We start from the raw sequence: 72,089 nt of genomic DNA on the forward strand, positions 1-72,089 counted from the left end.
ATTCCACTGCTTCTCATACAGGCTTCGTCAACCTCGGCCCTCCTGATGTTTTTGGCCTACAACTCCCATGATCCCTAGCTAGCAGGACCAGTGGTCAGGGATGATGGGAATTGTAGTCTCAAAAACATCAGGAGGGCCGAGGTTGAGGAAGCTGGTCTAACAAGTGTTACAATCAGCAAGGTCTTCCTAATGTTTTGTTGGAATCTCCTTTTCTGTAACTTGAAGTCATTAGTTTGAGTCCTACCCTCCGTAGTAGGAGATAACAAGCTTGTTCCATCTTCCAACTTAGATGTTTGAAGATACCTATCATATCTCATCTCAGGCTCTTCTTTTCCAGGCTAAACATACCCAGCTCCTTCAACCATTCCTCATAAGGCTTGGGTTTCATTCCCTTTATGATATTGATTGCCCTCCTCTGCACATGTTCCAGCTTGCCATTGTCCTTTTTAAATCATGGTGCCCAGAACTAGACACAGTACTACAGTTGTGGTATGAACAAGGCAGATAGAGTGGTCCTATTACTTCCCTTGATCTGGACACTATACTTCTGTTGATGCAGCCTAGTTTTTTTGCTTCTGTGTCACACTGTCTACTCATGGTAAGCCAGTGGTCTACTAAGACCCCTGGATTCTTTTCACATGTACTACTAGCAAGCCAGGTGTTGCCCGTCTTATATTTGTAAAGCTGGTTATTCCTTCCTGAGTGTAGAAGCTGACATTTGTCCCTACTGAAATTCCTTTTTGTTAGTTTAGGCTCAGTTCTCCAATCTGTTAAGGTCATCATGAATCCCAGTTCTGTCTTCTGTGGCATTAGCTACCCACCCCAGTTTGGTATCATCTGAAAATTTGATGGCCATCCCCTCAATGCCTTCATCCAAGTTGTTTATAAAGATGTTGAACAGCAATGGGCCTGGGACAGAACCCTGCAGCACCCTACTTGTCACTTTTTTCCAGGATGGTGAGGAACCATTAGTGAGCATTCTTTGGGTTCGATCAGTCAACCAGGTAAAAATTTACCTCACAGTAACCTGATCCAGCCTACATTTTACATCTGAAGGACTTAAGGTTCCCCATGGCTGCTTTGCACCTATTCAGGGAGAGACAAATCATTCCAAAACACTTCTACATGTGTTCACATATAAGTTCCTCCTGTTTCCATATTAATCTGCAGAACAAAACAAAAAAGGTGGAATAATGTATGAAATCCAGGACGTAACTACATTCCAATCTGTACATCAGTGCAGGAAATAAGAATAAAGTCAGTTTGTACCGGAATTCATAAAGATCAAATTTCTTAAGCATAGCTAGATCTTTGTCTCTATCTACTATTGCATCTTCATCCTCATTTCAGCTTGCTGCCTCTTAACACCTCTCCATTTCAGTCCCATTGAGTTATTTGTAGGAAGGAACAAAATGGACTTCCAAATCATTATCCTTTGGAGACAGCAGGTATGACTTGGATGCATAAATTGCACTGCAATCCTATGTCCATTTACTTGGGAATGAGCCCCATTGAAAATATGACTAATGCCTGAGAAAACATGCATGAAATTTTGCTGTTATTCACTGAAATAAATTTGGGGGAAATGCATAAACAGCAGGTTTTTGACTTCGTTTCAAAGCTGATGAAATACTGGTTTCCTGCATATCATGGCAAATCAGGAGCTGAGCTCAGGAAGGCATGTTCCGTCTCCCTTTAATGCCCCCTGTAATTCTAAAGAATTTGAGTGTGGCTTTTCAAATCATAGGTATTGAGGGAAGAATGGCTAGCATTAGCCATAGTTTGCATCAGTGCATCAGTTAAGCAGTACATGGTTAAATCCTAGCTAGAAAATGGAAGATGTCATCCTGTCAAAACAACATGTCAAAACAAGAGCCTTCAAAATTTCAGCTAGATAGTGCCATTTTTAAAAATTAGTTTTGGGAGTACATGCATGCATACTTAACTGATGTCAGCATTCCCTTTACCCTAAACTCACTGAGAAGCAAGGAGGAGGAGATGGAGGAGCATCGCAACTACTGTTGGAAAACCAAAGCTCCCTCCCCTTGAGCCCACCAGTCCAATTAATGGAAGGTTCAGGGGCCAGAACATGGGGCCATCATTGATACTGTGGATTCCATGCGATACTGAAGTTGGCCCAATGCAATTTGTTTCAGAAAGCGGAGGAGGGAAGAAAAGGCAATGTGTTCCCCTGAGGCTGGCTCCTAATTTGCAAACCAGGGTTTGGAGCTAATGTTAGATCTGGAATTACATTTCCTTTCTCCCCTCTCCCCATCCCCCCTTCCCTTTTGTTTCTCAATTCAATTTGTGACAAATTAATAGCTTTGCTATGACTGGTCAGGTAATAAAGTGTTTTGCAGACCTTTAAAGTGCCTTTTCACATTTCATTTTCAGACACGCTATCCAGACAGAAAGCTGGGAAGGGCATATTAAGTGCAGCATAAAAGGTGAATGGGGAGAGGGTCACTTGAACATGACAGTTTTAAAATGTAGCACTCCTATCCACAGTCAGACTGGTTATTTACTGCGTGCTCATAGCTGTGTGTGCTGACTGTTGTTTGGAAAGCATAAATTTCAGAAGCTCAGAAACATCAGAAGGGTAACGTAAAAGTCTACCTTCTTCTGGCCATGAAGATTTACACAGAGCAAAGGCAGTGCCAGAAATGTTTGTCTTTCGTCTTAGAACAAATTTTGTGGCTGATGTCAGGTCAACTTTTATTTCTCTCTTGTATGTATGTTTGCTTTATAGTCCCATTTTCAAAGGTGTGTATTAAAAGGGCAATCGGAGGTCATGGACTCGGATAAATGTTATGGGATGCAATGTCTTGCGGGGGGGGGGCAGGAATATTTTTATACAGGGTTAGCACAGCTCAATAGACAGGGCAAGTGAGTGCTTGGGAGGACAGAATTCAAGCTAAAGTCCTAGAGAGAGGAGTGTAGTTGTTTACTTCCCACAAACGCCAATGAATGAGGAGATATCAGGATCTAGAAGCCTGAGGGGCAGGAAGTGTGAGGCACTTTTCATGCTTCCTCTGACTTTATTTGTTCATTTATTCCTTAGTGCGAGTTTACTCTGCCCTTCAAAGTGTTCCCAGAATGGTGCATAAAGTAGAGAGGTGGAGGAACAAAAATGCAGCAAATCAATTAAATACGAAGCATATGGGAGAAAATAGGCACAGCAAAATCTAAAGATTGCACCAAAGCCTTCAGCAGAAGTAAAAGAAGCAGAGATCTAAAGGTCTGGAGAAATAAATAATAATAAAAAAAGATCTGTCCCTGGTACTGAAAGATCCAACAAGAACATTCAACCAAATGACCTATAAATTAGGTGAAATTTGCATTAAAATGCTGATGACTTTCCCTGAGAATTTTACAAAAAATATTTTTATAAAAAAATTGTTTTTTAAAAGAATTCCTGTAGAATATAGAGAACTGAATTTTAAGATTGGGAAAATGAGAAACTGAGAGAACTGAAACTGATAGAACCTTCCACCCCTTCCTGGAAATTAGCATGTGTGTGTTTATTTTGTTGTTGTTTGTTTCATTGGTTGGTTCTTATGTTCTGGTTATACCCTATTGAGTTAATTGAATACCAGTTTAGAAAAATAAGAGAAAATACAATAAAATAACAACCCCCCCCCCCATCAGAAGGTGCCAGGTGGATCTTTCTTAGGAGACCATTTCATAATTAGAAACTTCAGCTAGCACAGATGATAATAGAAGAAGGAGCTGTTTAATATTGTAGTATATAGGCAAGCACACGTCTGGATAGGATGGGGGTAAATTTATTTGGTTTGCAGTTTAATGCATTTCAAATTAGCACTTCCCAGACTAATACACAAACTGAAACACAGCTGTAGTTTGAAATTTGTATTTCTCTAAATGAGATGCAGTTCCCTAAATAAAACTGTATATAAAATGCATTATTAGGAGAAATAAATCACATATAGATTAGAGCACACATTAGTGAAAATAATCTACAAAAGGGGCAAAATATTATTATATTAGTGTAATTTGCCAGCAAAATGACATATAAGGTAAAATTGCATAGGAAAAATGTTTATATCAGGAGAAATGTGTGTGAAAATGTGTGAGAACCTTCGTATGAAAATATGACCAATGTGGAAATTAGGCACACTGAACTTAAAAGTGGACAAAATGAGGAATGTTGAGAAACCAGAATTGGCATATTCATCCATCCGTATGTAGGAATAGGCAGGCTGTCAAGGACACTGGTCCCACATTATGAAGAGTTTTATTTAAAGGGCAACACAGAGGTCATGGTCCCGTGCAAATGGTATTGAATGTGAAGCCTTTAAAAAGTTTTGGCAAATATTTTTATGTACTGTTGACTCATCTGAGTAAGCAGTGCAGGCAATTCTAAGTTAGTACTTTGGGATTTGGCCCTGTAATGAACCAAGACCCTGTACAATTGACAAAACAGTGTAGTAATGAGATGAAAATATGATGGAGCCAAAACAGCAGGTCCTTATCCTCATTCTAATCATTTAGGAGCAGGGGAAAGAGGCTGCAATGGAGAAAACTGCAATGGAGAACACTCTTAGATCTAGATCTAGTATAACTAAATCCTTTCTTGCTGTCTTCTTTATGTGTTTCATATAGTTGTCGATAATGCAGCCAACTCTGAAAGTGGTCTTTGATCTCATCATAATCTCTTAATTTCCACTTTCCATCATGTTCCTTTAATAAATCAACATATGTGAGCCATTTTCTTTCAAATTGGTTCAATGTTCTCAACTGCACACATGCACACTGGGTCTGTCATCGTCCACCCTCCTTCCCAAGGGGAGTTAATGTACTTTCAACAGCTTCTCAATGGGCACAGATTCTAGATCTGAAACTTTTCTTCAGCATAGGAATACAAAGAAAATGCTTACAACCATCTCCTGAATTTTGTACCACTGCTCTAGGACATAGGATCCCTGTCATACACAAAAAGATGGCAACACCGATACGCATTTACATGTAGAAGTTGTAATAAGTCTGGGGTTGTCCCATGAGAGCATCTCTAGCATATGAGCTAACAAGAAAGTAACATATTATATAAAAAAATAATTATCCCAAGGTCTGCTGCCAGCTGAAACGCATCAATCTTCCCTGGGCATAAATTGGAGCAGAATTACAGCTCTACAAAGATGTCTTTAAAGGTCGCTAATCAGGTAAATCTCTTGAATGGTGTTAGACTTCATTGGGAAAGTGCAAATTCCATAATTACCTGCCTTTTCTAAAACTGATCTAGTTTTAGGGGAGATCACGCACCAAATTCTGTTTCAGCAGTGCATGAGCTAATGGATTTGATACGGCTGTAGCAACCGTTAGAGATTATATGCAAGTGAGCATGTACACACACACATTCTTGTTTTTGAGAACATTTTACAATCATTTGAGTAGTCAGGAATGGTAGTCAAGAATGACTTTACAATTTCCTTGTCCATGGAAAGGGAACAGTGCCTTGAATTCTCACAATGAGAGGATCCTTTGTTGCTAGCTACCGCCCCCACTCCCGCATTGCATTTCATTAGAGACACTCAAAACTCATTATTCTATCAACTCAGTTGATCTTCCCACCTACACCATTAACATTTCCACCCTCTAGAATTGTATGCCTTTCAATTCTCTTCGTTTGTTTGTTCATTTATTTGAATGAGATGCTCTTGGTGGCTGGCTAGCCGCCTAGCACACTAGGATTTTCTAAAGTTCAAAGTTTTAACCTTCTTTCCTGGAGTTACTTTGGAGGAGGAGGAGGAGGATGAGGAGGAGGATGAGGAGGAGGAGGAGGAGGAGGAGGAGGAGGAGGAGGAGGAGAAGAAGAAGAAGAAGAAGAAGAAGAAGAAGAAGAAGAAGAAGACGACGCCATAGCAATAAAATAAAGTAAAATGCACTGAAGATAGAGGTAAAAACTTAACTATAGAAAATACATTTTGGGGTTTACATCAATAATCAAATAATAGATCTTATTTTAATCTCCCCCGCTAAAAACCTTGCAGTTTTTGCTGATCATCTTGATCTGCTAAAACAGCGGTTCTCAACCTGTGGGTCCCCAGATGTTGTTGGACTACAACTCCCATCATCCCTTAGCTCTGGCCTTGCTAGCTAGGGGTGATGGGAGTTGAAGTTCAACAACATCTAGGGACTCACAGGTTGAGAAAGGCTGTGCTAAAAGAAAGCACACAGTAGCAATGGTTGAGTGACAATAACAGAGGGGCAATAATCTCACTTCTCAAATCTTTATAAAGAGTGCAAGCCAGAAGCAAATGAGACAGTGCCAGATTTATGTATAAGCTAAACAAGCTATAGCTTAGGGCCCCACTCTTGGGGGCCCCAAAAAAATAAAGGAAAAAAACCCTGGATGTGCATTTCCAAAATATAAGATAAAAAACAAATACAGTAAAATAAAATCTACATACAGCAACAGTATTTTGTGTTGTGTATGGACCTATTAGGTCCATAAATTACCATCTAGCATATATTCAACACAAAAAACAGTGACAATTTGTTGTTGACAAAGGACAGCTGGGCATATAAAGGGCCCCATTACCTTCAGTAGCTTAGGGCCTCACATGAGCCCTCACATGAGCCACTGACTCAATACTGGCATGTCCACAATGGACTTATAAGAGTTTTCAACGAATATTATGCTATCCCTCAATCTAATGTTCCTCTGAAAACTGTGGAATAGATAGATACTGTACAGCTTTTTTACTGTACAGCTGCATCTGATTTTACTGTACAGCTGCATCTGATTATGTGAGGTAACACCCTTCTCACTTTTGAACCAGATGATACAGATTATCAAAATGAGTGCCAGTGTTGTGTAGTGGTTAAGAGCGGTGGACTCATAATCTGGTGAACCGGGTGTGCTTCCCCGCTCCTCCACATGCAGCTGCTGGGTGACCTTGGGCTAGACACACTTCTCTGAAGTCTCTTAGCCCCACTCACCTCACAGAGTGTTTGTTGTGGGGGAGGAAGGGAAAGGAGAATGTTAGCTGCTTTGAGACTCCTTCGGGTAGTGATAAAGTGGGATATCAAATCCAGTTCTTCTTCTTCTTCTTCTTCTTCTTCTTCTTCTTCTTCTTCTTCTTCTTCTTCTTCTTCTTCTTCTAGCTACTGGGGGGGGGAGGACTCATAAGAAATTGTAACTGATTCAGCTTCCTAAGGAAGCTGAGGCTCTTTCATTCTCCTCCAGTACCAGGTGAGAACAGAAGCCTTGTAATAACAGCACAGATTTATGGCAGCCGTCGGACGTCAGGCAAGAAATGAGGTACTTGCCTTGTTATTGGGCCTTACTACTCATGATGGAAGAGTCATCAGAGCAATGGAAGGTGTGAAGACATTTCTGTTGATCCAGAGGCAATTCTGTTTAGGATAGCTGCTCACTTTTGAGAATCCTGGAGCATCTATATCACCCATCTACTCATTCTTGTTCCTCACCTCACAATAGAATAAGACATGCTTCCTCCAAAATATAGAACCTTGTATACAACAGGTAACTTCTCCTTTGTTCCATACTTGTTGGTTTTTATATTCTTAGGCTTGTTCTTAGCTCACCCTTCATCCCTGCTGTCATCAGCATGCATTGTAAGGGCTTCCATGGGATTTATTCTTTTTGTTTCCATGGCAGCAGGAAGTATCAGATTCTTCAGATATGGAAATCTCCATTTATTTGGGCACATGGGAGGGAGAGACGGCTGCTGAAAGAAAGCGTCTTTAGATTTTGCAAATCAGAGCTTTTAACACAAACACACATATAACCTGAGCCAGTTGAATATTTCATTTGTTTGCATTTGATCTGGAGCTCCTTTTGTGTTTGTCTCTATGTGTAACAAATTTGTCTCGAGTTTTAAGGCAGCTATCACTCCTACCCTAATATATACATTGTCTTTGGGGAAACAACAGGTAGACAGCAGTGATGCCATCATATTTCAGATAAACTTGACATCAGATCACCAGTGGATAGCAAAAAATAATGGACACTGGGGATTTGGTCCCCAGCCCAGATAGCTGATTGCTTACTTGTTAAAATGACATATAGCCCAATATGAATTCATACCATCTTTTCTTCGGGGGGGGGGAGCAGTGGTAAGTTACTCTTGAGTTTCACTTTGACCACCATCAAATGGCTGCCCCCATGCCACATCTGATAACAAAGTCAATTTCTATACATGTGGCTAAAGCTAAAGCTGAGCCAAAATTTCTCAGAAGTCTTTTCTTTCATGAGCAAATGTCTGAGATTTTTGCTTTCTCTTTCTCACTCTCCAAGAAAAAGAAGACAATTTTGCATAGTTTCTACAAATCTTGCTCAGGTGTAGGTGGGTGGGTGGTGTTCTGCCTTCCCAATTTCCTCCACTCCCATTCCATAGGATGATTCTATATCGTTGGTGATGCAAAATGGCAGCCTGGCTGCCAATGAAAGTGCTACTGTTATCACTCACAGTGGCAACAATAAAGATTGGGAAACAAATTAAGAATCTGTGCTAACTCCCTGCTAATGGCCCCTCTCCCCACCCCCAACATCCAAGAAGATGCTGGAGAATGTTTCTGCCCCCAGAATAAATTCAATAAAATCTTCCACCCCACTTTCTCTGCTTATTAATAGAGTGGATAATTTTTGAAAGGCCATTTGCTAACAGCTCTAGCTAGGGCAGATTGCACAGCTATACACCATGCTAATGATGCTGACCCCACTAGGGGAATGTGTCCTTAGAATGACATGTAATCACACAATCTGCCTGAGCTTTCATCCTAAGGGGAAGCTGCATATGTTTCCAGGGACACCACAGGAACAGCCAAGGAACAGCCGGAATCGCAACATTCATCAGCTTCACAGGGGTGTGGCAGGCACCTACAGTGCTGGTGTGAAAATTTATTCAGGGATTTTTATGCTTTTCATGAAGCTCTGAATTTTTTTTGGATATTTTAATTTATTGTCACTGGCTTTTTATTGCATGCTCTCTCTCTCTCTCTCTCAACTGCTTTTCTCATGAAAAGCAGTACAGTGGTACCTGAGGTTACAGATGTTTCAGATTACAGACTCCGCTAACCCAGAAATAGTACCTCGGGTTAAGAACTTTGCTTCAGGATGAGACCAGAAATTGCACAGTGGCAGTGCGGCGGCAGCGGGAGGCCCCATTAGCTAAAGTGGTACCTCAGGTTAAGAACAGTTTCAGGTTAAGAACGAACCTCCAGAATGAATTAAGTTCTTAACCTGAGGTACCACTGTACATTAACGCCACAACTTAACTGGGGGTTATGTTCCGGGGATGGTGCCTAAAAGCAAAATTGTGTATAGTCAAAACACATTGGATGCAATGATGGGTGGGCTTGCCAAACCTCCCCCCCCCTTTTTATCTTTTTTTTAAAAAAAAGTTTGCCAAGCACATAAAGCTGAATGTGCACAAGTTAAATGTGTGTAAGTTGCAGGCTTGGGATGCCAGTGGCGCTGTGGTCTAAACCACTGAGCCTCTTGGGCTTGCTGACCAGAAGGTTGGCGGTTTGAATCCCTACAACGGGGTAGGCTCCCGTAACTCGATCCCAGCTCCTGCCAACCTAGCAGTTTGAAAGCACGCCAAAAAGTGCAAGTAGATGAATAGGTACCGCTCCGGCGGGAAGGTAACCAGCATTTCCTTGCACTGCTCTGGTTTTGCCAGAAGCAGCTTAGTCATGCTGGCCACATGACCCAGAAAAACTGTCTGCAGACAAACGTCGGCTCCCTCAGCCAGTAAAGTAAGATGAGCGCCGCAACCCCAGAGTCGTCTGCGACTGGACTTAACTGTCAGGGGTCCTTTATCTTTACCTTTTTAAAATTACAGGCTTACTGTATATAAGTCACTGTCCAGCATTCCTTGGAATTCTCCGAAGCAAAAAAAACTCACTGCAATTTTGAAACCACTAGTTAAAATCAGAGCAGTCTTGAAAGGTTCAGTCTGCCCCCTAGATTCAAAATGGAATCCAGTTGTATCTAAACAAAAACACTGTTCTTTGGTCTCAGAGACTCTGGGAGGAATATGCCGGTGAAGAAGATCCCTACACTCAACAGGGCTGCATCCTCGATAGGTGGCTTATTCAGTTGGGTTACACAGGTATGAGAAGAGGGTCTGCCTTTCTTGATCAGACCAAAGGCCTTTCCTCATAACCCTGTGCAATTTTTGTTTCCATTGTAAAATCATTGTTTTCCTTCCAATGTGCACAATTCACAAAATTCACTTAACTGCATATCAAAATCTTCACTCGAAACACAGACAACAATCCGTGTAACTCTGACTGAAGTTGGTAAGATTTATTTCCATGTAAGCATGCTTAGATTCATTGTAAACACACTGCATGCTCAATTGGCTTGTACATCCAGCTGCCATTTTCTTTTTCTGTGGACCAAGAAATAAAATGACATCTATTTGAGGTATGCCTAGTTTCTGGTTTGTTCTTCTTCTTGTTGTTGTTACTTCACATGGTGAGGTGGTGTTGAAATTCCACAGCACATAATCCTTTTAACAGGCAATATTTCTGGCATGTCTGATTTAGCAATAAGGTATCAAACCAGCAATATGGGAAACGCCCATACAGAAATACCTTAAGGTCTGAATCTGGACCATCTACATTGTAATCTTTCATATTTTCTGGACTCCCTGTATCAGTCCCCAAGCTCATTCACAAATTCTGGAATGAAGCTAATTAAGTACAGGGGGGAAAATAGTTTTGCTAAAATATTGGAAAATGCTATATTAAACAATCTCAAGATAGAAAATGCTGATATATTATAAAATAAATCTTACTAATGAAGCTCACCATGCATCAACTCATTCTTCTGCACTTTTATGTGCAGTAGTGGTTAAATAAACGCTCTGATTAGCATCTATGTTATATTGATTTGAGAGACTGGTTTGGTAGGTGCTATTAATCACTATCTTGGCTGTATCAAACTCTGAGCTCTGAGTACCAATCTACTGTGTTCCAAGTTCTAAATATGGAAGATGTGCTTCTTATCTCTTCATATTGAAAAAAACAAGTTCACGGTAACAACAGATACTGGGAATCCATCACTTTCCTGCATAAAACAGCTTTCTATCTTAAGGGAGAGAAATGTGAATTAATAATATTTTGCAGGAGTAGAATATACCTCTTTTACAAATTTACAGATAAGGACCTTGTGTGGACCAATAGTTCTCAAGCTATGTTCCAGGAAAGAATGGAATCCCTTGGAAGCTTATCAGTGATTTCTCAATGAGAAGCTGAGTTTATGGTAGACCCACTGCCCTGAAAGGCACTTTGCCCACAATTACTCACCATCCAATGAAACTTGAAGTCTAAGGGGCAAAATAGGAGTGTTCTGCAGTGCACTTTTAAAATAGGGTGGTAGACTATAGCATTAAAACTTTTGACTGTAGCACTGCAGACTGCAGGTGGAGGAAACATCTTTGTACAAGTGCTCTAAAGTCCTCCATGCATGTGGTGACTTGAACATTGGTTCAATCCCCACTGCCGGAGAGGCAAACCATAACAATAACATCCTTCTGGACCATCTAGAGGGGCTGGGAGCTGGGGGCACTGTTATACAGTGGTTCCGCTCCTTTCTCCTGGGCCGTGTCCAGAAAGTGGTATTGGGGGATGAGTGTTCAGACCCCTGGGTGCTCAGTTGTGGGGTGACTCAAGGTTCTGTCCTCTCCCCCATGCTTTTCAACATCTACATGAAGCCACTGGGAGAGATCATCAGGGGGTTTGGGCTGGGTGTTCATCAGTATGCGGATGATACTCAGCTCTACCTCTCTTTCAAATCAGAACCAGTGAAGGTGGTGAAGGTCCTGTGTGAGTGTCTGGAGGCGGTTGGAGGATGGATGGTGGCTAACAGATTGAGGTTGAATCCTGGCAAGACTGAAGTACTGTTTTTTGGGGACAGGAGGTGGGCAGGTGTGGAGGACTCCCTGGTCCTGAATGGGGTAACTGTGCCCCTGAAGGACCAAGTGCGTAGCCTGGGAGTCATTTTGGACTCGCAGCTGTCTATGGAGGTGCAGGTCAATTCTGTGTCCAGGGCAGTTGTTTACCAGTTCCACCCGGTACGCAGGCTAAGACCCTATCTGCCCGCGGACTGTCTCGCCAGAGTGGTGCATGCTCTAGTTATCTCTCACTTGGACTACTGCAATGTGCTCTGTGTGGGGAGACCTTTGAAGGTAACCCAGAAACTACAACTAATCCAGAATGTGGTGACTGGGAGCGGCCACCGAGACAACATAACACCAGTCTTGAAAGACCTACATTGGCTCCCAATACATTTCCGAGCACAATTCAAAGTTTTGGTGCTGACCTTTGAAGTCCTAAATGGCCTTGGTCCAGTATACCTGAAGGAGCATCTCCACCCCCATTGTTCTGCCGGGACACTGAGGTCCAGTGCCAAGGGCCTTCTGGTGGTTCTCTCACTGCGAGAAGCCAAGTTACAGGGAAACAGGCAGAGGGCCCTCTCAGTAGTGGCACCCACCCTGTGGAACCCCCTCCCACCAGATGTCAAAGAGAAAAACAACTACCAGACTTTTAGAAGACATCTGAAGGCAGCCCTGTTAAGGGAAGCTTTTAATGTTTGTTGGACTATTGTATTTTAATGTTTTGTTGGAAGCCACCCAGAGTGGCTGGGGAAACCTAGCCAGATGGGCGGGGTATAAATAATAAGTTGTTGTTGTTATCAGCTTCACAGTGGCTAGTCTCTTCAGCAGTACATAAAATCAGTGCCACAGATTCAGTGTTCTTGGACCACCTGTGCAAGGGCTTTTGTTCCAGCACAAAGATGCAAAAAGAGGTTGTGCAAAGTGAAATTCAGTGCGGAAGAGGCAAACTTCTTTTATTAAGCTTGTCTCATCAGCTTGTCTCTTCAGCAGTACATAAATTCAGTGTTCTTGGACGACCTGTGCAAAGGCTTTTGTTCTAGCACAAAGATGCAAAAAGAGGTTGGGCAAAGTGAAATTCAGTGCAACAGTTTTGCTAGTAGATTTCATTGTGCAACAGCTTGCACAACCAGAAGCATTGTTTATTGTGGGTCATCAAGGTGTTCCATGTGTTTGTGTATGCATGATGTTTCTTTCCTTCCCCAACTGATGTGCTATTTTTTAAAACAAAAAACCCCTTGTGTCTAGCTGCACAATTGGTTGCACAACAGATACTGTTAGGGTAACTAGCTCATCAATAAGCAACATTTAATTTATCATGATGTTGAATTCCATCCCCAAATTTTCAAAGCAAATGTGCAAATGTACCTCAAGAAAGTTGAGTTATCAAACAGGTAGGCAGTATTCATCGTGGCAGTAAAATTCTAGTTTTATAGCAGACTTTTTTTCACTCTGTTCCATTTCCATATAACAGCATACTTACTAGATGTTGCCTCACTCAATATAAGCACTCATCAAATAAAATGCTGGGCAAATGTCCATATTTGCAGGGCCTATGGGATGAGTTTATTAGAAACCATTTTAACACACAGGCAAAGATGCTTTTCAAATCCCCTAAATCTATATGACAGTGTTTCATCTGCCATGTTCATTCCTGACATTCCTAAATCTCTCATATACAAATATCTTGCACTTTTTTTTGGTACTAATGTTTCTCTCCCCTGTGCTCTCTTTATGATTGTCATTATTTAAATTAGCATTAGTTACGTTGGAGAAATCAAACAGAGACAGGAGTGGAAATTAGGGTGATGTGAGGTGGGGGGAGACAGAAAAGTAGGGGGTAGGGGATGTAACAGAATACAGTGGTACCTTGGGTTACATACGCTTCAGGTTACATATGCTTCAGGTTACAGACTCCGCTAATCCAGAAATAGTACCTCGGGTTAAGAACTTTGCTTCAGGATGAGAACAGAAATCGTGCTATGGCAACGCAGCAGCAGGAGGAGGCCCCATTAGCTAAAGTGGTGCTTCAGGTTAAGAACAGTTTCAAGTTAAGAATGGACCTCCAGAACAAATTAAGTACCTAACCCGAGGTACCACTGTACTGTAGATATGTATCATTCCATATTGCTATATGTGTCTTTATTTATGATCATAAATATAGTGTCAGGAGTAATTGCCCCCCCCCAAAAAAAAATATCCTCCCTACCAAAGTAAGACTTCAATATCTTTTTGGAGTAAACCTAGACAGCCATGAAAATGGTCAGGGATTATATGAGACACAGTCCAACAACACAGGGAAGATCACAAGTTCCTCATCCCTGTCATATATTCAATTTCCCTGATGCTTGAGCAGCAACTGATTTCATGGCATGTGAAGCTTCCAAAAGAATAAGTACTTTTATAGAACTGGTCCAGAGAAATTCCATATACAGGGAGAGGGAATATTCCTGGATATGTATACTGGGACGCATTTAGAAAGTGTTAGTATATGTCCCTATGGACTGTCACCTCTTTAACTTAGGTAGTAGGATAATGGATCCTTGTTTTCCCACTTCTGGAATGATGTTTCGCCTTAAAAAGAACATATGCTACACAGCCCAAGAAACAACATATTTTCCTTCTGCAACTGCTGCCAGCCAACTGCTTTATTTAAATCTAGTAGGATGGCAAGAAGATTATCTCCCTCCCCCCTTCCTTCCCCTTTGGGTATCCACCATCTGCTTTTTGTTGTTGTTTTTAAATTAAAACTCTTTCTGATTAAGAAAGGAAACATGCCAGCTTTATTCTGGCTTATTTTTAAAGTCTAGAATGCTTATTCAAAAAACATTAAGGAAACGACAACAGGCTAGCTTTGGATTTACCTATAGGCACTATATAGTTAAATTGTGTCCTCCCTAAAAGAGGGCACGTGTTGCGGTGAGACCTGGAGACTGACCACCTGTGTTGTGGGTGGGTAAGATTGGTCAGCCACAACACCCGATTGGAAGGTCCCTCAATGTTGGGTTCAACCTGGCCAATGGGGCACACTCTAAATGGATCGAGGGATCTATATATACACATGCACATGACCCAGAGCTTCTCTTTTGGCTCGTGCATTCAGAACACCCGCCTACATCTCCCTACTTTTAGGGCATTGTGCGCTTGACCTTGCTATGCCGTCGTGCGTCGTCTTTCATTGGGACAGGGGCACGGCAGGAATTTCCCCACTTGGCTGATTGGCAGTTGCCATTTGGGTTTCACCTGCCGCATAGCAAATTGTCACAACTTATAAGGTTGTGGATAAGCACTGGTTCAGTTGACAGGGATGGGAGAACGGTCTCGCCATCCCTATGTGAAGGGTATTCCGTTAAAGGAATCCAGAGACTCACCTGGTTTGGTCAACCCCCGAGAGGGGGTTGTGCCTGTGTCTGAGTCCAGGGGGTCATCTAGGAGGTGAACATAGTCTATTCCTGGCTTTTTGCCTACCCAGATGTTCACCCTTGGCTGACCTATGATAGAGCTCTGGGTCAGCACTGCCTTCAAGGGTGCAGGGAACTAGTCGAACCAGAGCCTATGCAACCACATACCTACTGTAATCAATAAAGTTGTAACCTAAATTCTGCCAAAAGCCAATACTAAAATTTGAGTCGTGTGACTTTATTTAGGGGGGAGATCTCTGGGTCTGAACACGCAAAAGCTATGCAGAAACTGAACAATACCCCTCCCCCCCAAACCCCTCTATCTGATCTTTTGCAATCTCTCCAGTCCCCCTCACTGCCCTACTTGGTCATAAATCTTATTAGTCTCAATGCCTAATGTGCAGAGCTGCATTCACATAGCCAGGTGTTCCAATTCCATAACATTTCCATAACTGTGAATTCCCACATTGTACCTGAGTTTTCACATGATGTAAAAGCCACTTCTGGAAACAGCAAAATGTAGTGTAAGTTTAGTGGTCATTTCGGCATTATTTGCTTCCGGGGGGGGGGGGGGAGTTTACAAATAACATGAAAATGAGTGCTAAACTTGTGTTATTCATGTTGGCTTTTGCATTGTTTGAAAGTGCAAATATGCCGGTAATGCTGAAATTAACAGTTAAGGGAATGCCAGAATAGTGGAATAAACTACTGTGCACATTGAAATGAGTTCAGTGTTTTATGAGACTTACAGACCCTCCAAGTGTCCCTATTTGCCAGGGATGCCCTGGATTTTGAGAAGCCGTCCCACTTTCTGATTTGAACCCAGAATGTCCCACTTTTCCTTAGGATGTCCCTATTTTCATTGGAGAAATGTTGGAGGGTATGAAGTTTTCCGACCCCTGAGCCTCCTGAAGGCAATTCTGTATGGAGAAGTTTTTTAATGTTTAATGTTTCATTATGCTTTTATATGTGTCGGAATCTGTGCAGAGTGGCTGGGGCAGCCCAGTAAGATGTTGGGGGGTATAAATAGTCAAATTATCATTATGGAATTGGACGTCCCTATTTTCATCAAATAAATGTTGGTGTGTATGGACTTGCATGTGGCTGTGCTTTGAAATACTCTTGAGATTTTATCAAAGGCTTTGACTATAAGTGTCGTGATTCACAATATAAGGTGAAGGAACTTTTGTAAATTATGCTACGTTTGATTTCGACAGAGCATTCATTCTCTTACGTTTTACTCTGCTGAGAAGAGAGTGATGAATTAAACAGAATATATGCATACTCTTTAACTCTCTTTTTAATGCATACCTGGTACAGTTCATCATCCCCAATCTGAAAGAGAGATGGAAGAAGTTGGTCGGCCTAAAAGCAAAAGTTATTTCTGAAGAGCGCCGAGACGAGAAAGTAGTTGTCTTTTTGTCTTTGAATAAATGTGCCATGGATAAACTAAATTAAAAATGGAATGTGTGAGAAATCTGACTGCACTATATATTTTGACTGACCTTTTTTGTCACCAGAGAGAGATGCTCAAAATTATATTATATCTTATAATTATAAATATAATTAGGGCATGACCAAGTATTGTTGTTGACTGATGAGTCAGTATATACCAACTGCAAAGTCACTGCGTTATCTAAAAAGCAACAAATGCATTGCATGCAAATGTAACTAAGGAAGCTCTGATGGATTTTTAAAAAGAAATAAAACGAGTTTAGAATGGAGAGGCAGTGAGGGAGGGGTGCTAAAACTGTTCCCTGCCTGATGGTTTTACATTCCAACTTGCCGTGCCAGTTTATTTTGCTTTTCCAGGTAGCAACGACTGTGTCATCCGAGGAACCACATACATGCAAGGGGGCGGGGGATAAGGCAAGCTATAAAGTAAATTGTTGGCTGTATTTTATCCTGCCTTGTGCTGAAGATCTCACAGAAGAGGCCTGCACACAATTAATGTATTTTATCCTCTCAACCACCATTGGGCTGAGAGACTGTAACTTCCCCAAAGCAAAAACATGCATGTGCATTTGATAGGAATACAATATATCTCATCATTGTAGGGAAAACTCTGACCGGATGACTTGTGTGCCTGTTTAATCTGATGTCCCTGGTTCTAACTGTTGATGGGCAGTGCCAGGACCTCTGCTCTCCTTCTTATAAGTCTTCTTTGTTTTTAAAACAGATTTGGATGGATAGTTCTTCAAACTGAGGACTCATTCAAATACAGTGGTACCTCAAGTTATGAACTTAATTCGTTCTGGAGGTCCGTTCTTAACTTGAAACTGTTCTTAGCTAGAGGTGTGTTTTCACTAATGGGGCCTCTTGTTGCCGCTGCGCCGCCAACTCACAATTTTCATTCTCATCCTGGGGCAAAGTTCTCAACTTGAGGTAACTCTTCCAGGTTAGCGGAGTTTGTGACCTGAAGCATTTGTAACCTGAGGTATTTGTAACTTGAGGTACCACTGTATAGGATTGTTCCCTGTAATGTAGGACACATGATCACCCTATACTTTAGAGAAGGGGTCAGCAACCTAAGGTCCATGGGCTACAACCGGCCCATGAGGGTTGTTTAACCGGCCCACGAGCCACCCCCGAACCTAGCTGCCTGCTCAGCGAGTCCCCCCAGGCTGCACTAAACCAGCGCAGTGCAGTGCGGGGACTGGCTTTTGCAGTGCTGGAAATCACATCTGCGCAGACAAGAGATGGAAATCACACATGCTAACGCATGCACGCAATCCGGCCCATGAAGGGATCTCTGCTGGAGTGAACTAGCCCAGGTGAGGTAAACCTTGCCAACTCCTGCTTTAGAGACACTTGCCATGCTTTTCCTCTGGAATTTCAAAGGCAGACCCATCTAAAGTGTGTTACAGCAGTCTAAGTTATAGATTCCTGGCACATTGAAAATGGGAAAAGGGCCTTTGAGGTGGAGCCTTGGCCCTTGTTTGGATTTATGGCAGGGTTTTGTGTTTGTGTGTTTGTTTGTCAATGATGGATCTTAAAACAACTCAAACTTTAATGGTCATTTGGGTGTTCAGATTATTGTATTGTGAGTCACCCTGTGGATTTCATTTGCCATGGGACAGGATATATATTTGTTACATAACAACAACGATGACAAAAACCAGCCCAAAGTCCTTTCTATTTAGAACGATCCACTCTGTTGAAGTTCTTCTATCATCCTGATGTTAAAGTGGGCTGCATAATTCAGAATATCCAAGGAGGAAATGTAATATAAATTTCATCTGGTTTCAGCATCCCAGAAGCCTAAACAGAGCAGGAAAAAGGTACGCCGGAGAGAACACCTACCAAGTATTCATTTCACATTCACGGCATCCCAGTAAATGAGAGAAAGGTATGATAAACTGATGCATGAATATAAATTGGATGATGCTTCCACTGCAGGACATCAACAAAGTGAATTGGAAAGCAAGACGGCAATCATAGATTACATTTGGTGATTTCGCCCAGAAGGCTTTAGTTGTTCCAACCAGCAATAGGCTTAGAGAATTCAAAAGACAGAATGAGGAATTCCAAGCTTATAAGAAACGAGTCAAAGAGCAGAATGTTACTCCTGGGTACCGTACTGTATTTTAAAATGCTTTTTCTCCATCATCCCCTTGTAAATATATTTAATGTATTTGGATAGACTTGACCAATTTGTGAAAAATCAAGCCTGGCGGGGGGCGGAGGTGGAGTTGATTTGCAGTGGGGAGAGGGAACCAAACCTGCAAACAGAAAAGCTAAATAAGACGGTGAAAGATTTATAATAAGGAATCTGATGCTGTTCTCTAGACTGGATGTTTTAAAGTGGAAAATGCTCGTCCTGTTTTAAGCCAGAATTGCTTGTGCAGCTAACAGAAAACCGCTTAGACCTATGTAGAAAACTGCTCAGACCCATGCTGTCCAGGCAAGAGACAAGTGGAATTGTGGACAAGCCCTCAGTAATCTTCATTGCTGAGTGCACATTTAAAGCTGCTTCTCTCCAGTCATAGAGTTGAAAGGGACCCTGAGGGTCATCAAGTCCAACCCTCTGCTGCATTGCAGGAATCTCAGCTAAGGTATCCAAGTCAGATGGCTACCCAACCTCTGCTTAAAAATCTCAAAGGAAGGAGAATCCATCACCCTCTGAGGGAGTCCGTCCCACTGTTGAACAGCTCTTACCTCTTGTTATTCTTGGTTTTTCCCCCAATTTTTTTTATTGATTTTCCAGAATTTTTTTAAAAAACAAACAAATAAACAAACAAACAGACAGACAGACAGACAGACAAACATACATATCCACTGTAATTAAATCAAACTTCATAACATTGTTAAGTGGCTTCCTCATATCCCCCTGCTTGAATTTCAGTATATATCATTTTAGCGGTTTTCCAAAACCTAAATTCTTAAAAGTTTAACTTACTGACTTAACATCTTTCTTTCTTAACAATTCAATTTTAAACATATTAATTCATCACATTATAAATTTAAATCCTAAGCCTATCTGGTATTTGCAAGCTTTCCAATTAAGTTAATTTAGCATATTTAACTAAATAGTCTTTAAATTTCATCCATTCTTCCTGGTAGTCCTCCTCCTTCTGGTCGCGGACTCTTCTAGTCAGGTTGGCTAGCTCCGAAAAGTCCATCTTCATCTACGAATCTCCCACAGTTGGTACTTCTTGTGTTTTCCAATTCTTAGCTAATAAAATTCGAGCAGCAAATGTGGCATACAAAAATAATTTAACATCTTTCTTGGGCAGTTCCAAACCTGTTATTCCAAGAAGAAAGGCCTCTGGTTTCTTAATAAATGTATATTTCAACATTTTTTCCAGTTCATTACAAATCTTCTCCCAGAAGTCTTTCAACTTGGGGCAGGTCCACCACATATGGAAAAAGGTACCTTCTTTTTCTTTACATTTCCAGCAGAGATTATCACTATTGTGATAAATCTTTGCTAATTTTACAGGAGTTAAGTACCATCTATACATCTGTCAGGGAGAGGCAAACGGGAAAACATGAAAGAACAGAAACCAGCAATTATAGAGAGCCTAAAGAGATAATTAGCAGCCTGTCGTCTGACAGTGGGTCTGACGTAGAGGGGGAGGAGGATGAGCCTGGAACAAGTCATTCTGTACACAGAGGAAGTCAGGGGAGGGGTTTCCGCAGACTTGCATGCGGGGTACGGAAAAGGAAAAAGAAAGAGTAGGCATGGCAACTGTGCAACAAAAGGACGGACGCTAATTGAAACGCTGGAACTTTGACCTTTGAACTTTGTCAAATAAATCAAATAGTTTGGAACTGGCTGGGAGCCCGGAGTCTTATCTATGCCAGCTGGACAGCATTAAGCCTCTGACAACATCATTCTTGTTCTTGTTGATATTTATACCCCTCCTCTTTCCCAGCGAAGAACCCAAGGTGGCTTGCAGATTAAACTGAAATAACTAAAAACATTGAAAAAAGAATCATTAAAAAGCAATTAAATATTTGTTGGTTTGTCCCATATCTGGGGCAGAAACCAATCCAGCAAATGCAATTGTTTGTTGTTGTTGTTGCTGCTGCTGCTATCAGTACACAAATGATAGGTGTTATGTACTGAGTTGAATAGGATCCAAACTGCAGCAGTCTGATTGGTCCTAGAACAATAGGATTCAGAATGCAGCAGTCTGATTGGTCCTGGAACAATGCAGCAGTATGATTGGTTGGCAGGAACCACCCAATCATGCTCCAGATATAAGTGAATCCACAACCTGATTGGCTTACAATAGAATTCCAGAATTAGCCAATCATGTGCAGCCCATGTGTAAATAATGTATATAAAGCAGATACTTTGAGGGGACATTCATTCATTCCTCCTCACCACTATGAGCTGAATAAAGAGCATGAAATCACTTTGCGACTCTGAGTATATTTCAATATGCAACTGACTACACCCCATTTTCATTGTCTTTGATTTGAAATGAATGGGGTGGAACAACATAATGACAACATAACGTATATAACTTTGCCCCAATAGACAGTGAGATGAATAATATAGCTTTTGGTGGAAAACAAGCTGCAACAGAATGGCAACAGTGCAAGGAATACAGGATGGGATAAGGAACAATGCCTTCTTGCATTCCTATCTGCTGCTGATAGATGACCAAGAAGGAGTCACACACAGCAGTGACTGGCCCTTGAGGGGCGCTTGTTTTGATAGCTGTTGAAAGAGGCATTCAGACATTTCATCCTAAACAAGCACCACAGTTGATGAAAATAGAGATATAACCATCTCAACAGCACACACATAAGGATGTAGTTGTTTCTCTTGGGTCTATTATTATTATTATTATTATTATTATTATTATTATTATTTACAGTGGTACCTCGGGTTAAGAACTTAATTCGTTCTGGAGGTCTGTTCTTAACCTGAAACTGTTCTTAACCTGAGGTACCACTTTAGCTAATGGGGCCTCCTGCTGCTGCAGCACCGCCGCTGCACGATTTCTGTTCTTATCCTGAAGCAAAGTTCTTAACCTGAGGTACTATTTCGGGGTTAGCGGAGTCTGTAACCTGAAGCATCTGTAACCTGAGGTACAAGTTGTTGTTGTTGTTGTTGTTGTTGTTGTTGTTGTTGTTATCATCATCTTTTTGAAAATGTATTTTTATTAAAGATTTTCTTGGTCTACAAAAGTATGTGCAATGTCTCTCTCTCTCTCTCTCTCTTTTCAAGTAACATTTTTACAGACCAGTTTTGCTTGTTGAGACATTAGGAAGAAAAGGGGGAGCGAAGGGGAGGGGAGAGGTGAGTGGGGGTCGGGTGGTGATGTTTCTATTTTACTTAATATATGTGGGGTTTTGTGTCAGCGTCGCTTGCACAGGTTCTTTGCTATTCCCTTGTTTTCCTTTGGTGGTGAGAGAGGTTGGGATTGGCCTAGGGTGTGGGTCCAATATTATTTTAAATTTTTATTTATCATCTGCTTGTAAATCCACAGTACTCTGTTGCAGTCATCTTCGTTGTCGTCCCCCCCGCCCCCCATTAAGATCAAGGGCAAGAACACATGTGTTTGTTTGCAGAATATGCTTCAAAAAATTCTGACTGGTTTCAAGATGAAACGACAGGGAAGTAACTCAGCATGTACTGTGGAATGGAATGCCTGGAGCAGTTTGACAGACCCTTTAAGATGTCATTTTTAAATAAGGAGGTGCTTCGGGTTTTTAAGCTTGCTAGAAACCACTTGGGCGCCTAAGATCCTTCAATCACAGCATCCTGGTCCAGGAGTAGAGGTATTGTTTTGTCTTCACACACAAAATATGCTCCTGTTTTACATTGACAATGCTTTACAAAAAAAGGAAACACACACACACACTACTGAAATCATCCATCGTGATAACAGAAAGGAAGCAGGATAATATTCGGACATGCTATAAGACAGCTCTACACCCATTTGTGACATGTCATAAACTTCCAAAAGTGAATAAAAAAAAAAAAACAGAACAGCTATACCCTCACAAATAGGTGTAGTAATATACCTGTTTTCTGAAATTTCATTTGAGGGCAATTTGGATGGGAAAAGCAGAAAGATGCTTTGGAAATAGGATAATAAAGGTTACCCAAAATGTCTGACTTAATAGGGGACTTTATAAATAGTGATATCATAAAAACTGCTCTTATTTTGGAGACATTTCTATTGTGCATTTATCAGGAAGCAGCAAGTACTCATTTGCCTTTCATTTACTTTTTAGCTACCTGCCTATTATTCTTTCTTATTTCCTCCCCATCTCTCTCATTTTCCTGCATCCAACTACATAACCATCCGCCCCATTCTTCTTCTCCTTTTTCAAGCTGGTTTATGATACTTACCTCTCCTTTTGTAAAGCCTCCTGTCATATCAATTGAGATGTACCTTTCCCAGAACCACCTGAAGCTTCTCAGAGAGATGGAAATGCAACATGAAGTAGGGGCTCTTTTTGAAGATCTACAAAGGAATCTAAGAAGTATGACTGATACTAATTAGAGGCAGCAACTTTAATACAGCCTGAAGACTCAGGAGTTTCTAGCAGCAAGATAATTGTCCTTCTTCCTACTGTCTCTTTCTTCTTCTCCTGATTACTCTTCATTATGGAAGCAGATAAATAAATGCCAGTGAAGAGATAAAGGCCTCATGTGTAACCGTTTTTTGCAGTCTTGTTGCAACGTGAGGAGATCTCCCCTGTTTGTGAGATATAACAACAACAACAACAACAACAACAACAACAACAACAACAACAACAACAACAACAACAACAACAATATATACCCCACCCATCATGCTGGGTTTCCCCAGCCACTCTGGGTGGCTTCCAACAAAATATTAAAAATACATTAAAACATCAGTCATGAAAAACTTCCCTAAAGAGGGCTGCCTTCAGATGTCTTCTAAATGTCAGATAGTTGTTTATTTCTTTGACATCTGATGGGAGGGCATTACCCAGGGTGGGCGCCACTACCAAGAAGGGCCTCTGCCTGGTTCGCTGTAATTTCACTTCTCGCAATGAGAGAACCACCAGAAGGCCCTCGGCGCTGGACTTCAGTGTCCGGGCTGGAACAATGGGGGTGGAGATGCTCCTTCAGGTGTACTGGGCTGAGGCCATTTAGGGCTTTAAAGGTCAGCACCAACACTTTGACTTGTGCTCGGAAGCGAGATTGTTGTGGGTTGCTGGATTTGACAGTGTGGCTCTGAATACTAGTGTTGGGAGTTTCAGGTAGGCAGAGTGCTATTGGGTTAATTTCCAGCTTGCAGACATCTCACAGACATCTGGCTGGCCACTGTGAGAGCAAGATGCTAGACTGGATATGCCATTTGCCTGATCCTGCAGGATCATTTTATGTCCCTATGTTGCTGGTGCTGAGCAATGGGTAAAGTGGATGGCCCCATGACAATGCTGACCAAAATGCATCTTGGGTTTTGAATGGAATTCCCCCCTGAGCCAATATCTTTTGTTACGTATGAGGTCCAATTCATAGAGAGATCCATGCTCTTAACCTATGTGCTGGACCGTGGCAAAATCAACCAGAGCATGTGTAACACCGGCCAGTCAAAAGGCATTTGGAGAGTATCATAATGTAGAGAAATTAAAAATCACTCAGGTATCTTTTTGTTTCACTGAAAATGACCTTATTCAGTCACCCTAACATTGCATGTCTTCAGAGTGCTCCAGGTTATCATCATGAGCACATGATAATTAGAAATCTGACACAAGGGTATGTGGACTGTCTGGCTAAAGTAATGAAATGTAAAGCAAAGGGTTATATAATAGGTAGAAGGCTATGCATTCATGATGTGTAAGGGATATCAGAAAATTCTGCCAGAAACAAGAGTGGAAATTGCCATGTCTGGAACAAAAATCAGTCCAACAGGTACATTTCCTTTGCACTGAAATGAATGGAGTGGAATAACAATAATAATGTCTTCTACACAATGAATTACATGTTACATAATTTTGCCACAGCAGACAGTAAGTTTAGTATCGAGTTGATCGGGGGGTTTTATGGAAGATGAACTGCAGCAGAAAAGAAACAGGGCTTCATGCCACAATTGCAGGGTGGAATGGAAGATGTTGTCTTCTTACATCCTTAAATGTAGCTCTAACTTCTTCCACATTGACTTCAAATAGTTACTGAGATCAAAGAAAGATATTGCTATTTGTTCAGCCTCTTGCATGAGGAAATAGTGTTTCTTTGCTCTTTCTGTGGGCAAACATCTAGTTAACTATCATAATATACCTGAGATAAGGAGAATGGTTTGGATGGACTTAGATCTTTACTTAGGTTCTATACCACAGGGAGAAAATACTGTGCTCAGCTTACATGTTCACATCAGAAGCATCTACAAACATAGATAAAAATAACCGCAAAGGGATCCAGGTAGGCTGAAATATTTCTGAACATCATTTTGATGGTCCAGAATCTGTAAACCTGTGACATGCTTCACTGTTCTTTTTCATTTGTCTCTATAGTTTAAGCTAGATGTCAAGTTGCTCCTAACTCCCAAAGAGAAAGCTGGGCCAATTCAAATTATTCTGTTGGAGATACTCTAAGAAATTCACTTGACAAGCTAGTGCATTCCCTCCAAATAATCTCAACTTTGCAATGGTTCCCAACCCCATTGTGTGGGGAATGTTATTTATATGGTGTAATTTTTGAAAGTAACTAATGGTAGGCACAATAAATTCACAAATAGGGAGCACACAGGGTAATGTTCATGAAAGGAGATCTCCATACAACTCAATATTTTATTCCTTCTCCTCTCCTAGGCACAAACCCTTCCTTCCTTCCTTCCTTCCTTCCTTCCTTCCTTCCTTCCTTCCTTCCAATTTTGTATACTGCCCTTCATCTGAAGATCACTGAGCAGTTCACAACATAAAAATACAAAACACAAAATACATAACAAAAAACAAAGATAAATCAATAACCCCCCTCCCTCAAACACATTTAATAGGCCATAGATTATTTAATCAACCCAAAGGCCTGGTTATAAACTAATGTTTCTGCCTGACACTTAAAGATAATGTTATGAGTTTGGGATGTTAAGCTAGGTACCAGACCCATCTGATCCCTCTATCTAGCAAGTTTTAGAAGGCTTATTGGAATAGCCAGGCTAGCCTTCTGGTGAGATGGTAGCCTGGGTGATGAGGCTTTAAAGAGGATTAATGGGCTCCGTGAGAGACAGTAAATATGTGGATCCCTCTCCCTCCATGGAAAAGGCTAGAGTTTGGAGCAAAGGTAGCAGTGATGTGACCTAAAGGTAAAGCCACAAACTGGAGAGAGAGCCAGGGCAATGTTTGAGAGCATTGTTTGGGTTGAGGCTGTGGCTATGGAAGAAACTTTAGAATACCCAGCCTACTGTCAGAATTCTCCCCCTCCCCTCCTGATGGTTTCAAGGAGCCGGGAGGAAACAAGAAAGCTTTTACTTATGATTTATTCAGTCACTGCAGTAACAGACAAAGAATCCCAGTCTTTCCTCCATAATGAAGTTGCTCACTCTGGCTCCTCCTCCTTTCCCCTTCCCCAACAGCATCGGCCCCTACGTTGACAAACGCCTCTGCATACATTACTCTTGTACCCTTTAAGACGGTCGTGTTTTAGGGGATGGAGGATCCTCTATGCTGTCTAATGAAGTGTTTCCTGGCTATTCGGTCTCCCCCCCTTCACTTCTCCTAACTCCACATAGCTTGGCTGCTTGCCCATCTCTGCCTCATTATCTCCCTCTTGGCTTGGCTGCAATTCAATGCTGTTTCTCTTTCCCCTGTCAGATACAGGAGAATGGGGAGGCAATCTCCACCATTAAGCCTGCCTCTTCATACCAGTCCTTGACACCGACTGGCATCAAGCAGGCACCTGCTAATTTTTCCTTTTGTTTATGGAAGCCTATCCAGACATACAGAAGTTGATGTGTGCTTTAATCTGTTCTTATCTTAACTGTTGATTTTAATTAAATTGCAACTTTGACTTTCATGGACAATATGAACATTGGTTTGTTGACTTTGCAACCCACTTAGCAGTTGTACTAACAATCATAGAATCATAGAGCTGGAAGAGACCACAAGGGCCATCGAGTCCAACCCCCTGCCAAGCAGGAAACACCATCAGAGCACTCCTGACATATGGTTGTCAAGCCTCTGCTTAAAGACCTCCAAAGAAGGAGACTCCACCACACTCCTTGGCAGCAAATTCCACTGTCGAACAGCTCTTACTGTCAGGAAGTTCTTCCTAATGTTTAGGTGGAATCTTCTTTCATTTGCTAAATAAATAATCTATTAGAACTCACCCAGTGAGACAGTGCCACCATGCAATGACTTTTGAATTTTTATTTATTTACCGTATTGGCCCAAATATAAGCCGCACCCGAATATAAGCCACAACTTTAAAAAATCGGGGGGGGGGGGAGGGGGGAGAGACAATACCTGAATATAAGCCACTCCCTTACAATTCTGCAGGCACTCACGCTCCCGGGTTGCTTCCTGGGGCGGGGGGAGCAGCACTTCTTTGCTGGCAGCCTTCTCCCCCCTTCCCTTCTTTCTCATGGCTCTGGGGAGGCTTGGGAGCAACGGGCAGGATGGGCACTGTTGCCCCCCCCCTACAGCCCTGTAGTGGCATCCTGGGCAGGAGGGATGGCGCTCTCCATTCCGGCCTTGTAAGGCAAGGCAGGGCCACAGACCTAGAGCAGCTGTTTCAGCAGTGATGTCATAAGGTTGTGAATATAAGCCACACTTTAACTTTTCACGGTCGGATTTTTTTTTGGGGGGGGGAAGTGTGGCTTATATTCAGGCCAATACGGTATTTGTTTATTAAGTTTGTATACCACCCTTCAACCAAAGTTCTCAACAAGGAGAAAGCAGTAGTACCAGTAGTTCCTCTGGCAGAGGCAGGGAAACTGTTCCAGTAGACCATTGGTCGGCAAACTAAGGCCCGTGGGCCAGATCAGACCTGATTGCCTTCTAGATCCGGCCCGTGGAGGGTCCGGGAATCACCGTGTGGATCACCAGCACACGCGTTCTTTCCCTCTCCCTCCCACGGTGGCACTTTTTTCCTTGGGGGCAGAGCAATCTTGTCCCACGCTGGGCGCCGTGAATGGCTGGAGTCAGCTCACCCACCTGCTCACCTCAGCAGGGTGGCACTGTGAAGGCGGCGTGTGATGCTGGCTGCTGCGTTTTCCTCCTTCTCCTCCTCCCTCTCCCTCAGTCCGCCCTTCCTTCTTTCTCCATGCCCCCTTTCCACGCCACTTCCTCGCACGCTTCCTTCGTCACCACCTGCCTGCCTGCCTGCCTCTCTCCTTCATTCCACGCATGGCGTTCAGGTGGGTTGTTGCATCTGAATGGGAAGCAGCAGCAGGTGGTGGGTAAAAGCTCTATCGACACCCCAGTTCACCTACCTCTGTCTGTGGCTCCTTCACCAGGGCTGCCTTCACCAGCTGTGGCTATTGGGATAACAACTGGGACAGGTAAAGTGAAGCATCTTCAGGCCTCTTGGGGGTGGACGAAAATCGTTACTTTTTTCTCTCTTCAAAATATAGTCCAGCCCCCCACAAGGTCTGAGGTACAGTGGACTGGCCCCCGCTGGAAAAGTTTGCTGACCCCTGCAATTGACAGTGGTGGTGGTGAACATTTTTTTCAGGATGCTGCAAATGGTACCTTCTATGGGGCAATCTAAGGATGACAGGAGATTTTGGAAAGTCAAAAGAAAGTGCTTTTCCATACAGCACATAGTTAAAATGTGGAATTTGCTATCTCAAGACGAGATGATAGACACCAACCCAGATGGCTTTAAAAGGGGGTTAGACAAAATTGTGGAGGATAAGGTTGTTGTTGTTTTTTAAAAAAGGAAAAAAGAATGGTGCTTTTAAAAGCAAAATATGTACTACAAGTTTCAGTGTATGTTGTTTACAATATTTCTTCACATCTTCATAGCTTGCAACCATTCTCCAAAAATCAGAAAATAAGCCTACCAAGAGCTGACCAGAGAAGAAAGAGATGTGTGTTTTTTTAAGTGTGGTGACACAAACTTATTTGTCAGAGATCAAATCTCCTGTGTGCAGACTGATGCAGCTTTTATTTTGAGACTTTGATAATAACATCAAATTGGTGCACTGGGGTGCACCAAAACAGCAAAGACACTTTTAAAAGTACAGCACAAGAGGAGGGATAAAGGCCTTGAGAAACTTGCTGCTTTCACAGTTAGCTTAAAGACAAAATGTGGAACATTTTTTCCAAGACATATTGCTGAGTCTGGACTCTATCCAACATAATGCAGTAAGAGAGGTAAATTGTAGTAGGAGCAATACTGCTGACATTCTCTTTCTCTCTCTCTCTTCTATTTCCCCTGCAAACTTCTAAAGCTATTTTGTTCTTCTGTGTACTTCTCACAGTGCTTGGAGGATTAATATTATCCTGTAAACTCATCACATACCTTCTATAAATAAAAGAAATGCCTTAGTCTAGTTAAAGCTAAGAAAGGTAAAGGACCCCTGGACAGTTAAGTCCAGTCAATGGTGACTATGGGGTGCATAATTCATCTTGCTTCAGGGCGAGGGAGCCAGCATTTGTCCACAGACAGCTTTCCAGGTCATGTGGCCAGCAGGACTAATCTGCTTCTGGGGCAACGGGACACCGTGATGAGTGTTAGAGTGCATGGAAACTCTGTTTACCTTCCCACTGCAGAGATACCTATTTATCTACTTGCACTGGTATGCTTTTGAACTGCTAGGTTGGCAGGAGGTGGGACAGAGCAATGGGAGCTCACCCCATCATGGGGATTTGAACCGTCAACCTTCCAATCAGCAAGCCAAGAGGCTCAGTGGTTTAGACCACAGCACCACCTGCTCCCACCTTAGCCTAAGGCCCCATCAGCACTATGCATTTAAAGCAATGTCATACCATGTTAAACGGCCATGGTTTTCCCCAGAACATCTTGGGAACTGTAGTTTGTTTAGCGTGCTGCCGGTTGTTAGGAAACCTCTATTGCCCTCACAGACTTACAATTGCCAGAATTCCCTGGGGAGAATGATTTATTCTTAAACTAAACTGGAATGGTAGCTCTGTAGGCATCTCAGCCCCATAATGATGGGAATCAAAGCTCCTATCTTCTGCATATAATAAAAAAATATATGCAGGGTAGGGTCACTGTCTGCTATCAAGAGTTGGAGGGTCAAGGTGATATCAAAGTTGACTCAGTGTGGCAGGAGTGTCAGATCAGCCCTATTTCTCTTGGTAACCGACAGTGACCCCATTTTGGGAAACCAGGTAAGAGTCCCACCCCCTTATGGCCTACTCTCCATTATTGCCTATTCCTGAGTTATGCCCTTATGTCTGATTCATTTGTAGGGCTCACTTCCTATTTCTTGATCCAAGGACGTATGTTTGAAGGATAGAATCATTTGAAACAAGCAGATCCCATGTATATTATTCTGTGAAGCGCCACAAAAATCAATGGAATCATCATCAACAAAAAAGGGAACTTTCTCAAATATGTGTAAACCAGTGGAATTGAACTCTGATTAATCAATCTGTGAGCTAAATGTTCCTTAAATCTTTTAGGGATTTTGAGATTTTTTCTCTCTATAATATATTTCAGAGAAGTCTCAATCACCAAAAAGACAGTCTGAAGGACATAATTATACTAGGTTGGAGTTGTAGTTAATCACTTTTTAAAGAGTGAAGAGGGCTTGATGGATTTCTTTTAATTAAGCTTTGCAAATGACTTGGAGGAAAATAGAAATAGCTCTTGCAACTTTCTTTATATTTTGCTGTAGTTTTCTACAGGGGGCTGAAGATTCCTGAAATACAGCGTTACAATTACAGAAATGGCATACTATGTACAAGTTTTTAATGTCAGAGTCTTTCAGAAACTCGAAGTGCACATTGCACCATCCCTACCAAGATGATCTCTGTGTCAACCACTTTCTCATAAATATGTTCATTGGAAAAATATACCATGCAGAACAAAATATCACAAGCAATAGTGCACATCCAGTTGCAGCCCACCTTATCTAGTATTTGGTGTCCTACAATCATCATCATCATAATCATCTAGAGATGATCCAGCAAATGTCCATGTTTGTTTCTCACAACTAAGAGTGTAGATACCTGTCAACAGATTGGTTATTAGGTCAGATGAGAAATGCACACAACTGATTTGTTGTTGTTCTTTAATTGTTTAGTCTTGTCTGATTCTTCGTATGGTTGTATGAATCTGTCCCAAAGTCACACATAAAGTTGATTATTTGATGGGTACAGAGTTGTGAATGCATAATTATTAGCCTCAACTTGATGGGTTGCATACTGGCAAACCAATCTAAAACTTTCCCCCAATAGTAAAAGTTAATATATTCCCCAAATAAAACTATTCATCACCTGTTATGGAGATCCATCTTCACAGGGCTGAGATGCAGTCTGACTGTTAACTGTTTCTGGCTTTACCAAGACTTAAAGCATATCCTCTTTGTGACATCACACATGACATCAGAATGGCATGTTTGCATTCAACCTAGACTATCTCCATGCCAACAGCAATGGCCAGTAAACTTCAGTAGCCAAGTAACAATCAGCCTGACTACCCAGTTGTTCCTATCTAGACCATTGGATGTTTAATTTTTGCTCTCATAATCAAAGCCAGAAGAAGAGCTGTGTATGATCTGAAAACCTGCTTCCACTGTTAAAGAAAACTAATTGTTAAGGACTGGGCAGAGGAGGAATGGTGGAGACCTCCTCACCATCCTGATGCTTCCAGAGAAGAGGGAGAGGAAGACAGTATAGATTTACAACAGGGGGTTGAGGGAGGTAGCAGCTCAGAGGCAGATGAGGGGAAAAGTTGGGAAATCATGGATGAGCCAGAACAACACCCGGCTGACACGTTGTCATTAGAAAGCATTCCAGCCCCTGAATCTCTCAGAACCTGGCCTTAAAAGTAGGAGAGCAAAGAGCTCAAAGACAGAGAGCTCCAGTAGAAGAGATGAATGAAGAAGTGAGAGAGATAGGCGGTGGAGATTCACTTGGGACACCACTGGGTTCTATAGCCTCTCTCTGTAAAGATTGAAATAAAAAAGAAACCTTTCTTTGTCTTTATACTTTCCTGGGCAACCAGCCGGGAGCTGCTGACAGCATCCTGACATGGAGTTCAGTAGCATCTGGAAGGCCAAAGACTTCCTCATCCTTGGTGTAGGGAGAGAATGATTGAACTGGACTCTAGATGGTTTGAGGTATATAACACCAAAGGGGTTTGGGTTCAACGGGGCAATTAAAATGGGCACAAGCCCCCAACCTAAAGTGTTTTGTGTATCTCCAAACACTTTAGTGAAGCATTTACACACGTCCCGCCCAAAATAAAACTCACACAGATTGGAATACTATAGGGAGGAAAGTTCAATACATTTTTTTAAATGACATTTTGGTATTGTATTTCCATGCTCTCCCATAAGCAACAATTATCTACTAGAATGTGAAATGGACTATTTTGTACAATTGGTTTTGTTGTTGTTTAGTTGTTTAGTCATGTCCAACTCTTTGTGACCCCATGGACCAGAGCATGCCAGGCACTCCTGTCTTCCACTGCCTCCCGCAGTTTGGTCAAACTCATGCTGGTAGGTTTGAGAACACTGTCCAACCATCTCGTCCTCTGTCATCCCCTTCTCCTTGTGCCCTCCATCTTTCCCAACATCAGGGTCTTTTCCAGGTAGTCTTCTCTTCTCATGAGTTGGCCAAAGTATTGGAGCTTCAGCTTCACGATCTGTCCTTCCAGGGAGCACTCAGGGATGATTTCCTTCAGAATGGATAGGCTTGATCTTCTTGCAGTCCATGGGACTCTCAAGAGTCTCCTCCAGCACCATAATTCAAAAGCATCAATATTTTGGCGATCAGCCTTCTTCATGGTCCAGCTCTCACTTCCATACATCACTACTGGGAAAACCATAGCATTAACTAAACGGACCTTTGTCAGCAAGGTGATGTCTCTGGTTTTCAAAATGCTGTCTAACTGATTAGAATCACTCAAATTTGATTTACAAAAATATTGGCTATCTTAGATTATTAAATAATCTCCTAACCATGATGGCTATGATGATGGCCTCCCACAGGCATTTGGTTGGCCACTGTAAGAACATGATGCTGGACTAAATGGGCCATTGGGTTGATCCAGCAGGCTAATATTTATGTAGGCTTTTGTACTTAGTACTTTTGCTTCACGTGCACTGAAAAATATATTACATGGTGAAATGTTGGTCCTCATGAATGCTGTCAAGAGGTACCACAGCTCAGTGGCATGCAAGAAGTCCCAGGTTCTGTCCCTGGCATCTGCATTTACAAGAGACCCAGAGAGTAGGTGATATAAAAAGTTCCTATCTGAAGCGCCAAAGAGGTCCTGCCGCTCAGAGTGGACAGGGCTAAATGAAAAAAATAGCTTGAGCTATGACTGCTTCCTATAACCAGATTGACCTAACAGATACCCACCAACATTTCTCTGATGAAAATAGGGACGTCCTATTCTATGCTAGTAATAATAATAATATAATAATAATAATAATAATTTTATTCATACCCCACCCATCTAACTGGGTTGCCCCAGCCACTCTGGGCAGCTTCCAACATATATAAAAACATAATAAAGCATCAAACATTTTTTAAAAAACTTCTTATTCAGGGCTGCCTTCAGATGTCTTCTAAAGGTTGCATAGTTACGTATCTCATTGGCTCAGGGGTCACATAACTCTATACCCTCTGATGAAAATAGAGACAGCCAAAGGAAAAGCAGGACATTCTGGGAACAAATTAGAAACCAATATGGCTTCTGTAATTCTTGGACTGTCCCCAGTGGCGTAGTGTGGGGGGTGCAGGGGGGGCTGTCCGCACCGGGCGCAACATCGGGGGGGGGCGCGCTCGCACTCGCAGCTCTCTGCCCCTACCTGGCTCACTCACTCTCTCTCACTGCAGTGCTGGCTGTGTGAATCCGATCCGAGCCGCTGGGTCGCCGCCCACTGTGGAGGGGGTGGGTGCCAGGCGTGCGGTGCGGAGAGAGAGCGAGGCACTATCTGGGGGAGGGACAGTGCAGCCCAGCGGAAGAGAACCACACCAGACCAGCCCAGGCAGCAGCAAGAAGAAGCTGGCAGCGGCGGCAGGTTAGGGGGCGCAAATTACTTGCCTTGCCCCGGGTTAGGGGGCGCAAATTACTTGCCTTGCCCCGGGTGCTGGCAACCCACGCTACGCCGCTGACTGTCCCTGAAAAATGGGACACTTGTAGGATCTGCTAACAAGTCCCTTTAACAGTAACAATGCAAGGTCTTCCACTTGTGTGACGGGCTATCCTTCCCTCTTCTTCCCACACTCCTTTCCCTCCAAATTGGCTTGATAGGAGACTCCCCACCCCCACCCCAGAACAGTGCAGTAGGGAGAGGCAGGATTGATTGTTCCCCATTTTATTCCTATTTTGCTCTCCATTTGTCTTCATGGCATGCACTGCAAATGTGATTTAATTTGAAGATAATTTTACTGGACCAAGAGAGAAAGTCATCGTTCTATTTTGCCAGCGTATTATACCGCCGATCCATTTTGGCATGAAGTGGGAATCCTCCCAGGGCGGCAGCAAGCAGGGACTCAAATATTCCTGGGAGTGACCTGTAAAGTAGGAAAGGGGATCCAAAAATTGTGATTTACATTGGAATGGGAAGGACTAGGAGTAAGCTAATGGCAATAATTTGAAGAGCTAATGAAAGCTAACAGCTCATTATCAGCTAATGATAGCCATTATAAAATATGCAAATGGAGTTAAAGGTCCTAACATGGTCTTAACCTTTGGACTTTGGATAGACTTGGCATTGTAAATTCATCCAGGCATGCAAGCTGTAAAATAAGTGAAAATTTGCACTCTTCTGGCATTTCAAAGTCGCTTCTTACCAGGAAAAAAACGTAAGAACGTAAGAAGAGAGCCCTTATTGAATCAGATCTAAGCCTCATCTCATCCAATGACTTCACTGAATAAGGACCCTTTTTGTCATTACTTTCATGTGCTGCTTGCAAAAGATAGTTGAGAGGATGCAGCTATGACCAAAAGACACATTTGTATTGAATGTGATTATGGCATTGTCAAAAATATGGTCTCAGTGATTAATTTGTCAGACTGCTAAAAACACATTAAATAAGAACCTGGGACCATAATGAGCAGAGATTGCCAACATCCAAGCTTGCGCATTATGGATTTTTTTGGGGGTGGGTTAGGATTTTCTTCCAATAAATTATTGATTGCCTGCTAACCGATTGCTTCTTGTTTTGCTGGAGACAAAATCCTTCAATATTTCTTAATAGCTTGTTGTTGTTGTTTTTATAAATCTGATGAACATATTTTCTTATTAGCATGGGATGAAAGACTGCCAGGAAATATACAGGGGTCATTATTAAACTGTGTAATCCTGATTGATTGGAAGGTTTCAGCCTTTCTGGGAAGCATAGCATCAGAGAGATTCATCTCATATTAGATCTTGTCTGCTCCATTAGACCGAGGGACCATTTTTAGCATTGGCTTTAGCAGTACAGAATTAGCTGAATGGCAGCTTCTTTCTCTGCTGCCTGGTAATGTTGTAAGTCTGTGATCATGGGAGAGGAGCCTATTACAGTGTGACTCCAGTTTCTGACAGGAGGAATACTGTGGAGAACATGGGGATGGACAGATTGCCAATTTATTCTCTCTGTCAGTTCATTCATAAGTCTGTCCCATGCCCACATTAAACGTTTGTATTTAAATATGTATTTTTTATATCTCAGTCTATGAATTTCCAAATGTACTTTGTGTGGCTAAATATTTTATGTATTTAGATATGTTAAATCTGTGTTTCTAAATGTATTATTTCCCAAAGGCTGCATTTTGGACACAGTGTAGTGGCTTGCTCATAGAAGTGCAAGAGCAGGGTGATAGTTAAGTTTCTAGTCTGTGTATTTGTCCAGGACAGAGCCTCATCTGTCCTGGAGAAATACATAGAGCTAGCAGTGTATTTGTCCAGGACAGATGATGTGGGGTGAAACACTCACCTCAGGTGGTGGAAGTGCAAGAGTTGGGAACCCACCATTTCCACACCTTGCAGAATACTTCCCCCATCTCACTGAGTTCAGCAAGACAGGGAACTTTCCAGTGAAATTGTGTGATGGGAGAGGGCACAGAAAGGGCAGAGGGCACCATGTTCCCACCTTGCAAATTGGGATGGGCCACTTCTGGTCAAGGATTTATGAATTAAGTTTCTTCATTTTAATATGCAGCCCAAATGAAATTCTCTTAGAAGAAACCAATGTGGGGACTTCCATCATGCGAATTCCACCATTACCGGGCAGCTTGAGAAAAGGCCATGGCTAGGAGTGGAGAGGAAATTGGATTCCATTTGCATTTAAGACCAAACATACCTAATTCACACTTCTCTGATTTTTGCACTGCAGTTCTGCAGCTAAGTAACGTGGACACAAATGCGCATATACTAGGCTAAAGTGGGCACAAAGACTCACACATCATAAATAAATGACATTAAAATACATTATATCAGGGGAAGTTGCTTTGGGAAAATGTGCATGTTAGGAGAAATTCACACTAAAATGTGGAATAATTTTTATGGGGGTGTCTTTTTAAAAATGGAAACTTTTGTCTGAAATGTGGAGAACTGAATTTAGGATTGAAAAAAATGAGAAGCTGAGATAAACCAAAGTTGACCAATTCCTCACCAGAGTATAGCAGCACTTAAACCAAACTCTGAATTCCACTAAAAGAATGATAAATTTTCAACAGAAGTAAAAAAGAAAATATATATATCAAGGACTGTTTGTATAACCTTAGTCCAAAATCATGCATTTAGACTACAGTCATATGCACACTTTCCTGAGAGTAAGCCCTAGTCCATACGTTGCATAAACACACACAGAATTGCAGTATCTACATTAGGTAGCTATGCCTGCATACAGAAGGACTGTAAACCTTTAATAACTTCTTTCACAGTAGTGTGGATTTTATTGCTTTTCGTTTTGTTTTTGCAAGGTGCCCTGGGACTCTTTTTAATATTTAAACATCCATACAGACCAAATACAGCATTTTTGTGATCCACAACTGAGTGTGAGTGTGTTTTGGAAGAAACTATGCAGAGAGCCAAAAATGGATTGGTGTTTTCCTTTGCAGTATTTTTGGATGCCAAAGAAACAAGCGGCTTTTAAGACAGATCGGCAGCTTGGCTTTTTGGCAATGGGAAAAGGTTTTGAAGGAAATGAATAACAGTGTTCTGCATTCATGTCCAGGAAGGTAGTTTCATACAGAGGGAACAGTAAGGATGAGTGGACAGAGTAACCTAAGACAGTAGGGAACCCAGTGCTTGAAGGGGTGTGTGGGATGGGATCGGAAATTATCATACTTAGAAGTATAGAATCATAGACCTGAAGAGTTGGAAGAGGCTGCAAGGGTTCCAATGAAGGAATCTCAACCTAAAGCATCCATGACAGATGGCCACCAAACCTCTACTTAAAAACCTCCAATGAAGGAGAGTCCACTACCTTCTGAGGGAGTCTGTCCCACTGTTGAACAGCTCTTACCATCAGAAAGGTCTTCCTCATGTTTAGTTGGAATTTCCTTTGCGTGTTAAAATCCCCAGGAGCTTCCCAATAAATAAAGACACAATTGACATGGAATTTAGTTTTAGGTTATTGGCATAATTTTGGCCGCAACTTTATTGATTAGTGCTTTGTTTAGGCATTGGTTCCTGACTAGCTGCACCTGCAAGGCAGCACTGACGACTGGGCCCCACCATATCGTCAGTACAGGTAAACACCGTGAAGGAGCAATACTCCAAAATCAGACTCAAGCTCACCCCAAATGCTCCCAGGGACTCTTGTGTGGCCCTACCCTCCAAAAGGGGTCAACAAAAGCATGGTGAATCCCTGGATTCCTTTAACAGAATACTTTGGAGGCTCCAGACCACCTTGAACCAATGCCGAAACGCCAAAGCTTACAAAGTTGTGACGATTTGCTACGTGGCAGGTGAAACCCAAGTGACATTGGCCAATCAGCCAAATGGGAAAATTCCTACCGGGCCCCTGCCCCAACAGCAGATGACCCACGATGGCATAGCAAGGTACTAGCAAGACCCTAAGTATAGGGAGGGTGTGCAGGTGATCCGATGCACAAGGTGAAAAGAGGAAGCTCAATGCAACGTGCATCAGAATATAAAGGTCCCTCGGTTAACACACAAAATTCCCCATTGGCCAGATTTGCCCAGCAACCGAGGGACCACCAATTGAGTTGTTGTGGCTATCCAATCACTCCCACCCACTCAAACAGTGAGGTCAGTCCTAATGAGCTCACAGCAATACGTGCCCTCTGTGAGGAGGACTCGATTTCTTGTGACTTGAAGCCATTGGCTCAGGGTCCTACTTGAAGCCATTGGCTCAGCATGCTACACGTCAGTGGCATTGTACAGGTTGGGATGAATCCACACCATATATTTAATGCACATTCAAAGCATATGACTTCCTGTAAACTTCCTGTAAAGCACATGCCTTCCTGGAAACTGTACTTTCCTCCTCCACACCCTTAAAATTTAGTCATGTGCTTGAAATATGTGTTGGATATGTTTTTAATGTTTCATGTGGATCTTGTTTCCGGTGTCTAATTAAAGCTTTTTTGCTTAGGTAAAATGACATTTTATCATGTCTGTTTGTTTTTAAAAATGTTTATTTTATCTATATTTAAATAATAGGGTAACTGAATCCCAGTTTAGATATACCGTATTTTTCTCTTGTGTGAAGAGGAAGAAAGCAGAACCAATCTCACTAGCTACACTTCCTCCCTTAAATCTATGCTGCTCCACACACCAGCAAGCAAACATCTGTAGCAAGGAGTACAGCTCCTTGTGCAATTAGAACCCTGCACATTGTCATGACCAGGAATTATGAGATGCACAGTAGATCCCGGGAGGAGGAGATCTTCCCTATGTGGATCCACTGGCATCAGCACCTGCCTCTCATCCCCTGGACTCCAAAGAGACACCTCTGTCATCAAACTCCAATGACTAGACTGCAGACTCCTCAGAAGATCAAGAAAGACCTCACCACAAGAAGAGTAACCACAGCCAGAACTTCAAATGACTGTGATAAGTGGGGAAGAAAGGTTCCAGGAAGAGGCTTGCATTTTGTATGTCCTTCAAACCAGAGTTATCTCTTGTTAGTCTGTGGGTTAGTCTACAGATGCATGCTCCTAAGCTGATGAGGGCATTATCTTCAGGAGACTTTCATATGTCCATGAACTAACACAGATCAAATACCATGGGGGGAATCATATGCACCATTTCACAGCACTACACTTTTCTGTGGAAGCTGGGGTCAAAGGTCAGAGTAGGTGAGCCAATGGGGAAGTAGATGAGAAAACATGCAGTTGTCTGTTGCTTCCTTTTCCCACACCACCCTCTCTACTCTAAAATGTGCTATGAGATCTGACAGAGGCTTAGATCCACTGCCAACAAGAGTGACAGAGGTAATTGATTGGTAACATCAAAGAAAGACCCTGTAGAGGAAGTGTGGGAGGCAAATGGATGAAGGATGGTGACCTTGGGAATTATATTTTGAACTAGAAAGAAACAGGCATGGCTTACGACTGGCCCAACAAGATTCCCATTATTCTGCCTCCTTGAGGGGACAAAAGGGTGGAGGTAGAGTCAGGCAAGTCAACAATACTCAACCAGCAGGCTACATTTGTGTTGGTGTGTCACAAGTCTGGCAAGCATGATTTGAACCCATCAGTTGGTTTTTTATTTGATTGTGATAATATCTGGAACCAGTCTGGCCGTTCCTCTGCTGAAACGTCTAGCAATTCATAAACTCAATGAAAATCCCTTTAGCACTACTTAGTTGAGTCAATCTGTGACTAGTACAGGAGTAAAGCTATTGATTCGACTTTAAAGCTCAGAGGGGGAAAGTCTTGTTAGAATGCTAATGGTATTTCAATAGGTCAGCAAATGGAGGGAAACTGTGGAAGGGAGACGTGTAATCCTCACAGCTTCCCCACCAATGGTTGGCCCATTAGCTTCAACCAGAGCATTCCTTTGGTGCTCTTTGATGATTGGACATGCATGTCAGTAACTTTTAACAATGGCAATTTGTTTCTAGGTTGAAAACTTCAAATCAATCAAATGTGCATGCAAATAGCTCTATTAAATCTAATCTGGATTGCAGAAAGAGGATGCTTAAGGAAATAATGAAAATTGAAGCTTCTCTTTAATTATCTCTATAAAGTCTTTTGCCATCAGCATAAAAATGCAGTTAATGCTTTTTGAGTAACAATCAACTATTTAAACAAAGACAGTAATTCTACAGTTCTTGTCCAATTTATGGCCACAGATCACAAAGGTACTTAAGCACACACCTCACAATGAGCAATAGCTACATTGACAGCCCCTGGAATGACTGCTTCCTTTAACTCTGGGCTTCTATGTTTCAATGTGATGTGCAGTCTCCTGCAGTAGTAATTGCTTTCCCCCTTCTTTCCATCCTCATCACAGAAAGCATTTTTTCCCCAGCTATTAGCGTGATGGACAATCTTCACAATTTGGAATGATGCAGTCATGGCTTATTTAGCTTGCAATCTCAGTAGGGACAGAGTGCCAGTTTGACAAAAAGCGATGCAGAATCACCTGATCTGCACCATCTCAACCAGTTCACGGATCAGATTAGGTTCTACTCTCGAATCTGCACTTTGATTGATCTCCATCTTATCATATTCATCTCATAAAATGTGTCTCCTCTGCATTGCTTTTTTAAAAAGTAATGAGCACGTGATCTGGGAACTTAAGTTTTAGGTGAAGCCGGCAACAGGAGTGGTGTAAGTCAAACTATATTTTAAAGGCTTGCTTTCCCTCAGACAGGCGTGGGCCAGATCAACCAGCAGCACCCTTGCTCCTCAGTGGAATTTGGATCTGTTGTAACTTTGTTTGGGCTTAATTTATGCCTGCTTTTTGCATGTGGAGACCCCGAGACCACCCCCTCGTTGATGAATAAGACACAAGGACACAGATATTAGGTTAATGTTATTGGGCAAATTTAGGCCACAACTTTATTGGTTACAGAATGTGAGCGGTATTGGCTTAGGCAATCGAGGAAGTGAGCCAAAAGGAAGCTCTCCAACTCTATTTAAATGGGGCCCGGCCATGCCCCCCCCCCCAGCCATCTGATTGGCTGGCAGGTGAATGACATGGCTGAGAACCTATGGGGGACACAGGACTTCGTCCCCGTGCCCCCAGAGGGAAGTGCGTGGCCACGTGGTCCACCACAACTCCTCCCCACTGGGAAGTGGAGTGGATTTCCAAGCCAGGTTCTTGTGTTCAGGATTGCTCCCTTAGAGTATAACAGATACCTAGGAAAGGTAAGGTAGAATCACTCTGGGTTCACCCTTGCAGCTGACCTGCCTTTACAGCACCAACAATACTTTGTCACCAATACCCATCATTGCTGTCTGTTCTGTTATAGAGAGAACTATGAGTGTACAGAAACAATTATTCACCCTGTGGTATGTACCTTCCACAGTTCTGTCGGCACCAGGTCCACTCACGTTTTGGGGTGGGCGGTGTTGCAGCCAGGCGTCAGGGCCCCTGCAGCGATCTGGTGCAGGGCGGGCGGAGTTTGACACACCTGCATCACTGTCCAGGCCGTGTTGCCGACACCCCGCCCAGGGGTGGCCCTGCTGCCCAATCAGCGCCGGTGGGAGGTGTGGCCGCAGGAATCTTAAACCACAGTGTGGTTGTGGAGCCTTCGCCTTGCACCCTTTGCCAGATCTCCCAACCCACCCACCCTCTTTTCATACTTTGCTCTGATATGACTTTGCTATGGGCAATTGACGGCCGCCATATTGTTGGGTTTTTCCCCACTTGGCAAATTGACACCAGCCATTTGGTTTTCGCCTACCTTGTAGCAATTGTCATAACTTTGTGAGGTTAGACATTGGGTAAGCCTTTGTTTGGATGGAGGGAAGGTTGTAGTCTCCGCCTGCCCTTCCTCAATAAGGGTACCCTGTTAAAGGGATCTAGGGGTGTGGATTCTGTCTGATGCCCAGACATGGGCTAGGGCCATGCCACAACCCCAACAGGGACCTCTCAGGATGACCCTATTTGATGTAAGTCATAGGGATCCCCCCTATTGGTGGTTTATCCTTAGATGGACTCCCTGCAGATGGGTGGGAGTCAAGACATAGCCTGGCTTCACCCAGTGCCTAAGCCAGTGTTTCCCAACCTTTTTTGGGCAAAGGCACACTTGTTTGATGAAAAAAATCTCGAGGCACACCACCATTACAGCCCTGTGACGTCAGCGCGCAGCGTCACGCCGGGAGGGATGCACGAAAGTGTAAGTTTCAATTTTTTTCCCTCCCCCTTGCCGGGGAACCTCCAAGCTTTGGGGGTGGGGGGGGGAGGAGGCAGCAAAGCGAGGCAGGAAGGAGACCGTGGCTTGGCTGGGTGAGCTTTGGCAGGGGCAGGGAATGAGAGCCACGAGGCGGGCGCTGCGGACGGAGGCGCTGCCCGCCGAGCTCGCAGGCAGCCAGGCAGGCAGACGGCGAGAGCCCCGCGCTGGGCGGCCTCTCCTCGCCGCCGCCACCCCGCCTCTCGCCACCCGACTCGCCCGCCTCCCTCCAGGCAACATCTCGCGGCACACCAGGCAACATCTCGCGGCACACTAGTGTGCCGTGGAACAGTGGTTGGGAAACACTGGCCTAAGCCAAACCACACACATCTGTAACCAATTAAGTTGTGGCCTATTTGAACCCATAAACCTAAATACTTGTGTCCGTGTATTTATTATCCACTAGGGAACTGCAGGTTACGGGGCCTTGGCACACAATGGATGTCATCTGCCAAATTGGATTTTTGTGCTGGACAGCTTTAAAATTTGAGACCCTCCCCCACACCCCCAAAAGGATTTCTCTAACTTTTTTTATAGAAAGCCAGAATTTGATTAAAGTTCAGGCTTGAGAACCAAGGGGTTATGGATCCTGCCCACTTACAGACTTTTTGCTATAGTTTTCTTGCAAGGGCATACTTTACTGTTGGGGCTAGTTAAAATTCACTTATTCCCTCACTTGTTTTATAAGCAATGTGTATGAAAATGGCATATGTGAGAGAGGTGACCCTAGGTAAGAGGAATGTTAACCATATTTCTGTGCTGGAAAACTACTGTGATTTTGTAGGTTGTAGCAATGTGATATTACTATTCATATAGCTAATTTTCCTTATGCTGCTGCAAAAATGAGATTTTGTAATATGAACCAATTTTAGAGTAAGATTTAGAATAAAATTACCTCTTTTCTAATTGGGAAGTGGAACAGAGATTTTAAGCATATAAGCTCTTGATTACTTGGCGAGGAGTGGCTATAAAGATCTTATTGGACCAATTCCTAATTTGTGTTCACTCCCCTGCAGTTGAAATCAGCCAGACCTTCAGTTTTTCAACCTCCTTTCAGCTTTGTTCTTTGAACATAGCTGTGATATTGGAGCCTATGTGTTTCATGTAATCCAATTGATATTGATTCATCATTAGTATAATTCAGCTGCCCAGATTCGGAAAGATGTGATAGGGCTTCTCCTCTTTATACCAAGGTTAGATTGTGGAGACCTGTTTCCTCCATAGGGTGAATCACCTTCTTATTGGTATCTGTGAAACCCAATAATAATAATAATTTTATTATTTATACCCTGCCCATCTTGACACTTCTTGAAAATATTGATTGGTTACATTTATATCCCCCCTTTTTCTCCAAGAAGCTCAAGGCAACATACATGGTTTTCCCCCTCATTTAATGCCCACAACAACTGTGAGGTAGCTTAGGCTAAGAGGCAGTGGTTGGCCTAAGGCAGGCATAGGCAAACTCAGTCCTCCAGATGTTTTGGGACTACAACTCCCACCATCCCTGACCACTGGTCCTGTTAGCTAGGGATGATGGGAGTTGTAGTCCCAAAGCATCTGGAGGGCCAAGTTTGCCTATGCCTGGCCTATGGTCACCCAATGTCAGGAGTCCAGGTTCCTGTGTTGATAACACAGTAAGCATAGCTAGTTAAAAGGATGGCTTTATTGCAAAAAACAAACAGGTAGCTCCGGACGGCTCTAACAAAGCCTCTGGCACCATTACTCAAGATGAGCCTTCTGAAGACTCCTTATGATGTTGACAGAAGATACTGAACTTATGAACCGTACGTCTTTTGTTTTGCTTCCTATCTTGCAACCCTCCCATTCACCGACTTCTCGGAATTAATGGATCGTCTCCCACCACTTCCTTTTCCGACAGGCTGTCTCTGAATTCTTTCGTGCCTATTTGTGCTTCTGGTGAGCTTTGACTGCGTTCTAGCCTGCTCTCAGCTACTGTCTTATCAGCTGGAATATCAAGGTCAAGAAGAGCTGAAGTCTGCAGCTACCGGCTCTCCCCTGCCTGACTAATATCAAAGATTCTCTGTTCCTGGCTGCTTGCTGCAGTCGGCTGCAAACCTTCGCTTGGAGCTGGCTCTTTCCTGACACCCAGTGAGCTTCACAGCCAAGTGGATATTTGAACCATGGTCTCCCAGGTCCTAGTCCAACACTCTGTCTGCTATGTCATGACTCTCCATGTAGCAGCTCCTGATGGATCACACTAGACTGATGGTGTTCATAGATGGAGCACCATCATAGCCATTTAGGCAAAATGCCCCAAGTATTGGTGAGCAAAACCACTTCAACCCCGGGGTGGAATATATAGAAGGCTATTTCAAAGTAAAGGGGACCCCTTAATAACTTCAAATGTATTTGTGGCTTGATGATGTAGATCAATGATATCATAATAATTTATTCCTTTATTTAAGACTATCTTGATACCGCTTAATATATATATAATATCTAAGTTGTGTATAGCACATTTTAAAAGCACAAATATCACAAAATAGACAATTAAACCATTGATACCAACTACTAAGAACAGCAATGAAAGGTACAGAAATGCAACAGAGCATTATAATGTACACAAGACAGTGTCTATTTTTAATAATCAAGGAAAGACGGGGGGAAAGATGTGCCTTCAGAAAGTTGACTGACGCAGGTAACAGAGACAGCATCATACTATGTAACGTTAAATACCACCAGGTGCTCAGGTGATCAGACCCAGAGAATGGCAAGATTGTAAACCTTAAATAGTTGGGCACAAAATTAAGCAAAATCAGTTGGCTCCTGCCAGAGATTGGGACAACCCCCCCCCCCCAAGTGTCCCAATTTTGATCAGCAGGATGTTGGAGGGTATGGAGGCAAATGAGAAATGGAGATGAACTAAAATGCACTGATGTACCCATCCCAAGCAGTGGGTTCCAAAAAGATGGCAGTGGCACATCTCACTAGGCCCAAGCCCAGTCCACATTTATGCATGCTAATGACATCATCAGCTGCACTGCTGCATCAGCAGAGGCTTAATGAAGAGGATCCAGGGAGGGGGATATAAAAGCCTGGTACAAAGGCAAGAGAGAGAAATAAACCCTTGTCCTTCATTAATTAAGCATAGCCCTTAATTAAGAGGAATGGAAGAAACTGCAGCATTAGCAACATTAGCAAGTAAGCCTCTGTATGCTTTCAAAGGTTTTACTATATAAAGTTCTGCATGATATTTTTATGTTATGACCTCTCCAATAAGGCAAAGGATCCCTGGATGGTTAAGTCTAGTCAAACTTGACTATGGGGTGCGGCGCTCATCTCGCTTCAGGCTGAGGGAGCCAGCATTTGTCCACAGACAGCTTTCTGGGTCATGTGGCCAGCATGACTAAACTGCTTCTGGCACAACAGTACGCCATGATGAGTGTCAGAAAGCACGGAAACACCATTTAACTTCCTGCCGCAGCGGCACCTATTTATCTATGTGTGCTGGTATGCTTTTGAACTGCTGGGTTGGCAGGAGCTGGGACAAGGCAACGGGAGCTCACCCCGGATTCGAACTGCCAACCTTCTGATCGGCAAGCCCAAGAGGCTTGGTGGCTTAGACCACAGTGCCGCCCACATCCCTCTCCAATAATGTGAGTCTGGCATACCATATATTTTACAATGCCCTAATAATAAAGTCCCCTGCCCTCTTTTAATGGAGAACACAGCATGGGTACAGCATTATTGGAGAGAAAGAGAATCATGAGGATGTCCTATGCACCTTGGTCAAAAGAAATATTAAAGGTGATGTGGTTTTCCAGAGTTTATTCTTATTGAATGCTCTGTGATTTTCTATCCTTTAAAAGACCGGTCATAGGGTATTCCCTTATACTGGAATTTATTGCCAGTTGTTCACCTGTTCTTTTCTTTGACAGGAAATATATTGCTTGCCACAGTCAGCAAATGTGTTAATGGCATAGTAAGACCTGGAATTGCACCAATGTTCCTGTCAATCAAGCAAACTGTTTGGGTTCTAGCTTAGTACCTTCAAGTCCTCCCTGCAAGTCAGCATCCTGACTTACCCTTCTTAGTACTTATATCAATTTGAATAATAAATCATAGTTGCTTTATGGTGATAGAACTGAAAGCTACTTTCTCATTTAAAAGCTTTCATCTTTATGATGTTCTATATAATGAATATCACAGCACACTAATGAGACTGCCGGCAACTCCAGAAGATGTATGGCTGTCTAACGTGGCTCCTTTTCGTCCCTGATAAAAGACAGCATGAATTTATCAGTTTCATAATTTCCCTTTACTGATATGGATATATAGATTAAAATTCATGGCTCTTTAAGAGAACTGTGAAGAATCCTTCTTGTTTAGTAATGTTCTTAGCATTCCAGGTACCTTTTATGTTTTCTCATTTAGAATGATATACTGCATTTTCCCTGTGGTTGGTATTTGTGTAAGTGCAGAAGAACCACATGTGCAAAAGTTATTTAATTTTTAAAAACAGCATTAAGTATTGAACTAGAGAATAAGGGACTTCATTTATTTTATTCACAGGATATTAATGTTCACCCTCGAAAAGCAATATTGAAAGTAATGGACTGAATTGCTAATGCATGTGCGCTTCAGATTCACCAGATCTTCCCAGAGGGATGGAGAAGAGGTCATTTTTTATGTTTCAGAGAGAGGGGGGGGGGAGAGATGTAGCAAGTCAATCAAGTCAGATAAAATACTTGGACAGTAAAAGTGCTGATGGACAACTAGGCTTTCACACAGGGAAACAGTGTCTTAGTTTTATGGAAAATGAAGAATGATGGTATGGATGTAAGATGCATAACTGCAAGTCCAAGTCCAAACACAATGAACTAGTTTTGAAAGGTATGAAAAGAATAACGGGCTTCACTCAAAGCAATGTTTGATGGTAAAACAGCCTATGTGTGCAACTACTTAAGCAGGAAGTATTTTATTTTATTTCACAAGACAAGATAAGACAGTATTGTAGATGATAAATTTTATTTAAAAAAAATAATTCATTACCTGCACTGATGATAGTTATTGTTTGGATGAAGGGGTTTTTATCCATTTCTGCAGTCAAACAAACAAACAAACAAACAAACAAACAAACAAACAGTAGCTGAACAGGGTTCCACACAGTCACAAAAACAAATTAACCGAAAAAGCCTCAAAAACAAAAACGCAAGATAAATAGCAAAAACAAAAGCGCCAAATTTAATCTGTTCTGGAAGTCTGTTTGACTTCTGAAATGTTCGAAAAACAAGGCTCAGCTTCTGATTGGTGCAGAAACAATAGCCGTCAGCCACATTGGATGTTTGGCTTCTGAAAAACGTTTGAAAACCAGAACACTTACTTCCGTGTTTTCAGTGTTTTGGAACCAAGGCGTTTGAGTACCAAGGCATTTGAGAATCAAGATGCCACTGTACTCCTTTAGATGGAGACTTGGCACCTTCCTGTCCTGCACAGCAAAACTCACAGCAAAGTCCACATCTAGGCTGCAGGTTCAAATGTAGTTCCATGCACAACACATAGTCCAGCAGTAACTAGGAGGTAGGAATCACACAGCAGAAATTTTGAGCAGCAGACAGACGTTGCTGGTCTAGCCCTCCTTATATAGCCAAGACAATCACATCCTGGCCAGATACCAGTTACAGGTTCAGCAGCTACCATGGAGATCTGGCCAGGTGGAAGCAATCGGCACTTACATTTTTCCTGGGCAAGAATAAACCTTCTTCAACATGGTGAACCTGCAAGCAACCAAGGAACAGATTCACAATGGTGTTGTGATGTTGAGCCAGAGTATCCAAAGGATGATGACCTTAGTCTAGTCAATTAACTCTTGCACTTCCACCTGTACGTCAAACAAGCTCACCTGAAAAAGAAAATTTCAGCCCCCAAGGTGTGTAACAAATAAAATTCCAGGATTATTATTTTTTTTGGGGGGGGGACCCAGATTGCTCCTGTGTTTAATGGTTACAAACTGTACTGGCATGATATCAATTTCCAGAGTAACAATTTCCAAGATCGGTTGTCTGCACTAAGCATTCTCTGCACAGAAAATGATAACCTGTGACTTAACTGATTTTAATGATATACTTGATAGTTTTGCATCCAAAAGTGCTTGAAAGAAATTGTTCCGACTTCGTGCATGACATAATGTCATAACAAAGATATGATTCCCCTATATGTGTCTTCAATAATTCCATACTTTTGCAAATATAGTAAAGGTTATAAATTTATAAACCATTTTTTATCAGTCCTAAAATTTCAGCAATGTTCTACTTTTGTTGAGTAGATAAAGAAAAGAAGAAAGTTTTTTATCTCACGGTCAGGTGCTATTAAGTTTGGGCCTCCCATTGTCTCCCAGCCCAGAGCCTCCAGTTGTTTTAATCTGGTCCTGCATGTACGCTCCCCATCTCTTTCCGTTTTATTTAACGTATATGTGACTCTCGCCTAAATTATAAGCTAAGAACAACAGCTTTAGAATGCAATTTATCCTCCATACACCAATGGATTCTAAAATGCCACAGGCTATGCACGCTAAATGTAAAGGCTAAGCTATAATTGCCACTCTCCCCCTCTCTTTAAGATTAACATTATTATTTATTTATAGTGCAATATACCAGCACTGTCATTCACCTTCTGACTGTGCTACTGCAGTTGGGGCGGGAAACTGGATTGTATAGCTTCCAATAAAATTGACTAACTAGTTTCGGGCTGAAATCCTCTTACTCATGAGTAAATCTCACTGCAATCAATAGAACCTGCTGCACAGATGCATTTAGGGTTGTTATTTATATGGAATAATTCCCCATATGCAAATTGTCTTATATACACGTCTCATGTTGCTACAGTCTAACCAAAGGGGCTTTGCAATAAGAAATTTCTTTTTCTCTCAGCCGCACAGTTTATATATATCAAGGGTGATGATATTGGAGTGTCAGGGACTAGGCAGAGGAGGAATGGTGGAGACCGCCTTCCCATCCTGACCCTTCCAGGGAGGAGGAAGAAAGTACTGATTTACAACAAGGGGTTAAGGAAGGTTGCAGCTTGGAGGCAGATGAGGGGGGAAGTTGGGAAATCATGAGAAAGACAGACAACACCTGGCTGAGGTGTTATCATTAGAAATCATTCCAGACCCTCCATCTCCCAGAACCCGGTGAGCCTTAAAAGTAGGAGAGGAAAGAGCTCAAAGACAGAAGGCACCCATAGAAGTGACAAATGAGGAAGTGGGAGAGATGGGGAGTGGAGATTTACTTGGGACACCACCGTCATCCAAGAGGTTGGGTTCTATAGCCTCTCTCTGTAAAGATTGAAATTAAAAAGGACTATGAAACGTTTCCTTGTCTTTATACTTTCCTGGGCAATTAGCCAGGATCTGCTGACAGCACCCTGACAGCAGGGAGCAGAGAGCAATTGCCATTCAAATTACACACCTTCCAACTTTTCTTGAGAAAGGAAATGTGGTTGTATGAATCCGTCCCAAAGTCGCACACAAAGTTGATTATTTGATGTATACAGAGCTGTGAATGTATATCTATTGGCCTCAACTTGATGGGTTACAAACTGGCAAACCAATCTAAAACTTTTTCCCAGTAGTAAAAGTTAATATATCCCCCAAATAAAACTATTCATCACCTGTTATGGAGATCCATCTTGACAGGGCTGAGATGCAGTCTGACTGTTAACTGTTTCTGGCTTTACCAAGACTTAAAGCATATCCTCTTTGTGACATCACACATGACATCAGAATGACATGTTTGCATTCAACCTAGACTATCTCCATGCCAACAGCAATGGCCAGTAAACTTCTGCAACCAAGTAACCATCAACCTCACTACCCAGTTCTTATCGAGACTATTGGATGTTTAATTTTTGCTCTCATAATCAAAGCCTGGAGAAGAGCTGTGTATATTCTGAAAACATGCTTCCACTGTTAAAGAAAACTAATTGTTAAGGACTGGGCAGAGGAGGAATGGTGGAGACCTCCTCCCCATCCTGACACTTCCAGGGAGGAGGAAGAGGAAGACAGTATAGATTTACAACAGGGGGTTGAGGGAGGTAGCAGCTCAGAGGCAGTTGAGGTGAAAAGTTGGGAAATCATGGATGAGCCAGAACAACACCCAGCTGACACATTGTCATTAGAAAGCATTCCAGCCCCTCCATCGCTCAGAACCTGGCCTCAAAAGTAGGAGAGCAAAGAGCTCAAAGGCAGAGAGCACCCTTGGAAGAGACGAATGAAGAAGTGGGAGAGATAGGGGGTGGAGATTCACTTGGGACACCACCATTATCCAAGAGGCTGGGTTCTACAGCCTCTCTCTGTAAAGATTGAAATGAAAAAGAAACCTTTCCTTGTCTTTATACTTTCCTGGGCAACCAGCCGGGAGCTGCTGACAGCATCCTGACATGGAGTTGAGTAGCATCTGGAAGGCCAAAGACTTCCTCATCCTTGGTGTAGGGAGAGAATGATTGAACTGGACTCTAGATGGTTTGAGGTATATAACATCAAAGGGGTTTGGGTTCAACGGGGCAATTAAAATGGGCACAAGCCCCCAACCTAAAGTGTTTTGTGTATCTCCAAACACTTTAGTGAAGCATGTACACACGTCCTGCCCAAAATAAAACTCACACAGATTGGAATACTATAGGGGGGAAAGTTCAATACGTTTAAAAAAATGACATTTTGGTACTAATGGTATTTCCATGCTCTCCCACTCTATCTACTAGAATGTGAAATGGACTATTTTGTACAATTGGTTTTAGTAGCATTAATATAATAGCAATGCATATCTGCCCCCTTGAACCTTAATAACATTCATATCTAGCAATATATATCTGCACCCTTGATCCTTTGCCAGCAGGCTCATAAATCGGGAAGAAAAAGTGACCCAAATAAGGTATCCAATAAATCTACAATGAACGTGAAGGACATAAAACCAATGCTGTGAAAGAGCGCAATCACTTTTACCAACGCTTTAGAATCTACAGAGGGGGAAAGAGTGTGTGTCTTCCTGAATTGGTGTTAGCTATTTTTACATCTTACTGTTATTGTGTGATTGAGTTGATTGCAGGTCATACCCTTATAAGCTGTAATTTGACTTCAGTGTTCTCCTGACAATTAATGGATGTGCAGAAATAGTCCTGGTCCTCTAAAGATGATACCATTTCTCTCTACTTGCTTGGAAAATCTGCCCACGCCAGGTTGGAAGAGCATCCCTTGGTCTACAGAGATGACCAGATCAAACCTACTTCCATGTGCACTCTGAGCCCATAAGGCAGGAATCGGAAATCTTGTGCCCTCCAGATGTTGCCATCATCAACTGCCATCATTACTGGCCATTGGCCATTCTGGTTGGGGTTGATGGGAAAGATGCTCTTTAACAATTTAAGGTTCACAAGTTCCCCATCTTTACCTTAGGAAAACCAGTCAACTCTCATGTCAAATGTTTTGCACTATTTTAAACCCCCCATAAACCTCCACTTGGATTTAATTTCATTCATTTATTTGAATCCTGGTTTTCAATCCCAACAGTTCTCAAAACAAGGAAAATTTAAATTTATACAGTACAGGTAAAATCATAGGACTCTGAAGAAGAAAACGGATGATGGACACACAAACTGAAATCTGAGCTGACTTAAAAAAAAAAGAACACATTGTAAAAATACAATCTGCAAAGGAAGACACTGCCTACGTAAAAGGGGCAAGCTTCTGTTAGGAAGCTGATTCTAAAACTGAAGGGGGAACCCTCCAAAAAGTCATCTTGGGGCAGCATTCTAATGGATGGTGGAATTTCCAAACAGTTTTCATTCCCATTTAGGAAGTTATGTAAGGAAGGAGACACTGTCCCTGGTATCTTGTGCCTAGACCATAAAGAGCTTTTGAATTGAGTACCAACACCTTGAATTTAGAAACCAATCAGCAACCACCAGAACTCATGAAGAGCAGATGGCATGTGTTTTATCTGCAGCTAATGTGAGATATTAAATCAGTCTGCCTTGTTGTTTTTTTTACTAGCTGCAGTTTCCAAAATGCCTTCAAACAGAGTGCATTAGAAAGACTCGAAACTTGAGCAGTGTGGGACATGTGGTCCTCCAGATCTTGCTGGACCAATTTTCCAGAATAAACAGAGTTGAAGTCCAGTAACATCTGGAGGGATGCAAGTTCTCCATCACTGCTCTAGCATGCACTTTTGTGTTTAGGGCCTTCTTTTACAGCAGGAGTGGGAAACCTGTGGCATTTAAACAATGACTTCCTCAATGCTTTTTTTCTAAAAAAATGTTTAGGGGTACTCTCATTTTCCTACGCCTATTGAAATACTGCTCCTCAGTATTAAATCCACAAAATGTTTAGGGGTATGTGTCTCCCTGCATCCTCCCAGAAAAAAGCACTGGACTTACTTATAAATGCTGTTTCCAGCCTCTAGCTCCCTGTTTCTGGCTCCCTGCTTGTGGAACGCTCTCCCCAATGAGGCTTGCCTGGTGCCTTCATTACCTATCTTTAGGCACTAGGCAAAAACATTCCTCTTCTCCCAAGCCTTCAGTTAATTAAACAGTCTATGGCCTTTTAAGCTGTGTGTGGGGAGGGTTTATTGCTTTTGTTTGTTGTTGTTGTTTAGTCGTTTAGTCGTGTCCGACTCTTCATGACCCCATGGACTAGACCACGCCAGGCACTCCTGTCTTCCACTGCCTCCCGCAGTTTGGTCAAACTCATGCTGGTAGCTTCGAGAACACTGTCCAACCATCTCATCCTCTGTCGTCCCCTTCTTCTTGTGCCCTCCATCTTTCCCAACATCAGAGTCTTTTCCAGGGAGTCTTCTCTTCTCATGAGGTGGCCAAAGTATTGGAGTCTCAGCTTTAGGATCTGTCCTTCCAGTGAGCACTCAGGGCTGATTTCCTTCAGAATGGATAGGTTTGATCTTCTTGCAGTCCATGGGACTCTCCAGAGTCTCCTCCAGCACCAATTTCTTTGTTACCATGTGTATTTTTGTGCTTTTATACTGTGAATCTGTGCACCAGTAGCGATTTATTCATGCTTGCCACATGACTCGGAAAGCTGTCTGTGGACAAACGCTGGCTCCCTTGGCCTGAAAACCAAGATGAGCATTGCACCCCACAATCGCCTTTGACTGGACTTAAGTGTCCTTTACTGTAAATCTCCCTGTGATCTTCGGATGAAGGGCAGTAGAGAAATTTAATAAATAATCATGATTATGCAACTGTTGCTGAACGACAACACATGGCCAATGGCATTTCCCTTTATATGCACTTCACCTTCTAGAAAACTATGAGAAAGCCCCAGCATGTACAGAGCCCTTGCGCATGGCCAGCATACTGAAAAAAATTGAACTACCATCCCCATTCTATCATCTTGCAAATCTCGTTTTTAGTAAGATTGTTATTAAATTTCAAGTTAAGCTGAGTTCTTTAAATAACAGCAACCCACCTCTCTCTGTCTCTGTCTCCCACCCCTGTATTAGTCTCCCAGGCCCTCATGAATAAAGCTTCCTAATTTGTAACTTACCATTTGATTGCTTTCCTCTCTACTGCATAACTATTACGTTTCTAACCAAAGCCTCTATATCCAGAGTCATTAGTGATTGCTGGGTATTATCTGTGAAATTCTCAAGGAAGTCATCAATCTTTATTGTGCAACTCTTTTTAATCAGTCCACTTGTTTTCTAACAAGAAAGAAACAAAAACGCTAGTTCAGTATAATGACCAATCTTACGCACTGCCCCCTTTCCTGCAGCCACCACGCCTGCCTTTAAGTTACACTTCTTAAGCCATATGGCTTTTTTTTTGTGTGCTACTTAATGAGAACTATTTTGCTCTTTATGCTGGTGGGAGCGGAAGGTACAGATGTGTGAATTGACTCACATGTCTTCTTTACCACCATAAATTTATTATTATTATAATTTCTAGATTATGAAGTATGATTTATGAATTGCCTTTTACATGTGTCTCAAGGTGATTCAAAAGCCTAGCATGAAAACTGTACAAAAAAATAATCTGAAGATAGCTTTAAAAACAATAGAAAATGACCACTTAAGGCTGAGACCCTTTCATCTAGCTGGAAAACCTTTGTGCCGCATAGTACAATGTGTAAAAGGAAACGTCCATATTTTGGGCAGTTGTGTGAGCTGTAAATGAGGGCCAAAGCTCATTCATCATTACACATAGGAAACAGGTAAGTTTTCTTTTAGGTAGCTGAGAAGGGTGAAGCACAAACATTCTGTATTGTTAAGTGGTTCTGAATTTGAGCAATGTCATTTCTGTGTTTATAGAACACCAACAGAAATGCAGTGGGACAAGAATGTGTGCTCCTAATTCTCTCACCAGATATTCTATGGCTTCCTAAGGGCTTCAGTTCTTCCCTTCTTCCTTTCCCTTAGATTCCTAGTACAGTGGTACCTCGGGTTACAAACATCTCGGGTTACAAACACTTCAGGCAACAGACTCCGCTAACCCAGAAGTAGTACCTCAGGTTAAGAACTTTACCTCAGGATGAGAACAGAAATTGCGTGGCGGTGGCAGCAGGAGGCCCCATTAGCTAAAGTGGTGTGTTTTTGGTTAAGAATGGACCTCTGGAATGAATTACGCACGTAACCAGAGATACTGTACATCTTTCTTAAATGTAACACAACACTACTGCAAGTCAATATAAATCACACATTGGTTTAAATTGTTTGTGTCCTTAAGCATAGGCAGTCCAGAATAAAAAGGAGGGCACTTTAACATAGAGAGAGTATTCCACCATATCGGTTGCTTTTTAGTTCCTTACAATTCTCATGGTCCTCACAAAGTATCCTGTAAGGCAGGGGTAGCTAATTGTTTTGTTTTTGACTCATGGGGCACATTTACAGTCATGCATCCCTCTGATGGCCACAGGCCACCAGTGGGAAAGACCAAGATCGGCACATACACAGATACATGCACACAGACATTACACATGCAGGCCACACATGTATACTCAATTCACATGCACCATCACCATTTGTACGCACACAAAAACAAACACATACGACACACACATTCACCAGACATGCAGTCTCATGTTAGTCTCTAGCCCTGGTAGGGGGGCTAGAAATGATGCCTTTTATTCTGCAAATATCACACTCCAAAGCAAATCTAGTCAATGCTGTTACCTCCAGATATTGTTGAACTACTTCCATCAGCCCAGACCAGTGGTCATGCTGACTGGGACTGATGGAAATTGTAGACCAGCCACATGTGGAGACAACCACATTGGCAACTCCTGCTCTGAAGGGTATCTAAAGAGCAGAGACATCTTCTATCTCTGATCTCACAGAGTGAGTTAGGGCAGGGTGAATACTGCCTTTTACTTTAAAAGAGCAGTCAGAGAAGGCTTATATCGGATCTCAGCACTGTGGTGTTTAGCACCGAGATTGGAGATAAACGATCTCTCTGCCTGCTCTTCAGAGGGGATTTTTGCGAGATAAAATGTCCTGCCTTTTAGAGAGTGCTCGCTAAAGACCAGGCAGTGTGCTTTATTTCCCAATCAGATGGGGATCTTGGAGGGCCAGATCTCTCCTATGGTCCATAAATTAGCCACCCCTCTTGTACGGGGATCTCAGCTCCTCTAATGGTTTCTCCTTAAGGATCAAGTTAGACATGGCATGGGTTTTTGTTTAAAACATTTGCACCCCCGTCTTTTCTCAAGACAGCTCAATGGAGCTCAAGACAAGGATAAAACCATAAATTAACACTTTAAAACAACTCTTACAATGGAGCACTAAAACAGCAATAGGAAATAATAGAGTGCAGCAGTAATAAAAATGCTTCGACAACCAGAGGCAGTTTAAAAAACCCATTTGGTAAGACAGCAATTCACATCCCAAATGCCTTTCTAAAATGGTCTTTACCAGCTTGTGGGAGGCCATTAAAGAGGAGGTGAGAGGGGGCTCCCTTGGCTATCTGTACCTTGTCCCCCATGGAGTTAAGAGCAGTTTCAAAGAGTGGCAATTTGGGGAAATGGTAGGGGAATGACACATTAAGAAGCTCTGCCCTAAAGCAGTCGAGTGAGGCTGCAACAACAATGCATAAGATCCTGATCAGTTTAGCTCCAAGACACTGGACCTTTGATTGCATTCATTTCAGTAAGAGCAGAAGAACCTGTCTAATGTTGAGTCAGACCATTGCTCTGTCTAGCTCCATATTGTCTATGATGGTGCCCAAACTTCTTTCAAAGATAGTTCTTGGTATGAGCTTTCGTGTGCATGCACACTTCTTCAGATACACTGAAACAGAAGTTGCCAGATCCTTCTATATAGTGAGAAGGTGGGGAAGGGTATTACTCAGAAGGGTGGTGGGAATGGGAGATTGGCAGATAGCTGAGATGAGCCTGTTGACGACTCTTAACGACTGCAATAGGTCTTACAGGAAAAGGCAAGGGGTGAGAAGGCAAGGGGTGAGAAGGTGAAAAATGGCTTAGTCATGTATAATGAGATAAGAATCCAATGTCTTTGTTCAGACCAGGTCTCTCCATGGTTTTAAGTTTGGTAATGAGTTGCAATTCAGCAGCTTCTCTTTCCAGTCTATTTCTGAAATTCCTTTGTAGTAAAACAGCTACCCCTTGCCTTTTCCTTAACTTAGTTGGTCTTTAAGGTGCTACTGGAAGGAATTTTTTTATTTTGACTATGGCAGACCAACACGGCTACCTATCTGTAACTTCTTTCACAGAGGGTGAGATTTGATAAAGTGAAGGACCATGAGGGCTGACCAAAGGAAGGGCCAACCTTTTTTTAGGATTGAAGTTGTTGAGGTTTTTTTTTTAGGATTTTACCCCAGGAAGTAAGCTGCCACAGCTGCCAGATTAAGCCCCCGAAACAGACTTTGGACATGCCTGGGACTGTCAATGGGCAGGGAATACTTCTAGCCCTACCCAGAAGAACCAGGGATTGAGTCATTGGGAAAGCAGAAGTCTAAGACACAGGAACATCTTTAAAATAATTCATAATTTTGTTATCTGGACAAGAACTCCAGTTGGTTTTAGTAGTGGAGAACCACACCAAAGACAGAAGTCTTGAACAGTTCTAGACGTGACACAGAGCTGTTGTGGCTTAATGCAGAGAGAGAGTCTTCATTTATGACAGGGATGGGAAATCTGTGGCACTTCAGATGTGGTTGGACTTCTGTTCCCAGCATCCCTGACCATTGGCCAGACTGGCTGGGTCTAATGGAAGTTGGAGTTCAACAACATCTAGAGGACCATTCCTAGTTTATGGAGCTACATAAAGTTTGTCATGGCACTTAGAAAACGATAGTTTTCATTGGGGGCAGCCAGCAATTTGTGGCACCAAAGTTACAGTTCTTCAAGTGCAATAAAATGGTTTGTACTGGATGACAGGTGGGGTGGGGGTGGGAGTGGGATGGATTTTCCCCACTCTAACTCATATGTCTCTAACTTACTTAATTATTTCTGTCCCATCTTTTCAAGCTAAGGCTTCACAGGGAACTTTCAATAAAGGTGGTAATAAAAACAAAACAAACTAAACTGTTTTCCTATGCATAAACCTATAAAAGCAACATCAGATCACAAAACATAATAGAGATCCAGGAATAAGATAAATAAAAAGCTTGGTGGAATGAGGGGGTATTTAGGGCACATGTAAAGGTTACATAAAAGTGGATCCAAAGCAAGGACTCAGGGGAGGGAATTCCACAAATATGGGGCCACCACTGAAGAGGCCCTGCCATTTTTCTTAGGCTGGCATCACCTTGTAGAAAAGCATTTGAGGGCTTATCCACACTTACCTTTCCTCCACTCCTTCCAAGAATGGTCTGTGATTTAAACCTCTGTGTCTGAGTGCCCCTTTCCAGTGTGTTTTTTGGTCTCTTTTTTCCTCCAGAGCGTTCACTATGAAAATCCTCTGTTTAAATCTCAGTCAGATCAGAGAAGACGTCAATCCATGGAAAACCTGAATTGGTGTTTGCTCCGATTCAGCTTTAAAGTGCAGGATCCCCCCCCCCCCAGGAAAAGCTTGGGAGAATGAATGAATGAATGAATGAATGAACTGTTTGGACATGGAGCATGAAACATGGACCTCTGCATGGAGCAGGGGGAAAGTTAAGATAGTACCAGGTTCCTAGAACAAAAGCTGCATCATCCTGAAGGAAACCAATAACTCTGCAAAACTGACACCACCATGGAATATGTTTCTACATAAGAGCAGGAGAAGTGAGCCAACAGTGTGACGCGGCAGCTAAAAAAGCCAATGCAATTCTGGGCTGCATCAATAGGCGTATAGCATCTAGATCAAGGGAAGTAATAGTGTCACTGTATTCTGCTCTGGTCAGACCTCACCTGGAGTACTGTGTCCAGTTCTGGGCACCACAATTCAAGAAGGACACTGACAAACTGGAACGTGTCTAGAGGAGGGCAACCAAAATGGTCTAAGGCCTGGAAACGATGCCTTATGAGGAACGGCTAAGGGAGCTGGGCATGTTTAGCCTGGAGAAGAGGAGGTTAAGGGGTGATATGATAGCCATGTTCAAATATATAAAAGGATGTCATATAGAGGAGGGAGAAAGGTTGTTTTCTGCTGCTCCAGAGAAGCAGACACGGAGCAATGGATCCAAACTACAAGAAAGAAGATTCCACCTAAACATTAGGAAGAACTTCCTGACAGTAAGAGCTGTTCAACAGTGGAATTTGCTGCCAAGGAGTGTGGTGGAGTCTCCTTTTTTGGAGGTCTTTAAGCAGAGGCTTGACAACCATATGTCAGGAGTGCTCTGATGGTGTTTCCTGCTTGGCAGGGGGTTGGACTCGATGGCCCTTGTGGTCTATTCCAACTCTATGATTCTATGATTCTATTCCATGATTCTATTGCTGGTAGGCAGTGTAAGAAGTGGCGAAGGCTGATGGGGATCTGGGTGGTGGCCCCAAATTTGTCACCTGAGTCATGATCCTTTGTCCCTAAAGTGTGTCTCTTAATATCCTAATATGGGAATGCTGTCTGCCTTACCAAATTTGGTCCATGGAAGAAACAAAGCACTGTCTCCCACCTGATAAAATGATGCTTCTCATATTGCTTATTGATGACACCATTGTGAAAAACCTCATGTTATCTCATGGGAGGCATCAAATTGTTTCCTCCTGTGACAAAAGTTAACCTTTAGAAAGACTGGAATATATGTACCCTTTCAAGTTCTCTGGTTTCTTCCCACTATCCCTGTTAGATAGAGAACCTGCCACTGCCATTATTTTTGAATACTGTAAAGCATTCTGCTTGTTTTCAGTGGCAAAAGCGGTTTCTATTTATTTATTTTTAATGCATGTTGCAGCAAATGTTCCCTTGCAAAGGGTTGGAGAGGGCCAATTCTTTTTTCATAGGCCACAACACAAGAAACCCGTGTTTTACAACTGTTATCTGTCACCCACATAAATTATTGGTGTCTCTGTATTGAAAAGAGCCGTCCTCCGCCACTTTAATTTCATTAAAACCAAATCTCTACACAGGCGTAGGAGGCAACACTCTAATGATATTAGCTAAAGAAATTGTATCCGCTCCTTTGTGCTAATGCTACATGACATCTGTGAAGCACAAATAGTTGACATCCAGGATGTTAATCTCATTAATGTTTCACATGAAGCTCAGAGTGGGGAAGATATGATCCTTGAATATTGCCTTCTTAACTTGGAAGCAATAATATTGATCACTGTTCTGCGAGGCTGGAGACAGGCAGTAGTTTGCAAGAACACTGAGAGTGGAGAAGAGAGCAGTTATTTATGGTGTTCACACATCGTACTAGTGTTCTCTGGCTAAACATGGTTTTCAGGTTTTTAAAACAATACTAAAAAGGTCAGTTTATCATGGGCTAATGATGGTTAAACAAGCTTACAGACAATGAACAGACATTCCTTAAAATACCTTAATCTTTCTGGAGAAAAGGCTACCTGCATACTTCTTTGAGCTAGGGATGGCGGAGAAGTTAGATATGGGGAAACTTATGTAATTTGTGGGTGGCGCTGTGGTCTAAACCACTGAGCCTCTTGGGGTTGCCAATCAAAAGGTCAGCAGTTCAAATCCCTGCGGCGGGGTGAGCTCCTGTTGCTCGGTCCCAGCTCCTGCCAACCTAGCAGTTCAAAAGCACCCCAATAAGTGCATGTAGATAAATAGGTACCACTCCGGGGGGAAGGTAAATGGTGTTTCCATGCGCTGCTCTGGAGTTGGTGTTCCATTGCACCAGAAGAAGCTTAGTCATGCTGGCCACATGACCCGGAAAAACTGTCTGCGGAGCAGACAGACGCCGGCTCCCTCGGCCTGTAAAGTGAGATGAGCACTGCAACCTCAAAGTCATTCGCAACTGGACTTAACTGTCAGGGGTCCCTTTACCTTTACCTATGTAATTTGCACTTCCTGCAACATAAGCAAATATCTTTCAAAATCTGCAGTTCTCTGAATTTTGCAACCCATTTCTCCAGCCTCTGAAACTGTATAAATATGCATATATTAGGAGGAAATATGCATAAAATTGATACACTGGTGAAAATAATAAAAATGCATTCTGTTAGGAGGATTTGCTTGCAATTCTGCACCTGTTCAGTTTGGTCATGTGACCTGGCAACCCAGCACACAACACTATTTTAAAGGCTCCTTTTCCCTCTGCCAGGTTTAGGCAAAGCAGCAACCCCAATCCTGAACAGTGTTTGGAGATGGTGTGACTACAGTGGCTTAACTTACACTGGCTTGCTTAAAGTCACCTTCTTGTGCACAAGAAAGATTCTTCTGTATGCCTTTCCATTGTGTGTTAGTAGTTGCATTTCCAGCTGCCCTGCCCCAGGAAGTATGCTTAAAAATGATCTCAAATAACTCTGGTCATTCAGTAATACTGCAAAAGGCAGTATTTTCTTTTTTAAAATAATCATGTGAAATCAAGTTGCATTAAAAATATATAAGCTACCGCAAAGGCTGGAAAATGGCAGCTTCTGTCTCTCTTCATGGATGTTATAGCCTCATTTATGCCAAAAATTTTGGTAGATCAATATTTTCTCAAAACAAGACACCTCTCTCTCCACCCTCCACCCCCAACCCCCAAAATATGGAACCACCTGTTGTGTGATATGGAATTGTGTTCAATTCATACTAATACAATAGGTATTCGGTTTTCCTGTATTTATGTGAGACTTTCACCATGAATGATGACTGTAAAAAAAGTACCTTACCATCCTTGTGGGGGCAGGGTGTGTTATTAAATAATAATAATAATAATAATAATAATAATAATAATAATAATAGCCAGAAAGTGCTTCCTGCAAATTTTGCTAAATGGAGCCAAATAATTCTCTAAGCAGTGGCTAATGTTTGCACAACCCTTGTCTTTTCTTATCTCTCCACAAAATGCTTACCACAGGGAATGGAGAGTGAATGAGTTTATCACAAACAATTCAACCTCTTCCCCTTCCCTGCAGTTCATGGTCAGACTTGTAAAACATTTCTCAACTGAATTGGGGAAAAAAAATATTATCAGTTCCAGTGCATAATGTTTCCTATAGGTCAATCAAATATAACACATCCTTTTAAAAGTCTTGTTTTAAGGTGGCTGGCCTCCTATCACAGCTGCTTTTAGAACTCATAAAATTACAATGGTAAAATAGAAACCTGATGCTTAGCTAGTTCACTTCTAGCATTGTATTATTTACCTCATTTCCTTAGCCTCAAACTTTATTGCATTTACAACGGGCCATTTATCAAAGGAGTTCAAGGTAGTATAAATAAACCTTCAAACCCCATATTATCCTCACAATTCTGGCCCATAGTCATCCAGTGGGCTTTTATGGCTGAATGGACAATTCCAACACTTTGAGGATTTATTCATATCCCATCCCTTTCCAAAATACAAAATGTCAATAAATTGAAATTGTTCCATATTGGCCTAAACCCAAAAAGTAAAATCCAGTGCCTTACCTCCAAAAAAGAATGCTGTTAAACCTCTGGTGAAAGCTTAGATTTAACTTTTTGTTAGTCTTCAATAGGAAGGAATCTGACAGAAGACTATGTGAAGAAACTACCAAGAACTCCTGAGCCTTGACGCATGGACTCTATAGCTGAGACAGCACTCTGCTGATCTTAGAGATAGTACTAAAATATAGGTAACAAGAGTCTCCGACTGACAAATTTTGCTAATCTTTTCAAAGCTTTATTTGCTTCCCTTTGAAATTCTTTGGTTGAGTCTCCAAATGGATACCACTGAAATTAAGAGGACCCAAGGGGAGAAGAAGAATGCCAAGCACTATATACAGGGAGAGAGAAAGAGAGAGTACAGTGGTACCTCGGGTTACATACGCTTCAGGTTACAGACTCTGCTAACCCAGAAATATTACCTCAGGTTAAGAACTTTGCTTCAGGATGAGAACAGAAATCAAGCGGCAGCGGGAGGCCCCATTAGCTAAAGTGGTGCTTCAGGTTAAGAACAGTTTCAGGTTAAGAACAGACCTCCAGAACAAATTAAGTTCTCAACCCAAGGTACTACTGAAGTTGGATCTGAAATTTTGCTTTTGGTAAAGTTCAATAGGAATTTTTTCCCTAGCCCCTTTAACCTTGACCACTATGTAAAGTGTTCACTGTCTCTGTACTCCAAATCGATACTAATGAGTGGCAGGTGTTACTGAATGCACAGCTCAACTGCGAATCTGCCTGTGATCCTCTAGATGTCATTGGACTCCCAGCTCCTAACATCTTGGACCATTGGCCATGTTGGCTAGAAATGATGGGATATGGATTTCTGTATATGGAGAACCCTATGTTCACCCTCCCTGCTCTGAAAGGATGTCCTTTGTAAAATACAATTATTAATACTTGCAGAAGCGGAAGAGGGTACATTCCCCCAGCCACTAAAACAACAACAACAACAACAACAGGAAAAATCTAGAAATCCAATTATGATATTAAATTGTCAGTGACTTTTTCTTTTATCCTCAAAACTTCAGCTGTGATCACTCCTACTTTTAAAATTTGAAAGAAGGATGAAATCACCTTGGATGTAGCAAACTAGTCTGGTATATAATATAATAGATTTTGGTTGTATTATTAGTGAAGGTCAAGCCAGAATTTTGCTTTACCCAGTTGGCTTCTAAAATATTGAAGGTTAGACAGATTTCCCCATCTCAGAAGTTCAAGAACAGCACATAAGGACTAGAGAATATCCCAGCCTCATTAATTAATCAAGTCATGTCACAGCCGATCTTGTTAATCCATCCTTGGAGGAAACTCAAATGATGTTTCAATTCTCTATGCAAGACTAGACAGAAGAGTGAACGGTGATAATGCTATACAATTACAGAGATGGGCAGCGTTGGTGCCACCAGAAATTATACTAAAGCAAATTCCTTTCCCTCCAGCTATTCAGAGATTTTATTACTGTTTTGTTTAAAAAAAAGAATGTTATCTTTGCAAACTAATCTGTTTGGAGGACAGTAGTAGACCTCTGTGTTTATTCTAAACAGCCTGAGGCTGTAGCTCCATGGACCCCATGGAAAAGTAATACTTTAGCGAATTTAAAATTATGCTGTTGTGATGCCAAGCAAAACAGTTTGCCATTTGTAGTAATCATCAGAGAAGAGGTTTTGCAAGCAGTCCGAGTCAATCTATCTTTATATAGTGTCTTGTGGAGTTGTAACGAGAGCAGCACTCTGCATGAACCAAATGTTATAAGTTCATCCTACTATGTATGGACTTGTTTTGATGTTATGAGGTGGGAGCTACTTCAGGCTACGCCTGCCCAGCATTGCCCCAGTAACATCAGAAAATATAGCCTAAGCATGCATTCAGGTGTGGAGATTATTGTGTTCATTTTCCTGGTCATAATGCTCACTCTTTTGTTTTTGATGGCTAAATGGCAATAGCCAATTTTAATTGCCAAGAGTTCGGGTTAAAGGTACACTTAGTTATCCTGGGGTTTGTTTTAGTTCTGGTGTATTCTTATAACCACACATATAGCTTTCGGCCTACCTGGGACCTTGACATTTGCCTGAGGACAACATGTGGTGGCTCCAGGGCTGTTGAGCCTATTTTTTACAAGCAACAGATGAAGTGATAAACACTAATTTAGGGAGAAGGCAAGACACCCTGTTCTTGTTTTCTCCGAGCTCTTGTTTTCTACACAGAGGCTTCTATTTATCAGGGAGGGAGGAGTCATTATTCAATGGTGCAATCAAACATGAGAACCACAACTCATAGTCAGAAGTCACGTGGCCTGGAGATAGATTTGCCATCCTATCTGAAAGGGGTTAGATGGGGCTCAGAGTTGCCAGATATGAAGGATAGTTGCCCTCAGTGGCATAGCGTGGGTTGCCAGTGCCCAGGGCCATGTAGTGGGGTGGGAGGGAAACAGAAGAGTATGCATGCACATTCAACTGCCTAATGGCATCCACATCACCCAGGAGGTCACAGCCACAGAGGTAAGAAAAGAAGAGTCGTTTGGTTGTCTGGAGAGCTCACTTCCTGGTTCACATGGAGAAGACATCTTCAACGGAGTCCAGTGACAAATACACAGCTGTATTGAGGCAGCACTGGGCGTTAAAATTTTGTGCTCCTAAAAATGTTGTGCCCAGGCCAACTGCCCCACTCTATACCACTGGTTGCCCTCCCTCAATCAGAACTCCTGGTGAGAGGCTAACATTTCACCACTCTAGAACTAGCTTTAACTCCTTTTGCCAGTCAAGCTTGATAATCTTCCCCTTTTATAAGACCAGTTAAAGGAGAGCATTAACAAAAATCCAGCTTAATACAAAATCCAGGTGAGTCTTTAATTGGTACACTGCTCACATTTCAAGGTTGGTAGCCACACTTTTCAGCAACGCCTAAGGCTTTATTGATTTGATTTTAAAAGTCAGATGGAGCTTTAGATTGTGTGTGTGTGTGTGTGTGTGTGTGTGTGTGTGTGTCTAAAAAGCAAACAACCAGTCTCACTCTCAAAGAATGGATCAACCAAGCAATACTAGTGGATGTTGTGCATAATTAGTGGCAGCATTTAACACAGTGGCATCTACAGCTATCACATACAGTGGTACCTCGGGTTACATACGCTTCAGGTTACATATGCTTCAGGTTACAGACTCCGCTAACCCAGAAATAGTACCTCGGGTTAAGAACTTTGCTTCAGGATGAGAACAGAAATTGTGCTCCGGCGGTGCAGCAGCAGCAGGAGGCCCCATTAGCTAACGTGGTGCTTCAGGTTAAGAACAGTTTCAGGTTAAGAACGGACCTCTGGAACGAATTAAGTACTTAACCCGAGGTTCCACTGTACATGGAAACTGGCTACTTAGAGAAGAGTCAACATCTCTGCAATTGGAGTAAACTAAAGAGGGGCAAGACATGGTTCAGGCATTGTTAACCAGTCCATGCAGTTTGTTGAGAAGGTAGGGAACCTTCAGCTAAATGTCTTGCAGGCTGCAGCTGCAAGTTTGGAGAGAGAGAGAGAAGCAAACTGGCTCTTTCTCTCCAAAGTAATTTTCTCTTCCTGCCTTTGGAGGACCAGGAGGTCAATAAGGGATCCACAGGATATGGTTCTCAGGTGTGATCCCATATTTATAAAACAGACTAGAGGTGATCTTTTCAGAGTTTCCACAATTGATTCCATGGTGCGTTATGCACAACCCACTGGTTGTGAAGCTTCCTCTCCTACCTTCCCTCCTGCTGTTGTCTTACCTTTGTGTACCAGAAAAGGGCAGAAGGAAGCAGAAGTGGAAGAATGAGGCATGGAAGCAGCCTGTGGAGACAGGAGCTGCCTCTCAGTTCATTCCTCCCCGCACTTTTGCAGGAAAAAAGGAACACATCTTTCACCTAAGGAGAAATTGTATTGATGTCTTGCTTGCCACCTCTATCTGTTTTATTTCTTTATTATAAAACACCAGGAACATGGGAATCTAGCACTCTTGACTTGCACTATTAACTGTCTGCTCTGCCTGACAGTGAGTCTCCAAGGATTCAAACAGGGGTCCTTCTCAGGACTACCTACAGATGGAGTCTGGACATTCTGTGTGGAAAAATTGCCCCTTACTGCTGAGTTCCCAAGCCTTCCCCATTCTTGAATCCCACCTTTCTGGCAAAGGCTCAAGGCCTCGGACACCTCAGAGTGCAGTAAGAAAGCCATGAATGTAACAAACATATTTGCATAAATTTATGCCCTCATGTGTGAACTCGGCTATTGCAATGCAGTTGTGCTTGTTTGGAAAAGGGCTGATGCAGTTGCATCAAATTCTCATCAGTCGTGCCAGCTGCATTGCACAGATTCATGAAAATAGTATGTCTGGCTTCATGGAATCGGATCCCTCCCCCAGTGGCAGTAAATGAGCAGCTCAAACGAAAGGAGCGTTCTTACCAGATAAGTTCTTTAATGATCACAGCGAGAGACAAGGAATGCATATCTCTAAAAGAAATGGCATTGCTCACAGTAAAGGCTCACCCCTTCCGCCTCCATTAGTCTACGTCATTCCTACATCGGGTAATCTGAGTTTGTTGCTATTTCGCTTACTGTTCCTACAATTTCCAAGCCCTTCTAATCTTGGTTGAAGGGGAAGGATCAGGAATGCTGTCCAGGGACACTGACTTTGCCAGCTGTCCCTCTCTTGGTGTTTCCTCTTCTAGCTGTTCCTCATCCAGTATTGCCCAGCTTTCCCTCTGTACTATGCCCTTCTGCAAACCACTCTTCAAAATCAATACTGTCCTCCTGCCCTGGGAAAGTTTCATAAAGGGGGGGGGGGGCAGTTCCCACCATTCCTCCTCAGTCCAGTCCTTGACATAGTGTCACAGCATAACTCAGACACATGTTAGGTTTCTTGCTCCGTGTTTGCAGTCATGGGATTTTTTTCTATCACATGATGGTGTATGTTTTCATTCCACATAGTGGGAAGTGATGGAGACAGGATGTTTTGTGTTACTGAGCTCTGTGAAGTGGGACTATTGTCCTTTCTTTTTGCTGTCTGATGAGAAAGAGGAAGGAGCTAAGTCAGAATGCTCAGAGTGTATTATATGCAAATAAAAGTAGCTTAGCCAACATGCTGAGCTATTGAGTCTGTTATGCGAACCGCTAATACTCTGCAGGTTCCTGAAGCATGCTAATGCCTTTTGGTATCAGTCGCTGTGATGTTCAGGTTGGAGAAAGTTATTGAAGCTCACAAATGAATGACCAGGAGGGAGAGAACTTGCCAGTCTCTGCCAGGGTCCTACACGCGAGTAGGATGATCCTAACATGGCTATGGGCCCAGGAATTGGGGCCACAGACTCAGCATGGCAAAGGATGCCAGAGGGTGTGCCTTTTGTTTAATTTTTACTGGCCACAGGGCATTCCAACATCTTCCCTCTTCTCAACGGCTCTTTAATTTCATTAGGGATAGGGATAGGTGAAGCAGGGCTCCCAGCTCAATCAGAGATAAGCTGGGGTAACTTGCTTAGCCAGAGCTCAGTGAGCTGAGCAAAAGGGGCATGTTGGGTGCAAGAATGGAGAAAGAGGACTTAGACTGGATCCTAAGCCCATTCAGGTCAGTCACATGACCTGGCAACCTGACTCAGAGCACTATTGTAAAGACTTGCTTTCCTTTTGTCAGGCTTAAGCATCAGCCCCACTGCTGAATGAGGTTCAGATCCAGTGTAACTGCACGCTGCCTTAATTTACACTGGCTTGCTTTATGCCAGTTTCTTATGCATAGAATAGCTCCTTAGATCTCATGTAACAGAAATAGATAAAAAGCATAGCATTGTATGTAAGTGCATGAATTCACATTTATTTATTTTATTTTATTAAACAAAACCTACAGATATAGATATGCCCAGGTTGTCACTTTCGCGTCACTTAAAAAATAATTTAAAAAATCAACTGGATTTCTGTTTGCATAAATAAAATTGGAATGAAAGATCTGGGCCCTGCAAAAAATAAATAAATAATGCAATTGTGATGGGGGGGACACACCTCTTTTTATCAACCAGCCTTTATAAAAACAACTTTAACTGTAGCATTTTGTAGAGGAAAGGAAAATTCAATAAGCAAAGGCCAGCTCATTTCAACAGTTCATAAATTTGGATCTGTTTTCTCTGCATCCAGGGGAAGCTGTTTATTTTTATGTGCATTCGGCAACCATAAAAGAAGAAAACAGGAGAACATTAAAAAGTTACATCCGCATAATTTATGTTTTGCAGGCTTATTGATTCCCCAATCACCACAACTGCCACATGAATTTCATTACAGTCATTTGTTTCCTATTTGAAAACAAGCAGCGTTCAAATGGTAATTAATATATTTGTGAACTTTGGCACTTCGTTTGGCTAGCTGGTGTCATTAATTTTTAGTGCAATTGACATTTCGGGACACCACAATCTTGATGAGAAAAGGTGAGCAATTTTTCACCTAATCAATTCCCCTTTATTTGAAGGGGGCCATTAACAAGAGTAGGCAGAACAATCCCTGGCCTCTGTCAGACACTCATCAGAATCTCCCCTCTCCTTTAAAGGAAAGTTTCCATTATTTATTTTCATTTGAATGTGTCAGAATGAAATCGGTGATCTCAGTAACTAATCTTGATTAAAACAACAACAACTTTTTAGAGCTATCATGGTTTATTTGGGAGGCTATTATCACTTATCATTGCCTAAATGGTACTAAGCTCTGTGCAAAAGACCAATAAATAACTAAATCTCTCCATAAGCTTAGAATCTAACTGACTGGACACACGGGAATAAATGCTTAAGGAACAATATGTAAACCAAGCAAACACAGTCTGGATCTACACAGACCTGTTTAATGTTATTTCCCCCATTAGAACAATATTAGATATGTCGTTCTAAAATGTCACAGGGCATACTTGTTAATTGAAATGTTTTTTATCTCTTTTGGTCAAATATATGTAATACCCAGCCACACCATTTTCCAAAACACAGGTTTTTTCCCCTGCTGCTATTTGCAGGTTGCTCTGCTTCACCCCTCTAGTGTCAAAATTTAAGTCTTCCTCCCTCCCTCCCTCCCTCCCTCCCATCCATTTGAGGGCGGTCAGAGTTTGAATGCAGTAAAAAAAGGTAAGACATGACATAGTGACATATGCGAATTGTTTCACTGAAAGCAGCATAAAATGATTAAAAATTAAGTGATGAAAAGAGTGCCGAAACCCGGAAGTAACCCGTTCCGGCACTTCCGGGTTCGGCGCAGTGTGCAAGCTGAAAACACGCAACCTGAAGCGTCTGTAACCCAAGGTATGACTGTACCTGATTTCTGGTTGAAGCCTGGTTGGGTCTCAGACAACTAATAGATGGTCTCAGGGATTGGGCAAGGATAGTATGCAGTCCTTAAGGTATCCTGGATTCAAGCTGTTCAGGGAAATGATATAGTTCTGTATGCACAGGTTTCTGGTTTATATCAGATTAATAAACCTGGATTTTATCCAGGCAAGAATCATTTCACATGCATCTGATTGATGCGCAAGTACACACACATGTCTAGCGGCAACCTGGAAGTGGCCAAAAAGGGGGGCAGAATGAAGGTGGGGCAGGGGTGTAATAGGACGTGACATGGCGTAATAGGTTTATGTGCACTCCACCATGCGAATCAGGGGTTGCCTGTACAGTGGTGCCTCGCAAGACGAAATTAATTCGTTCCGCAAGTCTCTTCGTCTTGCGAGTTTTTCGTCTTGCGATGCACGGTTTCCCATAGGAATGCATTGAAAATCAATTAATGCGTTCGTAGGGAAACCGCCTTCAGACCAGGTCCGGGGACAGTCTGTCCCCGGACCTCTTCTGAAGGCTGGGGGGGGGGACAAGGGCTTTTCTTCCCACCCCCAGCATTTTAAAAAACCCCGGGACAGCGGAGGACTTCTCCGCTGTCCGGGGCGATTTAAAAGCCCCTGGGAAGGCAGGCAGGGGGGACAAAGACTTTCGCCCCCCGCCCGCCTTCAGAAGGTGTTCCCGCCCCCCGCCCCGCTTCGGAACAGCGTTACGAAGCGGGGCGGCTGGGGCAGTTGTTCCCGCCCCCCCGCCCCGCTTCGGAACAGCGTTCCGAAGCGGGGAGGCTGGGGCAGGTGTTCCCGCCCCCCCCCGCTTCGGAACAGCGTTCCGAAGTGGGGCGGCTGGGACAGGTGTTCCCGCCCCCCCGCTTCGGAACAGCGTTCCGAAGTGGGGCGGCTGGGGCAGGTGTTCCCGCCCCCCTCCCCGCTTCGGAACAGCGTTCCGAAGTGGGGCGGCTGGGGCAGGTGTTCCCGCCCCCCCGCCCCGCTTCGGAACAGCGTTCCGAAGAGGGGCGGCTGGGGCAGGTGTTCCCGCCCCCCCGCCCCGCTTCGGAACAGCGTTTTAAAATGCTGGGGGTCGGGAGCAAAGCGTTCGCTCCCGACCCCCAGCATTTTAAAATCTCCCTGGGACAGGGGGAGATTTTAAAATGCTGGGGGTTGGCAGTGAACGCTTCGCTCCCGACCCCCAGCATTTTAAAATCTCCCCGGGACAGCAGAGACTTCTCTGCTGTCCCGGGGAGATTTTAAAATGCTGGGGGTCGGCAGTGAACGCTTCGCTCCCGCCCGCCAGCATTTTAAGATCGCCCGGGGCAGGCGGGGGGGAAAGGCAGGCGGGGGGGAGCAAAGACTTTTGCCCCCCGCCGGCCTTCAGAAGAGGTCCTCTTCTGAAGGCCGGCTGTGGGCGAAAGTCTTTGCTCCCGACCACCAGCATTTCCCTATGGGCTTTCGTCTTGCGAAGCAAGCCCATAGGGAAATTCGTCTTGCGAAGCGCCTCCAAAACAGAAAACCCTTTTGTCTTGCGGGTTTTCTGTCTTGCGAGGCATTCATCTTGCGGGGTACCACTGTAAGTTAATTAGGAGTAAGCTCCATTGTCTGCCTCCTTTTTCAATAGCTTGCTCCAGGATGGAAACTCCTCAGCACACTCAATTTTATACGAGGCATTTCTAAGCTCCCGTTGCTCGGTCCCAGCTTCTGCCAACTTAGCAGTTTGAAAGCACATCAAAGTGCAATTAGATAAACAGGTACTGCTCCGGCAGGAAGGTAAATGGCGTTTCCGTGCGCTGCTCTGGTTCACCAGAAGTGGGTTAGTCATGTTGGCCACATGACCCAGAAGCTGTCTGCGGACAAACGCCGGCTCCCTCAGCCAGTTAAGCGAGATGAGGGCTGCAACCCCAGAGTCGTCCGTGACTGGACTTAACTGTCAGGGGTCCTTTACATTTAAGGTTATTATATATGTTTTTGTTGTATTGCAAATTACTTTGAGATGTGTCACAGAGATTCAGAAACCAAATGGAACGAATGGAAGAAGAAGAATGATGATGACAATTTCAATTGGCATTTAATCTAAACATATGATGCTTTTAGCAAGATTCATGCATTTGTTGTTCATGATTACTGGCTCCTGACATAGGAACGGTTGGGGTTTTGAACTCACAGTCTCCAGGGCTCAGGCTGAGGGCAATTACCAGACTTGAAGTGCTATGCCAAAGGATAAAGTGGTTGGTCTTTTTATCACACCCCTGAAATGACTGCATATGCACTGGATATTAGAAAGAAGAAACAGAAAACCCAAAAGCCATGGTGAAAATAGTTATCAAAGCAACCTCTATTAGGTGAACATCTGGACTCTTTTTTTTTATGCATTCAAGGCTATACTGCTAAGGACTTGGAAAGAAACACACACAACACAGCCTTGCCAATTCAAATCATCTCTCTGTGTTCAAAGAGAGAGGAAGTAATGCAAGGCGGCTTGCTTTGTATAATGTGATCAGAAGCACTCAGGCCATTGAGCCAAAATGCTGCTGTCTCCTAAGCCTGCTGTGAATGATGAGGAAGCTTGCTGTGCAAGACCTACATAATTCAGGCCTGTGGCTTTGAAGGGCATATTTTGCCTCAGCAAGGTCTATGATATCCTCTGATCCTTGTCAGATCACCTGATGCTAGTGTGGCAGAAGATACTCTCCCTGGAAATAGTTG

At 42.7% G+C, this 72,089-nt stretch overlaps 2 long non-coding RNA genes across 2 annotated transcripts; both read right to left on the bottom strand.

The window, feature by feature from the left end:
- Nucleotides 1-13,179: 13,179 nt before the first annotated feature.
- Nucleotides 13,180-30,863, bottom strand: LOC310714435. The gene is made up of 4 exons (XR_014529762.1): nucleotides 30,764-30,863; nucleotides 25,008-25,110; nucleotides 23,106-23,454; nucleotides 13,180-13,441 (listed from the first exon to the last, which is right to left on the bottom strand). It is a non-coding gene; the product is annotated as an uncharacterized lncRNA (long non-coding RNA).
- Nucleotides 30,864-34,169: 3,306 nt separating this feature from the next.
- On the bottom strand, nucleotides 34,170-49,898 carry LOC310714397. The gene is made up of 3 exons (XR_014529701.1): nucleotides 49,802-49,898; nucleotides 47,869-47,910; nucleotides 34,170-34,384 (listed from the first exon to the last, which is right to left on the bottom strand). It is a non-coding gene; the product is annotated as an uncharacterized lncRNA (long non-coding RNA).
- Between the last annotated feature and the right edge of the window lie 22,191 nt (nucleotides 49,899-72,089).

The sequence above is a fragment of the Podarcis liolepis genome (assembly GCF_965112155.1).
Source record: "Podarcis liolepis genome assembly, chromosome: 8".
NCBI classification, from domain to species: Eukaryota; Metazoa; Chordata; class Lepidosauria; order Squamata; family Lacertidae; genus Podarcis; species Podarcis liolepis.